This window comes from Cupressus sempervirens, chromosome 6 (assembly GCF_028749045.1).
Source record: "Cupressus sempervirens isolate cs-2001-9-10 chromosome 6, ASM2874904v1, whole genome shotgun sequence".
Lineage (NCBI taxonomy): Eukaryota > Viridiplantae > Streptophyta > Pinopsida > Cupressales > Cupressaceae > Cupressus > Cupressus sempervirens.
The window spans coordinates 617,462,061-617,523,008 of record NC_143123.1 but is presented as its reverse complement, the minus strand read 5'-3'; the positions used below and the strand labels follow the sequence as shown (position 1 = coordinate 617,523,008).

Below are 60,948 nucleotides of genomic sequence, written 5' to 3'. Positions count from 1 at the left end.
ATTAAAGACCATTCTATCTATTTTAACTTGTCTTTCGTATTTCCTCACATTTTTTCTTCTTCAAAATTTCATCTTCATATATATACTATGCTTCCTCTCTAGATATTGGCAGAAACTTTGATGCATTGCGTCCCTTGTTAATAATTACTTATTACTTATTTTGGATTACTTATTTGTAATAGAGATTAGTGAGTCTTTAGATCATAAAAAATATTCTGTCCTAAAACTCAAAGATGGCGGTAGACTCAATTTGCCACTCTATAATCTGTTCACACCAAGTCCTCCCAAATTTGCATAGATGCACTACTCCAAAATTCCCATAGAAATGGTTCAATATGTATTATCGTTTTAAGATAAAATAAATAAAATTTGTTATTAATGCATGATATATCATACTTAATATCTGTTATCTTTTTGTTGAAGAGAATTAATTTTACACCTTACTAAAATTGCTATAGTCTAATATAATTAACGATAAATGAGATTTATTAAATCATACAAAATAGAAAATAATTTAGCTGATAGTTTAGCCAATAGACTATTTGTGGGAACTTTGTTCATGAAAATCGATTTTTTTACAAAAAAAAAGTGGTAAGTTTGACCGAAAAATTGTAAATCATTTCAATTAATTATTTTTATTGACCAATTTTTATTTCACTCCACTTTTAATTCTTGTTCTGATATTTATTAGTTGTTATCTCCATTTTAAACTATTTTTAAATCTATTTATTTAAAAAAAAATTACTTTCCATCTTCACATTAGATCTTGTGATCTCTATTTATTTAACTTTGATATTTAAAATTGATTTACATTTTAGTTTTTAAATTATTTTTATATTAGTTTAATTTTTTTTCTTTAAATATTATTTTTAAGTTTCTACAATTTATTTAGTCAATAGAATATTTGTTAGAGATGTGTTACTTTTTCATTTAAAAAAAAAATTCTCTTATTAATTTTTCATAATAGACTTTTTGATTGAGTTTTTTTAAATGATTAAAAAATAATTAGTTTTTAAATTATTTTTTATATTAGTTTAGATTTTTTTATATTAAATATATATTTTAGTTTCTATAATTTATTTAGTCAATAGTTGTTAAAGACATTATTTTTTCATGTTATTTTTTGTATTTCTTTTATTAATTTTTCATAATAGATTTTTTTTCTATATTTGATAAATTAAATTTAAATAAATACTTATTAATCTATTTAAAAGATTTTAGTAAATATTATATTATATAAATTGAAAATTATTATTTACTTTTTATCATCAATAGACATTTGAAATGGTATTTAATTTGGTCAGTTGATTTTAAAAACTAAAAATTAATAAACACTTTTGTAGGGACACAGAAAAGCGAAAAAAGTCCACTAAACCCTAAACTCTTCTACAAACCCTAATATATATCGGATGGTGCGGACTGTTAGTGTCTCTGATTTTCGGTAGGAGAGTGAGGTAGGAGAAGCCATGGCGCCGCCGCAGGTGAAATCGGGGATTTTTGTAGGCATTAACAGGGGTCATGTCGTTACAAAGCGGCAGCCAGCCTTGCGTCCTTCCGCTAACAAAGGGGTAAGGGAATCCATTTAAAGTAAATTAGGGTCTCAGATTAACCCTATAACATCCTGTGTGCCGCTTTGATTCTAATTTCCATCTCAAATACTTTTCAGAAGAGAAGCAAGAGAACGGATTTTGTCAGAAAATTGATACGGGAAGTGGCTGGATTTGCTCCTTACGAAAAACGAATCACTGAGCTGTTGAAGGTGGGGAAGGATAAGCGGGCATTGAAAGTGGCAAAGAAGAAACTCGGCACCCACAAGAGAGCCAAGAAGAAGCGAGAGGAGATGTCCAATGTTCTCAGGAAGATGAGGTGTGTAATGTCACTGTTTATTGTTTTTAATAATATTGTAATTAGGTTTTTGATATTACCACATCGTAAAAAATCGGGACTTTCAGATGCCCTTGTTCCATGATTAAAGTGCGCTGATACCAGTTTTTATTTTTTAATTCTATAATTATTTAAAAAAATGATTTTGTTTTTTAAAGAATACGAGGCTTTTCTGAATGCTCTTTAATGTTTATACTTGGTGTTTTCATGCATTGATATCTTCTTTGGTCGTATACTTGTAGTTTTGACTTCTCTTTCGGATACCGTCTATTTTCTTAATAGTGGCGCGTTTTTTATTTATTTTTACCAGTGGGCTTTTGAATTCTCTATTTATTTTAGATTTTAAGGGTTTTCAGATGCCATTTTTTCATGTTTAAGGCTTGAATTTGACAATGATAGTGCCTGGTTAAATATGAAACCTTTTAGCAGGGATGTGCGGATCCTGTTTTGTTTGTTTAGGGTTTCCGGATGCTTTTTTGTTTGATCCTAAAGGCTTGATTGTTATAGTCACGTGATCCGATGGTTATGGTTTGTAGATGCTATTCTTTCTGTTTTCACTGCTGACATCCTCTTTTGTTCAATTTTTTTGCGAGGATGACAAATTAATAGTTTGATCTGAAATTTTAATGAATATTACAAATAAATTGATCGGATGAAATTCATCGGAGGTTTGCAGACAATATTTGTCGATCATGTATCTTTTAGGAAGATAATAATTGAATTTATCTTGATTATGGTTTTGAGATGACTGGAGTGATGAATTTTTATTTTGGTAATAGTTTTTCTAGAAGGGTTTTCTTTCGGGGCAATGAATTTTTGTATTTGGCCTTTAGTATTGAAGTCTACATTCATTCGGAATATTAACCTTGTTTTGGGACTGGTTTTAATGATCCATTCAAAGCTATGTTTAATCCAAGTTTCCACTGACTTGTCTGGGAGATGGAGATGCACATGTATCTTGGAACTTACCAATACACAGTTTTCTTCTGGATGCTGTCTTCTGTTGCCTTCTGTTGTCACTGAAGTCTACCGAACAGAAATATTTGTCTCTCAAAAGAAAAATGCATTAAAGCCATAAGAATTATTGCGGATGTTTTGTATGATGCAAAATCCAGTGTATTATATTGTTTATATTGTTATCTTGGTTGATGCAACAATTCACAAATAAAACTAGCCTCCCTAGTATTTTGTGCTGATATTTTGTTTGATACAAAAATCCATTCAAAGTTACAGTGATCTGATTAACTTATAGTGTAGACACTTTCGGGACTGATTTCCCATCATTGTAATGCTCTAAAATGGTCTTCACTATTCACCTCAGTTGCTGGGTGTGTGCAGTCTGCCCATGTATCTGGATGCTGGTGCATTCTTTGCCAGATTCTGGTGTGGGTGTGCTTGGATGCCCACAGTGAGCTATTTTTCTCCCTGTGGGTGCATCTGGATGTGCATCCAGCGTATCCAGGGAGAAAAGTGCTCCGTGTAAGAATCCAAGTGCATCTGGATGCCCTAGGCACACTTAATTAAAGATAAAGCTTGAAATAGTTACAAAAACTCAAAAATCTGATGAAAACTGCTTGCACAAATGTCCCTATAAACAACCTTCAATCGAGAGCAATCCTTCCGCAAACTACAAGTGCAGTCAGACTCGAAACAACTAAAAATCTGTAGGTACTTTGTTTCTGTTCATGGCAGTATTTAATCTACCAGGCTTGAATACTTCATATTTCTATCTAGGTGTGATGAATAAATAATTATGACACTAATGTTTGGTCTTTGTCAATGGTTCTTCAACAATAGTCTCATGCTAATAATATATTAATAAACAATCCTCTCATAAATATATTAATGCATTGATCTCAGCCATCTCATATTTATTTTCCAAAGTCCCATGATATGAAGTAAACTTTGACTATTAACAACACAATTTATGATCTGCATGCCCTTCCAGATTGGAACCAGTAATTTAGCTATTTGATGTTCTTGTATGGCCGATATGCTATTTCTGTCATGCTATTTTTTGAAAAGTAATAAACTATATAAACTTTGTGTCTTTCAAATACATCCATCTCCTTGTTTTGAAATTAGCTGTACTGCTACTGATACCATTCTTCAGTAATTCCAAGTACCTCCATGTCCTGGTGGCGATTGTTCAGTGTTTTTAATCCTTGTTTCTCATGCATAATGCTTGTAAGATCCATTTTTGGATAGTCAGAAAATCCATCCCCTTAATCACAAAACCATAATTAGAAATTATCCAGACAAAGGCTATGTTACCCATACCACCTATCTGCCCCACTGCATTCATTACCAGGTGCAAAATGAGACTCCCTCTGCATCTCTTGTCTCCTTGTAATTCTTGGGTGTTCTTCCACTCACCTGTGCTGGTTGACCTCAAAATCCTACTGATGCAGAGCCCAGCTTTAAATCCCTGGATATCACATCCCATCCGTAGTTCTGATTATAGCCACGACTCTCTCATATAGTCTATGTACTGCAGCCTTGAGCTCAATAGAAATATTTAGTTGTTCGATTCTATCCCACAACTTGTCTTGTGGGACAATGTCAAAAGCCTCTCTAAAGTCAACAAAGGAGCAAAAGGCCTCCTCACACTTTGTGTTGCATATCTTTTCAACCGGGAATCTTAGTGTATCACTGAGATAAATAGTGGAATGTTTTGGTTTGAAATTAAACTGCCCTTGTCTCCACTTTTGTGGAGAGGGTTCACTCCATTAGTTGTCCAATTTTTAGGAAATCCATCCTTATTGAAATTATTGAAGATACAATATATATGAGATGCCAGGACATTGATGGCATGTTTCAAATATTCAGCTTGCAGCCCATCAATATCAAGGCCCTATTTCCCTTGCCAATCTCTCTATTCCTTGAAAATTATCTTACATTATGAAAAGCTCATTTGTGGCCTTGATTATCGGGGAGTCTATGTTTATCTTATATTATGAAAAGCCCATTTATGGCTTTGAGGAATGTAAAAGATCTGAACCCAAAAGAGGCAAAAAGGATACAGTCTCGGCTAACCCGTGGTTTGATGATGATTGACAGAGAGCAAAAAGCAGTATGAGAGGACAAAAGGATAATGAAAAAAATAAGGAGTATATCAATCTGCTAAGATGAAAGAAGAAACGATATGTGATCTTAATAAGACTTGAGTTGATTAATCTCAGGAAAAACAACCCCAAAAAGTTTTGGAATGAATTCAAACATAAAAAGAAGTAGGAAAAGAATAATATAAGCGGAACACAATGGCTAGAGAATACCAAAGTGCTTTATGAATGCGAGCAAGATGAACATGGTACCCCAATAATTATGCACACAAAAGACCTATTCAGCATTGATGATGTCACCCAAGGCATAAGGAGGTTAGCGACAGGTAAAGCGATGGATATTGATGGGCTTCAAGCTAAATATCTAAAATGGGGCATTGATTTGCTTGTACCACATATCAACTGTATTTTTAACAGTGCCAATAAGGAGGGTTTCCCCAAAAATTGGATGATCGGTGTGGTGGCTTTGATCTACAAAAGTGGAGACACAAATAACCCCTCTTAACTATTGGACCATCATAATCAGTCCCCTTCTTGGCAAGCTATTTGGAAGCATGGTAGAATGAAAAATCAATAAGTGGGTTGAAACAGAGGAAAAAAGAGCAAAGGGAGAAGTAGGCTTTAGACCCAAACACTCCACTATTGATCATGGGGCGACTCTTAGATGCTTAGTTGAGAAAAATATGGGACACTCTAAGCTATTTGGAAGCATGGTAGAACGAAAAATCATTAAGTGGGTTGAAACAGAGGCAAAAAGAGCAAAGGGTCAAGCAGACTTTAGACCCAAACACTCCACTATTGATCACGGGGCGACTCTTAGATGCTTAGTTGAGAAAATATGGGACACTCCAAGGGGTGAGGCTTTTTGCTGTTTTGTGGACTTCGAAAAAACCTTTGACATAGTACCTCGTCACAAACTTTGGAAAAGAATGGAAGAGCTGGGAATCCCTATAGTGTCAAGGATAGCAATACATAGACTATATGAACTGATTTAGTACCTTGTCACAAACTTTGGAAAAGAATGGAAGAGTTGGGGATCCCTATGGTGTTAAGGATAGCAATACATAGATTATATGAACTGGTTAAGGCCAAAATCAGAACCACAGATGGGCTGTCAGAATGCTTTGGCAGGGACATAGGGGTCAAACAAGGTGCTTGCTATCTCCAACTTAGTTTGGGCTTCACATTGACAAGTTGGAAGCATGGTTAGATAGTGCTAGAGGTGAGGGGGTTCAGCTGGCTAGTTATGTAATAAAACTATTGTTATATGCAGTTGATCTCATCATTATCTCCAAGACAGCCAATGGTTTGAGAGAGCACTTGGAAGGCATTGGAAAGCTTTTGCGAGGAGGTAGGTATGAAAGATAACACCAGCAAAACCAACAGTATGATCTTCTTGTTGAAAAGAAACAAGAGACCCCTATACACTTTTCTCTTTAAGGGTAATCCTCTAGGGATTGTGAGCTCATACAATTACTTGGGAACAGAATACCAGAGCAAACTTAGTTGGGGAATGTGCAGATCTAAGGGGGTTCAGCTGGCTAGTTATGTAATAAAACTATTGTTATATGCAGTTGATCTCATCATTATCTCCAAGACAGCCAATGGTTTGAGAGAGCACTTGGAAGGCATTGGAAAGCTTTTGCGAGGAGGTAGGTATGAAAGATAACACCAGCAAAACCAACGGTATGATCTTCTTGTTGAAAAGAAACAAGAGACCCCTATACACTTTTCTCTTTAAGGGTAACCCTCTAGAGATTGTGAGCTCATACAATTACTTGGGAACAGAATACCAGAGCAAACTTAGTTGGGGAATGTGCAGATCTAAGAGGATTCAAGGGGGCTGGAAGGCGATGTATTCTTTACAAAGTAAGTGCAGGGATGTAGAACTTTGGGATTGGAAGACAAAGAAAATGTTATTTTGGCTACTTGTCACACCTTTGATTTTATATGGATGTTAAATTTGGGGCAGCAGCTTGTTGGATCAGAAATGGAGACAGGTAGAAAGAATACAAAAACACCTTATCATCAGTAACCCCAAAATCAAAACCTCAGTGCCTTATGAGATCTGATTGGTTGAAGTGGGTGCCTTTCCCTTGGAAGTTGATGCTATGGTCCGGCATGGGAAAGCATCGTTGGCCTAAGCTAGTCACTAAAGGAAAGCTAGAAAGGAGAAAAACACATGGATGAAGCAAAACAACAAATGGATGCAAAAGTGGGATGTCAACATACATAGCTGCCTGGATAGTACCGAAGAAATTAAGAAGTTTGTTCGCCAAAGATTCTGTAACATCACGTGGACAAGGCACATGGGGAGGAAAAAATCTCACAATGTTAAGGAATTTAACCCCAACACACGCCACGAGGAAAAAGTGTATTGAGGTACAGCAATTAAGTGGAAGGCATAAATGCTTATAGCCCAGCTTAGAACTAGTTCTCACCATTTGAGATGCGAGACGGGTAGATGGAGAGTGCCAAAAGAAGAATGAGAAGATAGGACCTGCCTATTCTGTGTATTCATAGATGTTAGAAAACAGCAGTATGGGCCACCTCTTCGAAGAAAAGCAGTTGGATAAGACCACAAACTTGATCATCAAAATATGCCAAAGAAGAGAAGAATGAGTGAAAGGATTACAGCTGGATTAGGCTAGTTGTTAACAGGTGGGTCCCATATGCTGCTTTGGCCTTGTGGACGTTATTAAAATCCTTCATTCATTCTCACTCTCATATAGCATTTTTGCATATTCTAAATCGTTGGGGCTTTGAGTTGTTGCCTTCTATTTGTTTTGTCTTCTGTTGCAACTCTTGTCAAATTCTTTTGTGGTTTTGGCTTCCAGGAGCAATCAGCTCCATCCTTTTTATTCTTATGTATGTTCCTTTTTAACTTCTTAATGGATTTTTGTTTCTCATTCTCATTCACTTTCTCAGATTTGTTTTAGCTAGCTTGCACTCATTGCCAAGCCAAGGGTTCTGCCGGAAAAGGTTTTTTTGCCTTGTTTGGGATTTCTTCTTTTACACTTTCCCAATGCCCTGAGAATTAGAGGAACTAAAGTATCTTTGCTTACATTTTGCTGCTCTGTGTGTTTAAATTTCCCTCTTGGAGCTCCAAATCAACCCTTAAAGAGCATCCTCAAATATTTTCTGATTATCCTCTGTTGTTTTAATTTTGCCAAACGAGGGCTGCTTTCTTTGCTTAGGCTGAATTTGCTCTTTCTGCAGCTTGTTAAAGAGAGAGGCCAATTTTAAATAAATTGGTTGTGATATGATTTTAGCCATATAGGGCATTCGCCTATCTCTATTTCTTTTACCCTTGTGATGTGATCAAAGCAAATGCCATAATCAACCACACTTTGTCTGTTATATAGCCATATAGGGCATTCTCCTATCTCTATTTCTTTTACCCTTGTGATGTGATCAAAACAAATGCCATAATCAACCACACTTTGTCTGTTATATGTTTTACAGGTAATGTTTCCTGAATTTGGCCACAGTTTCATACTGTAGCATATTAGCTTATTACCATGTTGTATAAGCCATATAAGCCCAATAGCTCTGCCCTGTAATGATTATGGAAGATCTTTCCCAAAACTGATCATTCCCTGCTTCTAGCCATAGGGGGGATAATTTCTTTCTTTGTATCTTCTTTTCAGGTTAAGAGGTTGGTAATTTGCTTTTCTAGTATTAATGTCACCTATTGCTAGAACTTCACCCAAAGCATTACAGACAGCGATGCCCTTTTTTGATTGTGTAGGGATCTTCCCAATGGTGTTCTTCTTCTTGTATGTTTTTGATTCCTTTGGACCAAAGTAGCATGCTGCCCTCTATGACAACCTGATTTTCTGTGATCCCCTCCTCGTGCATCCATGGGTCCTGGGTAGCTTTGGTCATGTCAATGCTGATGCCTGGAACTGCTGATTCCAATACTGAATGCCGCCCAAGCATCAAATCTTCATCAAAAAGAGAATGCAAAACCCATTTGATATTTGCCACATCCGTAGCCACTTCAAGCCCCCATGTGGGTACTAAAGACAGGGTATCTGTGTTCAAATGATATTGGTGCCTCTTATCAATGACGTGCACACCACCCACCAATTTCAATGCAGCTTTGATCACAATTCTTCTCGTTTTTCACTTGAGCAACCTCTTCAGCCTCTGTTCCGTCAGACTAGAGTGAATGTGGCCTCCATTGTCGCCACACCACCGTTCTAGAATGAACTGGCAGTAATTTCTAACTATTATAATGGTTGTAGAGCAACGAGGCTTCTGTTATAAATGATAATTCTAATTATTTATAATGGTTGCAGAACAATGAGGTTTATATTATGGATGATAATACAGTGATCACCTGAATAAATTGGGCACGTCACATTGATAGGAAATTATGTTTCAGATTTTATTGTTTTCTCCATCACGAGTCAGCTATATTGTTTAAATTGAAAAAGCTTAAAAATAGATTTTCACTATTCTCAGGTATACTGATTCTTCAAATTGATAACTTGGGTGTAGAGGTGTATCTCTCATTAGACATGGTTTGCACATGGCATATATGTTGAGTTGTGATTGAAGCAAAACAAATAAATACTGTAGCTTGAGATGTAATTTGGTTGTAAACTGGTACGCATCCTCTCAGAATAAAAAACTAGACTAGTGGTGTTTGCCCGGTCATTGTCCCCGTGATCTTGCATTGTTGTGGGCAAGGAACTACCCAGTAAAGGATTTGAGCGTTTTGGTCATTGTCGTATGTTTATATGTGACCTGCTATGCTTGGTGAGAATGAATGAACTGACATTGATGAGTAAAGTTTTTAGAGGAGGTGAATTTGGACATTTATTGCCCCCATTTCCTCTACAAATTTTTACTTTTGTTGCTTCTCAATGTCACATTTTCTGGTACTATTTATAAGCTTCTTCCAATTTCTGTGTTCTGTAGTGGGAAACCGACACTGGGATGGTTTAATTATTGTAATTTGTTGTCAAATTTCCTTCAAATTAAAATTATAATTGTAATGTTCGAGTGTATTCAACAAAATGTTTAAAAATCTAGCTGTATTCAATATTTTATTACAAGACACTAAATTATGTTTCATTTTTTTCAGGTCGGCTGGAACTACTGAAAAGAAGAAGTGATTTAATACGTTTCCTTGAACAATATGGTTCATTTTTTGTTTGGTCAATCCGTATTGTATTTAAGTCCAGTGACATCTACCGATGAAATACTTTTGTAGGCGAGTAAACATTTGAATGGCATATAGTAAACATTAGTTTGGTTTAGTTCAAGAGATAGTTCATTGGTGGAAATCGATCTTTTTATCGTCTCGTTTGCAACATTTTTGAACATTGATAAGGGAAATGTTTATTTATGAATAGGTTCTAAAAAGTTATATAATTGGATTGGTATTCTCTTATCATAATTCGTGTTCTTGAATAAAGTTTAGTCCTGCAATGGTTTGGTATTGACATAAAAAAAAACCAACGGTATTAGTGTTCAATTAGAAATGTTAATGAATATGATGCCTAAAGTTACAGAATTAGAATTCTCCTTTCAGTGCCCCGCTCTAACAAGACATGGTACAAAGCGCCCATTACTGTATTATTGTTTTTAAGTAGAGGCTGGAGCAGAAGGTTTAAGGTTGTGGTTTTGATGATAAATATTAGTTCTCTGTTTTGTAATTTGTACAAGTCTCTTTTGGATGGGGGCTAAATTGTTTGGCATCATTTTTAATTTATTTGTTGACAATTTAGATTTAAAATGTCTGTATGTATATTCTCAATGATTGAATGCAAAATTATAAAACATAGAGACTAGTAGATGCTCTCTGGTTTTTTAAGGAGTGTTTTTATAAATTATCACGATCCATGGTGGTGGAGTAACAGGAGTAACAGTTTTAAGCATATTTGGCTGTGTAGGCTCATTACATTGATTTGTTTCTGGATTCAATTGTGAAAAGGGTTTTAACCATCAACATTTTAAATCACACTACTTGATCCATTATCAGTTTGAAAGAGAGCAAGATATGCAAAACAAAGTGAAAAGTGAGTTGCAAATGCTGACTGATCAAAAGATAAAGGGACGAAGGGAAGAGAGATTGCATGCACACCTAAGATAAAAATAATAGTTTAGATGGCTAGACAAGGTACCACAAGGAACAAACCCCCAATGGCAGAATAGAAAAGAAAGAACATGGGAAGTAAATATGAGAACATAAGAAATAAATGAGATGTTAGAAAATGAGGATAAGTATAGAGAAGATGGCTAGACAAGGAACCATAAGGAACAAACCCCCAATGACGGAATAGAAAAGCAAGAACATGGGCAGTAAAAATGAGAACATAAGAAATAAATGAGATGTTAGAAAATGAGGAATAGTATATATAATATTTTCTCAAAATAGAAAGAAAAAAAGTTACAACTAACAAAAGTTAAAAAATGAAAAACAAATAAAATCTATTTATGGTCATCATTAGTATAGTTTTAAATTAATTTTTATTCCCTAATTCTTATTTTGTAATTGGCTAACACAAATTTTGCAAAGGGTAAAAATAATTTTCTAATCCAAAAATCTATAGAATTACAAATCTAGAAAGCACCTTTCGGAAGGTGCACGACATATTCTGTTGCGATCTTTGCTACGACCTTGTAATGCTCTTTCTTTTTCGCGAACGCGACCTTGACGCCTTCTGTGATCATTCATGGATCATGTCGTCGTTGATTCTAGAGGCTTGTTTCTTTTTGGTGTGTTGTGGGGTTCAGTTGCTTTGTGGGGTGGTCGCGAAATCTCAACCTGTGAAGTTTTTGCTGGTGTTTTTTGACATGGTTGCGATGTGGGTTTGCAGGTTTGTGTTCACTTTCGTTTGGCCTATATTTTGTGGTGTTTTCACCTCCAGCCGTGGTCATGTTGCCTTCTGTTTGTGCTGGGTTGTTGATTGTAGTCGCGAGGACTTTTCTTTTGGTTTGATTTCTCATCGCAATCTTATGTTGTGTGTGTTTGCCCGCAGTGGGTATTTCTCTGCATGTTGTGGGTGCTCTACCTCACATTCTGTGTGGGTATTTTTTTGCAAGCCATGGGTATTTTTTTGCAAGTCGTGGGTGTTATACCTCTCTTCAGGTCGGCCTGAGGGTCTTGCTTACGTATTTTCTAGGGTGGTTTGGTGTGCGTTGCGGGTTTTTGTGAGTACTAGGTTTTCTGTGTTGGGTTTGCGGTTTCATTATGGCGGACAATGTTGATTCAAGATCAGCCCATGGACAACAACTCATCACCTATCACAGGCTGTGATAGGATCTCCAAACTAGAATCAGATTATTTGCAGTTGAAGGAACATGTTGCCTCTATCCGAAACCATTTCTGAATTGAAGAGTGCCACAAGTGGAGTATGGCTCGATTTCCAAAGTTTTTCAAATACTTTTACTATAAAAATAACAAGTCTGCAAACTAGTATCAATTTTATTATTTCGCAATTGGAAGGACTTGATTCCATCAAAGAACAACAATCAATCATAGCAGCTAAGCACTCCTATCTTGTATCTGAAACCAAACTGAAAGTCAAGTCATGGGCATCTCTTTGTAGTAAGTCAAACTCTCAATCTCTAGCTAATATTAATAAAATGGTACTAGGTAAGATCGAAGATGAGAGGATGAGACGGGTCCATGAGCTTAACTTGCAAGTTTGTGGACTTTCCTCTACTCATGATCCTCTCGTAGTTGGATGCTCTTTCTTTTGTGACCAATTTGGTCTTACTGACATCACGGTGAATTGGTGGTGGTTCGGTCATGGTGATTTTCTTTTTATTAGATTCCTTTCACTTGTTGACAGGCTCTGGGCTCTACGTGCTAAGAGTAAGTTATTTTCTCTTCTTTTTAAAATCTTCTTAGATGAAGATCTCATGAAGGCTCAAGTTGTAGAGCTCAAACAAGCTCAAAAAATTGTTGTTGAGGTGAGGCGGGATGGTAAATGGGTAGTTATTAGAAACTTAAAAGTAGTTATTAGAGATTTTGTTCTCAGGGGTTGGGAAGAGAGGTAGGCCCCCAATGCCAAATGACGGTCCCACTAGCAATTGGACGAGAGGGAGACCCCCACTTGCTCCTTTCTTGTTAATTGCTAGAATGGTAATGGATTTTTATGGTTATTACTTGGTCTTCTTTGGGATGCTGTGGGTGCCACTGATATTCTTGTCATAATCGAGACTCATGAGAGTCCTGCACGTCCTCTTTTAGGTGTTACCGATTTTTAGTGGTTATTTATTTGTCATGAGGAGGTTCGTGTTTTTGGTAGTGTACGAGGCTCGAGTGGTGATGCTTGTTTGATTAAAAATGATATTTTTAGTACCACTTCTATTGTACACTCAAACATGTTTGCTAGATTTATGTGGGTTCGCATTGATCGTAAGTGTCACCGTCAGAGAGATCTTTATTTGGCTGCTTGCTACTTTCCATTGACCTCCTCTCACTATGCTATTGATGACAGAGACCCTTTTATCGATCTTTGTGAGACCATTTCTCAGTTTGCTGTTCTAGGGGACATTATTTTACTCGAGGACTTTAATGCGAGACCCAGACTCCAGACTTCACTTTATGATTGTAGTTCGGATTTCATATGCTCCATTGAGATTGATCTTGCCTATTTAGGGCTTCAGAGGTGTTCCAAGGATGTGCATGGGCCGTTATCTGTTTATGACAGACATTTGTTGCGGCTTTGTGCATCTTTCGGCTTGGTGATCTTGAACGACGTCTCTTGCTTTTTTGGTTATGAGATCTTCACTTGTTGGCCTCATTGTGGTGGTGCTAGTGTCATTGATTACGCCCTGGCTTGTCCCTTCTTCATACCTTGCATTTGCAATTTTACCATTTTGCGCCTTCCTCTGGCAGATCATGCTCTCCTCAGTACTCTTATTAGCCTCTCCCCTCTCATGTCACCTCATCATTCATCTATTACTGCTCGCTTGCCCATTTGCTTCTGTTTTCTCGATGGCGATTGTGAGCTCTATTTCGCTCATCTCTCGAGACTCCTCAGTCCTTCGTGCTTCTCAGGCTCGTGTGAGGCCGCCTCCATGTTTGACTTACTCGCATCAACTATCCTTAAGTCTCCACCCTTTCCATTCTTTATCGTCCCCCTTTGCTCGTTCGCAGCAAGCGTTGTATTACTTGTCCCCTGAACTAGTGGTTCGATTCAGATTGCAAATCTTTCCATCGTTTTATGCGATTTGCTTCTGAGGCTCACTCAATTGACTTTGCCAGTATTTGCTCGTTTTATCTCCATTTTCTTCGAAAGAAGAGGCGTAACTTTGTTGCTTCTAAGTGTAAATCTCTTTGCTCTACGCTAATCCACAATCCCTAGCTCTTTTGGCACACTCTTTTCCCCCATACCCCTCCGCCCTCCACCCTCGACTTTTGCTCCCTCATCTTGCACACCATGGCTCTTTATGACATTCTTGGGCAGCCTTCCATTCACCCCTCTTCGCCTCCTTCCATCTGCCTTTTCATCCCTTCCCACATTTATGAGGCTATCAGATCATTGAAGTGTAGTTGAGTTGCTGATGAGGAGGGTTTCTAGGCTGAGCTTTTCAAATTCGGTGCCTCAGTTCTGGGCCCCTATCTCTCTATTCTTTTTAATAGAGTGATTCATACTGGGTTTTCGACCTCTTAGTCTAGAGATTTGATTTTTCCCATTCACAAGACTGGTTATGTTTCAGATTCAAGGAACTACAGAACCATCATGATTGGGCACACTTTTGCCAAACTGTATGTGACAGCTCTTAATGCTATGCTATTTGCGGAGCTTGACAGGATTGGTTGTAGGGCTAAAGGGCAGGCTGGTTTTTGGGTAGATTATCAGACTATGGATCATATCTTCACATTACAGGCTATTATTGATGAGGCCAAACACAGATTGGAGGTCTACTGTTGCTTTGTTGATTTTCGCAAAGCTTTCGATTATGTTCCTAGGGTGGTTTTGTTTGAGACACTTAAGGAGATTGGTATTTTTGAGATGCTGCATATCGCTATTATGAGATTGTATGAGATTGTGGTTGGTAGATTCTGGACTCCTAAGGTTTTCTTGAATCTGATCCATAGCACCATTGGGGTTAAGCAGGGGTGTCCTCTCTCTCCTACTTTATTTGGGTTGTATATTGATGAGCTTGAGGACTTTCTCTTGAAGTCTTCGCTCCCGGGGGATGGATGTTTTCTTCATCAGGTTTTGACCTCTATCCTCGTTTTTGCGAATGATGTGGTTCTCCTTGCTTACTCTCTAGATAGGTTACAAAGACTTCTCGATGGCTTGGCTTTATTTTGTGATCAGAGATAGCTTGTGGTTAACTTGGGTAAGACTCGGGTCATGGTTTTTAATTGTTTAATGACTTCTCATCTTACTTCATTTTTCAGGGCCAAGAGATTGAGATCACTTCATCCTACACATATTTGGGGGTCATGTTTTTTGGTCCGCGGTTTAGTATGAGACCTGTTGTTCAACCCAGAGTTAATAAGGGTATGGGTTTTCTTGCTTTGCTTGAGAAACAATGTTTCATACATCACTTCTAGGATACCTCGTCTAAGCTATCCCTCTTAGACGGTTTGGTGTGGCTGACTGTTCTTTATGGTTCTATGGTTTGGAGTCCTTCTCTTCTTTAGCTTTGACTAGGCCTCGATTGAGCAAGTCCAAACTTTGTTCTTGAGGCGCATCATCAGATGCCACAAGTTCATTCCTCACAGTGTCAATTTTTGTTGAGTTTGGTGTTCATCCTTTCAAACTCGCGGCCATTTTTGATTTGGTTTGGTTCCTTCATTGTCTTCATGGGTTTGCTGATATTGCTAGGGACTAAAACCACTACTCCTGTTTAGCTTATTGCTCTTTTGTTTCCATTGCGGATGCGGAGTCTGGTTCTCACGTGCGAGGTTGGTGTGCGCAGGTTCATTCTTTGCTGAGTTTGATTCGGATTGACATTGATCGTCTCCCTCCTTTTCAGTTCTCTTTGGATGCCCCTACTCATCTTCTCCCTTCTTGACAAGAGCTTAATAAGCATGTTCATTTTGATATCTATAGACGTTACATTACTACTACCTGGATTAACCCTCCTGGTGGGTTACGTCCACGTATGTCTTTTTATGCGGAGCACTTTTTAGAGATTTTTTATGGGATTATTGTCCATCTTAGCTATCTTTCATGGCGGTGGTCTCATGCCTTGTGGATCTCTTTAGGTTCTTTTAGAGTTGGTTCCCACCATCTTCGGGCCTAGACTGATCATCATATTGATAGTGGGGAGCGGATCTGTATGCTTTGTACTTTAGGGGAGGTGGAGAATGAGGCTCATTTCTTGTTTCGATGTCCCATTTATTATGAGATTAGAGGGAGATTCTTTTGTCTGTTCAGGGAGTGGTTTTCTCTCCATGACTTTTTCAACTATTATGATCAAAGATGTCTTGCACTTTATCTTCGTGAGGCCACCATGCTCCATGATAGCACGATCCAAACATTGCTTCCCCACTAGCACTCATCTACTCAGATCATTACTGCCTTCTTTACACCATTATCCCCTTTGTGTGGTGTGAAAAGGTCTTCTAGCTCTATTTGGTCTATCGGGCTTTCCAGATGTGTCAGACCCTGTTTTGATTTCTTGCACCAGAGACACTCCTTTGGGAGAGGCTAGAGACAGTACAATGCCTCTACACATCAGCATTTGTATCATTTAGTGACAGATTCTTCTCGCCCAAAAAAGACTCCTAGCGCTTTCCCTGTCTTTGTTCTTTGTTACTATTACTTTGGTTGTATTCATTTTTGTTCAGACACCTTTGTGTGCTCTTGCTGGTGTTTGCTTCACTATTGTAATCCTTTCAGTCCCATAGAACTCTTTTTGGTCTTTTGTTGGACATTAATATCATTATGTTATCTTATCTTATCTTATGGATTTGATAAACTATGACTAGACATTGTTGAGCAATTTGAGTCTTGATGGAAGATGCAGCGGCTGTTGATGGCTTTTGACGGAAATTCCTGATTTGTTGTCTTCTTGAACTCTCTTCTGTTCAGACCTGGCTGGGTGTTGGAATCGAGCTTTGACTAGGGTTAGCGTTCAAATTTTTTCTGAATCCTTTTGAGGCGGTGCCTAATATCACAGAGCTTTCAAGAGTGCTCTCAAATTTGGCCTCCCATTTGAGAATTACTCCTTCCTTGACGACAACCTCTCCGCAGGGAGCTCGATTCTTAGGTGTTGGATTTATTTTAAGTTTCTCAAGATTTCGCCAAGGGAGCATGAAAAACTTGACTTAATATGGCTTTTTGCAGTCCAATGATGCTATCGATCATGAGTCAGATGATATGGCAAAAGAAAACTCCTGCCTCTAACAATCAGGCCACTTTCCTTGCTAGAAATTACACAGCAGCTCTACTAGCCATTGTTTTTTGTGCACTTTAAAAAGTCCTATAACCTTATTCTCTCTTTATCTGGAAACTTTTGCAGGCTCGAAAAGACATACACAAGTTTTCACCACTTGAAAAAAGAAAATAAAAACTTGCAGAAATTGTATGTCATCTTTATGACTTTTTCACTTCCTTGACCTATGCTATATCCTTGCAAATGGGGGAAATATCTTAGCCATACTCATTTTCTTTGCTTTTTACAGTTTGTGTAAAGCTGCGCCTTAAATTCACCATTAAGAATGAGAAACAATGATAATGTCTCCTGCCACCCTGCTCATTGGCTTGGATTTGTTTGAGAGGATCAGATCATTAACTTCACCTATTTTCAAGTTGGAGAGCTATATAAAGCATGGTTGAGAGCCGAATGCTTCTGCTCATGGTCCGTCGCTTCACCCGCTGTAATCCAGTGAAAAGTGAGGAAATGAGACGGTAAAACTTAGCAAGCAAAATGGCGATCAATGGGGCAGCTGTGGCAGCTTCATTTAATGGAGAATGCCTTTAGTCCCATCCATTATTGAATGATTATTGCCCAATGAAATGATTCTTTGAAACATAACCAAAACTAGATCTAGTCTGATACTCTTGTAATTCCTTGCTACTAGCAGCAAATGAAGACCCCTTGCACGCAGGAGAGAAAACTTGATAATGCTTTGAACCCCACACTTGGACCTTGCTGAAAATTGCAACTTTTCTTCATTTTTTAAAAACAATTGCAGAAAAGTCTTTGCTGAAGGTGAACATGGCTTTAGTCCTGTAACAGAGACTGGGATAGAAGCCAAGAGTTTGGTACAAATCCCAAGATAGGACACTTTTTTCTCCCTTGCAGGCTCGTAATCCTTACCCATTTTTTTCCCTTGCAGACTCGTACTCCTTGCCCTTTTTTTTCAGCACAACTTTTTAAACATTTGATTTTCTTAATGTTACAAAAACTATACAAGCTGTGGTTAATATAATCCAATAACTTTTTAAACATTTGATTTTCTAAATGTTATAAAAACCATACAAGCTATGCTTGATATAATCCATTTGATTTTCTAAATGTTATAAAAACCATACAAGCTATGCTTGATATAATCCAATATAATCCTTCTGCTGCGTTTAAGTACACTTTTGAATTTAAACTCTTTATATTATAAAAATAAAAGTTCTGTAGAATAGCATTCAGAACTTTCGTTATCAATTTTATATATAGTTTTTCCTTTTTGTAATGTTTTACTTTTACATGAGACTCTTCTCCTTTGCCAATAAATAGCTCTATACATAATTGTTACCTGACCTTCTAAAATCAAATTTGAGAGTTAATATTTTAAACAATAATTTCTTTAATAAAATTAATAATTCAATTGTTAAGCAAAAATAACAAATTAAACTTTTATGAGTAAGCTTTTATTTCAATATATGGAATTTTGAAAATTAACTTTTTATTATTGAAAATCTTATTGTTGTAACAAATTTTATAATTTTACATAAATACAAACATCATTCATAGATAAAATATCTGGCAAGGCAATATATATTGAAAAGTAAAAAATGTTGATATTATAGTGCTAAATTTAAAATTATTTGTATTTATTTAAGAATTTACAAAATAAAAGTGACATCTTTATTGTTACTTTCATGATTGTAAGTAACAAAACAAGTTGGTGTCATGTAAATCAAGAGACTAAATATTCTCTCTAATCATAATTAAGAAATCTATTAAAATGTCTTCTTTTTTGGTAATCCATTAATAATATGTGAGTAGAGTGAGACTTATAATTATCCTTACTATTATGGAAAACAAACTTGTTTAGTGCTATGTTTCTACCCTTGCTTCTTCTATGTTTAATCCTATGTTTTAATCCTTTATGTAAACATATATATAATGTGTATTATATGTTTAATGTGTATATTATATTATCACGATCTATGATACTTATATAGGTAAATATATATAATAACCACACAATACATATGTACGTGTTTGTTTTTCAAAAATGTGTGCATATGTGTCTGAGTAAAACATACATGCAAATATTGTGTGTTTATTAAAAATAAATAAAATAAAAAGTGTATATATATATATATATATATATCTCTTGTGTATGTGTGTGTTTTAATGTTGTGCATGTGCGTGGACTTTACACACACACACACACACACACACACACACACACACACGTGTATACATATTTATATGCATATATGTATACATAAATATTTGTATGCGTGTATGTGTGTGTGTGTGTGTATCTTTATCTATTTATATATATCTTTGTCTATATATATTCACACATACATATATATACATACACACACATAGACATATACATACATACATACATACATACATACATACATATATATATGTATATACATACATATATATATGTATATACATACATATATATGTATATACATATATATAATACCTTTATGTATATACATAAATATACTTATATATACATGTATATAGATATATATATATATATATACATAAATAAATAAATAAATAAATACCTATATATATACACATATATATAATTATATATATAAATAAATAAATACATACATAAATGCATACATACATATATGCGCCACTGAAACCAAGATAATAACAATGAAGCAAAGCGTGAGTGAAATTGACACTACAAAAATCAAAATCAACCCAAGAAAAAATGCACAAACACAATCATACCAAACAAGCACGAGCCTGCCAAAAGGTGGCAAGTGAGAGGCTCACAACCTAGGAGCTAAAGGAATGCCAAAACACAAACACGTACCTAGACACCAAGAAAAACAACACCAATCCACTTGAGAGGTACCAAAACACAACAACACGAACAAAAGAAAAAGAAATGCAAAAATCTAGGAGCTAAAGGAATGCCAAACACCAACACATACCTAAACACTGAGAAAAACAACACCAATCCACTCAAGAGGTACGAAAACACAACAAGCGCAAACAAAAGAAAAAGAATTGCAAGGTGAAGCCGCCACCATGCTGGAAGGGAAGTGCAAGCCACCCAAGGCAAAGAAGGAGAAGAACAAAGAGAGAGAAGGAAACCCCCCCAGTAGAGAGGGAGTGACCAAGCAGGATGGAAAGGGGGGAAGAGAAAGATTACCTCTCGTGACATTGGTCTTTGTACCTCGAGGCCAACATTGGCTGCCACGAGGGGTTAAGGATCCAACCATCATAACGATTAAGGTTGTTGGGGGTGGTTATTGATATCAACAACTTCTTTAAGCTTCCTTTTGAAATAGTTCTCCTTGTTGGATATGATTTGTGTGTTTTCCAAACAAATGTGATGTTTGGTAGAGAAATAATGCTCAACTAAGGCTGATTTGCAAACCCTATTGTGCATAATGTTTGCAACGTGCTCTTTGATTTGAGTGTGGAAAGAATGACTTGTTTCACCAATATAAAGTGTCCCACAAGAGCAAATTGCTTTGTAGATCCCTGAGTTAGAATAAACGTCTCTAGAGTCTTTGATAGGTGGGACATGGTTTCTAAGGTTGGAGAAAGGTTTGAAAGCTACTCGTAGACCTTTTTTGGTCAAGATTTTGGATATTTTTTGGGAAATACCTTCCACAACGAGGAGAGAGGCATTCAAACCAAGAAAGGGTGGAGAAGGTTTGGGATTATGGAAGGAATAATGGAAGGACTTGGCTTGGTTGAGAGTTCTAGATATTTCTCTAGGATAATATCCATTAAGCCTAAAGACTTGGCGGAGGTGGTTAAGTTCAAGGCTTAAGATGAAGAAGATGATTTTGATGAACAAGTAGCAAATGGTAGTGATGATGAAATAGGATTTGTAGCTATTAAAGAAGTAAGTCCAGAGAAAATGGCTTTGTATCATAGGGTTAGAATCTCCTAATAGGGTCCATCCTTTAACAAAGAATATATATATATATATATATATATATATATATATATATATATATATCTTTCTGGGCATCATTTCCACCGAGGTTTTCCCTTTGATCAAGGGTTTCCCTAGTTAACAAATCTAGTGTAATTGTCTATGTGCATCTTGTTATGGTTGCTGTTTACTTTGACTGAATGGTTAAGAATAATTAAGGTTGATAGTTGTTTTAATTGCATAACTGATTCACTCCCCCCCCTCTTAGTTATCTTAGTGGACTATTGTTTCTAACAATTGATATTAGAGCACTATTGTTTGTCTGGATTGAATGCTGATGCTTCCTATATGGGGGAGTATCTGTGATAGATAGAGTTATCTAGGATGCTACATCGTTAATATTGGTGTATATAGGGTTTTGAATAGTCAACTTGTGTATCTTAATCCTTAATTCAGTCATGTTATCAATATTATATTATTATTTAGGTAGGTGGTTTGGACTAGGTGTTATGTAGGATTGTGTCTATTCAACCTAATCATAATTAGGTATATATAGGAGGGTGAGTCTTATTTCAAGATTATATTGTGAAGTGTGTTCTCATTGGAGATATTTGGAGGTTGCCCCCTCGAAGTGGCCTATAATTCTCAGTTATTATCAAGTATTTATATAATATTTCATGTTTTTTTTTCTATTGTGCAAGTTATTTCATTACAAGTGGTATTAGAGCATGATCTTGGCACCATAGAGGCAAGATTTTTTTTCAACATAAAGGTGATTTTGGGAAGAGCATAACTTTCAAATTTTAGCAATTTTTTTCAAAGATTTTTAAAGGGTTTTTGAAGACCATATTAAAGAAGCTATAGTCTAAAATTTTAGAGAGATTGGAGCAAATTTGAGGAAATAATTGCAGAATTACTATTTCTACACAATTTCTTGAGATCTTCATATCTCTCACATCCTATCGAATTGGAGTATAACTTGTATTGGGTTTTTGAATACATAGTAGAGGAGTCTAAATTTCAAACCTTGGAGAAATTGAAAAAAAGTAAGATATTGCAAAATAAGGAAAATTCTCTCTCAAGACAACAAATTTTCTATTTTTTTGGGATTTTTTTTCCAAGGGTATCTTGGCACTAGTAAGTTACAATAAAAAAAGAAAAGAAAAGAGAATTTGCATTTCATTTGTGTGATTTATTTCAAAAATATTGGTTTCCATCATGACAGGGCCTTCAACAAGAGGCAAAAAGAATGTTACCACATCGGGGAAATCCTCTAATCAAGATTGGGAAGCAACAGAGGATAGTAATTCCAATGAGGAACTTGGTAAGTTCAAGGAAGAGGTTAAGAGGGATATGTGTGACCTACAAGGAGATATATTAGATATACGAAGCATGTTAAGCACCTATATGAATGAAACAAGGAAGGAGCTCTCAAGAAGTCAACGTGAAACCTTCAAGTCAATTAATAATGACACAAATTTTATCAATCCTACGGGATCTAAGAATTTTTTTCCAAAGGTGGATATGTGCAAATTTGATGGCAAGGATCCTCTAACATTGATAAATCAAATGGAGATTTTTTTTGAAGTACATCAAATCCCATATGGACAAAAGGTCACGATGGCTTCCTTATATCTAGAACTAGATTAATTCATTTGGTATCGTTGGCTTTATACTCATAGGAGGAAAAAGGGTCTCACTATATCATGGTCAATTTTTACAGAACTCCAAGTACAATATAACAAGTGTGACAAAAAACTTCTTTAGCCAACTTGCTAAGCTTCAACGAACATGATCAAGGATTATATTCAAAAATTCCAAAATCTATCCTGAAGAGTGGATGCAATTATAGAGGAGAACTTAAATGATTTATTCTTGGGTGGTCTCAAGGCTCACATTCAACATGAGGTACACATTTTTTTGTCCTAGCTTAGTAAATGAGTCTTTTATATTGGCACATAGGGTAGAGGAGAAGTTCTTGATTCCTAGAAAGCAAGGGGCTAATGTGACAAGAGAAAATGGATATTCAACACCTTCTCTTCCTCAACCTACTAGGTTGACTCCACAACAAATTGATGAGAAAAGAGAAAAAGTTGTGTTTCAATTGTGATAGCAAATATAGTCGAGGACATAAATGTAGTGAAAAGAAATTGTTCTATATTGAAGGTCAAAGTTAGGAAGAAGGGGATGAGCCCAAATCAGAAGATGATAGGGAGTTAGGTGAGGAATCACATGATTCTCAACTAATAATTTCTTGTCATGCACTTTCAGGTTTTAGTGCACCACAAACTCTCAAGGTAGTGAGTTTCTTAAATAAGCAGAAAGTAACAATGTTGATCAACTTAGGTAGTAATCATAATTTCATCAACAAAAAGTTGGAAACTCTTCTAAATTGTTTTATATATCCAGCCCTAGAGTTTCAAATTTTGATTATAGATGGGGGCATAGTTAGTTGTTTAGGAAAGTGTCATAGCATCAAATTATCCATGGGAGATTATCAACTGATACCTCAATGTATGCAATATCCATGGGTGCAATGAATATTGTTTTGGGAGTACAATGACTTACTACATTTTGAACAATTGAGATGAAATTGCAAGAACTTTTCATGTGATTTCAATCAAAAGGAAAGCTAGTGGAGCTAAGGGGATTGAAGACAAAATCCCCACAAATAGTAAGCTCTCATCAAATGCAAAAGATTCTTAAGAAAGGTGCAGATGGATTTGTGGCCTAACTATGTTCATTAGAAGTCTCTCAATCTAATGCTCTTACTCATCCAAATTTACAAGCAATAATTGATCGTCACTCAGTGATTCTTGGAGATATTCCTAAAGGATTTCCTCTTCAGAGGGATCATGACCATGCCATACAACTAGTTCTAGGGATCTAGCCACCAAATGTTAGGCCTTATAGGTACTCACACATACAAAAAAGTGAGATAGAAAAAATTGTTGAGGAAATGCTAGAGATAGGAATTATTAGGCATAGCCAAAGTGCTTACTCCTCACTTGTTGTGATGGTGTGTAAGAAGGATGAAACATGACACATGTATCTAGATTATAGAGTGCTCAAAAAGTTCACCATTAAAGATAAGTTTCCTATTCTAGTCATCGATGATCTTCTAGATGAATTAAATGGAGCTATGTATTTACCAAGTGAGATCTTAGATTGGGTTATCACCAAATTTAGATTAAGGAGGAAGATATTTGTAAGACAACATTTTGAACTCGTTAGGGTCATTATGTATTTTTGGCGATGCCATTCGGTCTTACCAATGCACCATCTACATTCCAAAGTTTGATGAATTCCACTTTTAAAAAGTTCTTGAGAAAGTTTATGTTTGTGTTTTTTGATGATATATTAATTTATAGCAAGACTTGGGAAGAAAATTTGCAACATGTAGATCAAGCATTACAATTACTCGAAGATCATCAACTCTATGCTAAGCCATCCAAGTGTGCTTTTGGTCTTAAGGAGGTGGAGTATTTGGGACACACAGTTTCACATGAAGGAGTAAAGGTGGACCCTAACAAAATTAAGGCTATCATGGAATGGCCTATTCCAAAAACTATTAAGAAGCTTAGGGGTTTCTTGGGATTGGCAAGATACTATAAAATATTTGTGAAGAATTATGGTCGTATAGTAGCACCAATTACCACTTTATTGAAGAAGGATTCTCTTTATTTGAATGAATCTGCTAATGTATCATTTGAGCAATTGAAGAAGGTTATGTGTACGACTCCAGTACTTACCACTCCAAACTTCACCAAGGAATTCATTGTGGAATGTGATGCTTCTGGAAATGGGATAGAATTAGTTCTCATGCAAGAAGGTCGACCAATTTCTTTTGAGAGTCGTCAATTAAAAGGTTAATATCAACTCAAACCTATTTACAAGAAGGAAATGCTAGCAATCCTTCATGCAATTAAATAATGTAGGCCTTATTTAATGGTTTGACACTTCAAGGTTAAGACATATCATGATAGCCCAAAATATTTTTTGGAACAAAGACTATCATTAGAAGAGCAACAAAAATGGGTCACTAAGATGTTGGGATATGACTTTGAAATTGTATACAAGAAAGGGAAGGAAAATATTGTGACTAATGCACTTTCCAGGAAGGATGAAAAAGATGACGCCTTATTGTGTGCCCTTTCATTGTTATGAGGAAATTGGGTGGTAGAAGCCAAAGGAGAGTGGCAAAATGATGTTGCAACAAGTAATCTCATCCAACAAATAAAAAGTGACCCTAGTAGTTTAGATAAGTTTTATTTAAAGGGAGATATTCTTTGGTATAAAGAGTGCTTGCATCTCTATGAGAATCCCACTCTTAAATACAGATTCTCAAAGAACTACATGAGTCCCCAATTGGTGGTCATTCAAGATTTTTGAAGACATATCATCGAGTCAAGCAAGATTTTTTCTAGGAAGGGCTAAAAGGTGATCAAAAATTTGTGGCTGAATGTTTGGTTTGTCAAAGAAATAAGGGGGAAACAATTAAGACACCAGGTCTCTTGCAACCTTTATCTATTCCCAGCCAACGTTGGGAAGAGGTATCCATGGACTTTATCATAGGGCTTCCCAAATCTAAAGGTCATAATGCTATCATGGTAGTAGTTGATCTCTTCACTAAATATGTACATTTTATTGCATTATCACATCCTTTTACAATAAGTATAGTGGCAAAAGTTTTCTTGGAGAATATCCAAAAGCTACATGGTACACCTAAGGTTATTGTTAGTGATCGTGATCCTATCTTAACTAGTCACTTTTGGAAAGATTTATTCTCATATTTGGGTACTCAATTGGCTCATAGTTCTTCATACCATCCTTAATCAGATGGGAAAACTGAGGTTGTTAATAAATGTTTGGAAGGATATCTATGTTGTTTCACTTTAGAGAAATAATCTCAATGGGTAGATTGGCTACCTCTTTCAAAATGGTGGTACAATACTTATTTTCATAGCTCATAAAAAATGTCTCCATTTTTGGCACTTTATGGATATTATCCTCCTTCCATCACATCATCATTAAAGGTGTCACCAAGATTTCAGATAGTAGAGGACCACTTGCTTCATCAACAATAGGTACTTTTAGGACTCAGGGAGAATTTAGCTATGGCACAAAATTGAATGAAACAACAAGTAGACCAACATCGTAGTGAAAGAAATTTTGAAGTTAGGGATTGAGTCTTCTTGAGATTGCAGCCTTATAGACAAATCTCAATAAAGCAACAAAAAAAGAATAATAAGTTGTCTCCAAGATATTATGGACCATACCAAATCATGCAAAAGATTGGTAGTGTTGCCTACAAGCTTGAGTTGCCACCAACAAAAAAGATACATCTAGTCTTTCATATTTCTTATTTAAAAAAGGTAATTGGGTAGAATATTCCTATTAAAAAAATAGTACTAGAACTTAATGAAGAAGGAAGATTAATTTTGGAACCAGAGTACATTATTCAAACATGCACTAAGAAGTTGGGAAACATAACCCTGACTCAGTATCTCATCCAATGGAAGAACTTACTAGTTGAAGAGGCCATGTGGGAGGATGAGGAGTTCATTCAAAAGAATTCACACTTGGTTAGCATTGAGGACAATACTTCTTTCAAGAGAGACGACATGCTACGCGCTTAATACTAGTGTATATAGGGTTATGAATAGTCAACTTGTGGCTATCTTAATCCTTAATTAAGTCATGTTATCATTATTATATTATTATTTAGGTATGTAGGTTGGCCTAGGTGTTATGTAGGGTTGTGTCTATTCAAACTAATCATAATTAGATATATATAGGAGGTTGTGAGTCTTATTTCAAGATCATATTGTGAAGTGTGTTCTCATTGGAGATATTTGGAGGTTGCTCCCTCAAAGTGGCCTACTACTCTCAGTTATTATCAAGAATTTAATTAATATTTCATATTATTTCTTCTATTGTGCAAGTTATTTCATCACATAAGACTCTTGATAGATATTGTTTTGAACAATGTCTTTGGACACTTGAGCAAGTCAGAGACAGTTGTTGCAGAGATAAATGGTTGCTGAAACCTTTGGCATTGATGTCTATGGGGGAGTATTGTAAAAACATGATTGGATCATTATCATTATGATATATTACATTCATGACTGTGTTTGTCATTGATGTCAACATAGTAGTTTTTTATGGTATCTAACAGAAGAACAACGAAAAGATCAAGTTGGTACGAACATATTGTTGAGTACTTTCACTTATTGAGGTTAAAGAGAGATATTAATAAGTGTCTAGTACATGTACTATTAATAAGTCATATATTTAAGTTGTCATTTTAGTTTCTAGCATAGGTTTCCTTTAGCATTGCTTCTATTTGCGTTGTAATGAATTACTACAACATATACTTTGCAATCAACATTTCAAGTTTATGCTCCTAGATTGATAAATCAATTGAAGTTAGTGTACTATTTCAAGTAATATACATGATGTTGTCATTATGAAAGGATGTCCAATCCTTTATTACTAATTTATTAAACTGACCAACCCTTTTTTGCACTATTTGTAGGGATGGTCTCAATCTATTTCGACTCTAAAGTCATTATGTTAGTATAGATTCTGCATTACTTTGCATGCATAGAAGAAGAGACCTGCTTGGGAGATTTCTTCGTCATAATATTCAAGTGGATATTTTTAATCCTATGCCTAAACAACCTCACAGTGAGAATGAAGAAGAAGAACCTTTTGAAAATACATTTGTTGCTCCTCAAGAATAAATACCCTCATCCTTTGAAGAATCCTTACATTTGAATGATATTTTTGCTGAATTTGAATACCAAGACAACCCACTTTCCCTTGTTATCTATCAACCACCACCACCACTAGGTCCTCCTCTAAGAATGGCTCAGTCACAGCTTATATTTCCTTTTCCTATCCCTCTTTAGCAAGGTAATCAAAACTTGAAGGACATACCTTCTGCTACACTTCCCAAGTTCTATGGCCTAATTACTAAAGACCCTAAAACCTTCCTCTTTGAGTTTGACATCCTTTGCAAAAGTTATGAATATGTAAATGATTCCCATAAGATAAATTTGTTTCCATTTACCCTAAAAGAAGCTTCTCTAAGATGGTTCACGGGGCTGGCTGCTAATTTTGTAGTAAATTGGCCTACAATCAGAAATTTGTTTCTTACAAAGTATAAAGAATATCGTAGGGGTCAATATTTTAAAGGTGATGACATTTTCAAAATATCCTAGAAGGAAGATGAAACCATGGAAGACTATGTTTCATAGTTCATGTTCAACCTATAGCGTAACACATAGCACCAACTAAATGAGGAAATAAAGAAACATCTTTTTTTGAGAGGTGTAAATGATGGAAGTATTGAGGCTCTAGATCTTATGGCAAGAAGAGATATCACTTAGAAAAAATAGACTGATATATAGAATATATGTCTAAATTATTCCAGGGCCACTATGAAGAAAGGTAGGGGACTATTAGACCTACCACATAATTCTGATGGCGGTTCAAGAGTATCAAAGATGGAGCTATCAAATTTTCTATTAGATTTCAAACAAGACATCATTAACAATGTAGCCACTCAGTTGGATACCATGCAGGAAAGAAGGAAGAAAGATGAAGTCGATGCCATGTTAGCTAAATATTGTCCATATTGTAGGGAGAAGAAAAGAAATTGCAAATGCAAGTTTGTTGCAATCCTGGAGAAACAACCAATGCCTACTAATTTTAAATCCATTGATGAAAATGGAGAGGTGCTCTACGTTGCTCAATGAAGGACATGGGCTCAAAGACAAGGTATGCCACAAGATCCTCTTCAAAATTATAATAGTAACAATCAATGGAAAAATTCTTGTAATACTAGTTTTAGTGAGCATAATAACCAGCAACAACCACAACAAGGTTGGACGAAACCTTAGCAGGGTTGGTAGCAACCTCAAAATTTGAATAACTAACCTATTTAGGAAGCCTTAATGCCACCACCTTAGTAGTAGGCTCTAATGCCTCCTTCTATAACCACTAATACTCCTAGAGAAACTCAACTACTAGTTCAACCTAATCCTAATCCCAACTATACCAAACAAGCAACACATCAATAGGGTTATGTTATCTGTTTGAATGATATCCACTTAAGGTCAGACACTACTCTTTCTTCAACCCAAAAGTCTATAATAACCAAACTTAAAGATTCCATACCTAAACTAGTGGATGTGTCAATTCAACAAACCTCTCCTGTAGCCAAAGAAACCTTGTTTTCTCATAGGTTGATGAAACAAGGTCAACCTGTAGAAAACCAAGTAGTAATAAATAATAGTAAAAGTACCATTACTAGATCTTATCAAGGAAGTTCCTACATATACTAAATCCATCAAGGAAGCATGTATCAAACAAATAGGAAGAAAGAAGGACCCAAAAACTATTCATGTCTTATGACAATTGTTTGATTTGATGTTGGAGAAACTAACTATACTCAAATATTATGACCCTAAGAGTCCTGTGGTTACTGTCATCATTCATGGGATGCAAGTTCAAAATTCTTTAGTTGACCTAGGAGCATCCATCAATGTCATGAAAAAACAGGTATTATCTCAATTGCATAGCTAATGGTATCCATACTAAGAACCTGACTTTATACTCCCTTGCTCAGCTATTATTGCTAGATAACCAAGTCATGTGGCCAGACTTGGGTGATTATGATCTAGAGGTCAATTCCAACCATCGAATAATGATGATAGGTCAAGAGTCATTTTTAGCCTCTCGAGAAGAAGATGATATAATTTCATCCATTATCATGAATGAGTATGGAGTAGAGTCTCGAGTGTGTCCTCAAGCATAATGTATCCTAGAAACCATATTACCACCTTTGAACATACCTCAACATCCCAAATCATCCCAATTCCTTTATTCATTATTACCTCATGATGTGCATTCTTCTCCAATTTCCTAGTTATTCATGGTAGATAAGGTTATTAAGATGGAGGTTGGTCCATGAAGAGAACTGAATGTTAGCAATGCTTTATCACCTTCCCATTAGAAAGTTATGTTGCTGTTATTATAGGAGAATCAATTTTTTTTTCTTCTTGGGACTATATGGACATGAGAGGATTAGATCCTATGCTCTTCACTCACAAGATCTACATCAATCTCGACTTCAAACCTATCTGATAGCCTTAGAGCAGAGTCAACCCTATTTTGAGGGATATAGTTAAAAATGAGCTCCAAAAGCTATTAAGTGTTGGTTTTATCTACCCCATCTCTGATAGCCAATGGGTCTCACCCTTGGTTATAGTACCAAAGAAGGGAGGAAAATGGAGAGTTTGTGTAGATTATAGGGAGCTCAATTCAACCACTATGAAAAACCACTTTCCCTTGCCATTTATAGATCAAGTTCTTGACAACCTAGCTAGCAAGAAATATTTTTCTTTCTTGGATTGTTTTAGTGGTTACAATCATATACAAATAGCTCCAAAGGATCAAGAAAAAGTAACCTTCACTTGCTCATGTGGAATGTTTGCTTACTCAATTTTACCATTTGGCTTATGCAATGCCCCAACCACATTCCAACAAGTCATCATAATTATCTTTTCTAATATATCTATTGACTATATGGAGATCTCAATGAATGATTTTACTATTTGCAAGACTACTTTTTAGGAAGCAAAAGAAAATTTAGAGAAGGTACTCAAGAGATGCCAAGACTATAACCTTTCCCTAAATAGTGAAAACTATTTTATGATGATGGAAGTAAGAGTAGTACTAGGTCATTTCATTTCATCACAAGGAATCCAAGTAGATCCAACAAAGATTGAGGTTATAAGTACTTTTCCTACGCTAGAGAAGTAGAAGGATGTGCAAAGTTTCCTAGGACATGTCAAATATTATAGAAGATTCATCAAGGATTTCAATAAACTTGCAACACCCCTTTATAACTTGTTAAAAAAGTATTATGAATTTTCTTGGGACTCTGAGTGTACTACATCTTTCCTGTAGCTTAAAGAAGTCCTCACCATAGCACCCATTTTGAGAGGGCCCAATTGGGAAATACCTTTTCACATTCATATAGATGCCTAAAACTATGCTATAGGCATTTGCTAGGCTAGAAGGTAGACTCAATTTAACATGTTATTTATTTAATTAGTAAGAATTTGCAAGGTGAAGAGTTTAACAACACAATCACTGAAAAGGAGTTACTTGTAGTTATCTATGCACTAAATAAATTTAGGGACTATATTAGTGGATATGAAATATTTTTACAAACTGACCACTCTGCTTAAAGTATCTGATGAATAACAATGAAGGGTTCTCCCCTTAATACCATAAACACTTAACATAAATGAAGAAACAACAACAATTGTGAGAACAAAATATGGAATTCTTATTTGTGTCGCAAATGCATAATTATAGAATTCACAAGTACAATATGATAACCTACATGGAACCTTCATTATAGTAATCTACAAGACTAAGCTATGAACTACAACCTAGAGCTGTCCTATACAATGTTCGGGCCTTTATTAAATAGGCAATTTTATGCCTCCCGAGAATGTTTTAGACATTGAGAATTAATACCTAGCACCAACAGACCCTAACAATACATATAGAGTTAGCCAAATACATCTTTGAAAATTATTTTAGATGTTTCAGCTAGCCCAAATTTGAAAGGCCATAACTCACAAACTATTGCTTCAATTGGCTATTATTGTTGGAAATATTCAAGACTATGCTAAGTTACTCGTAGGGGAGGGGTGAATCAGTAACTTCTAAAAATTCTATTAATTTTAATTCTTAATCCAATAAACCATTTAGCATCATATTTGATCTAATTGCATGCATAAGAAACTAAAAATATAAAAGCATCCACAACACTTGAATATGAAGATTTGGTGACCCAAAAACCTTCCAAATAGAAAGTAAAACTGGGGTGGGGATGATACCCACAAACTTTATTACTACAACATAAAGTTGGTTGGTTAAGGCTTACATTGATCACTTCTGTTGATCTGCCCTGTTAGGAGCAAATAGTACTACTAGGTCCACCTTGTGAGAGGATTTACAAACATACAATGAAGTATGCACTCGATAAAGAGATTTAGAAAAGACTATTAGGTCTACCTTGTTAAAGGATTTTGACTAGTTCACTTGTTAGGATAAATTAGTAGATCTCTAGTAGACAACTGAGTTTGCTGATAGAGAATCCTTAGTTTATTGATCACCTTTTTATGATAGATTTGTCACTACTGCTCCTTGTACTAATATGGCCTTTACAATCTTTATCTATTGCATTTATTTCACATTTACATTCTTGCACTTGCATTACACATTCATTACATTCCATACCATGGATATGATACAATACATCACACATATATACCAATCCAATTTAGAAAATTACAAAGTCAGCCTTGATACAAGTTAACACAAATATTACAAAGTCAGTCCATATGAAGATACTCGAGTTCTGAAGACTGATTTGGTGAGGTTCTGATACTCAACATCCATTGTCACTACTTTGCATTGTCATGCTCTTGGTAGAAATAGAAGCTCAATCCATACTAATCACTTTCAAGTAGTCTCAAACTCGATCTACACTAGTGACTCAGTAGATATTGTGCAACTTGACAAACACTGAATCACTTGGTTACTATGAAGTGGCTTGGTTAACACTATCTTCACATCACATGAACTGAGAACTTAGTAGCCACTACAATGCTTGGTAACCACTAGCTTTGTATCACATGAACTGTGAACTCAGTAACCACTGATAAACTTTGTATACACAGAACTATTCAGTTTGCATTGCTCAACTTCACACTAATTGAATATGCTCGATAACCACTGGAGCTTGTCCAAAGGACTCGATAGAAAATGTAGAAGCTTGGTGGCTACTGAATTGCATGGAAAACATTGTAAACTATTCAATGAGCTCAGTAGTTATACAAAATTTGAATAATTATGTGTTGGAAATGATTGAAAAGATTATGAATGAAGAATAATGGAACTGGTAATTAATGTTTTCAATCATTGTTTTGTCATTGATGTCAAACTTGCTACTTGCAGGGATGACAATTGGATGAAAATTGCTTAAGTGATCCAAATACTATCAAATGGTTGATTGACAAGGAGGAGGCAATCAATAAGATGTAACTAGAGCACCTAGAGAAAGGTTGAAGTTATGATGTTGTAATGAAGTATAAGGATCAACTAAACCATTGATGAAATAGTGTATTGATGACATACTCTAAGAGGATGGACACACTGAGACACATCAAAGATGTAAGGGTTAACTAAGTCATTTGTAAAGCCTAACTAAGTTCATTTGAGAAAGTCAAGCAAGCTAGTTAGAGCCAAGCAAATTCTTAGTTGAAGCCGAGCAAGTTCAATTGTAGTGTGTGCCAAGCAATCCTTCAGGTGCCGACTGATTGTTCAGGTGTCAAGTAACACAGGATTGTTTAGGTGCTGAGTAATTGTTCAAGTTCCAAGTAACTCAAGAAAAGAATTCAGGTACCGAGCATCAGTAAATACAGTAGAAGCTGAGTAACACAGAAGGTGTCGAGCATAAGTAAATCAATGATGCTGAGTTGTTGCATTATTTGTTAAGTCAAAAGATTCGCCAGATTAGTAATGATAAGATTGTTACATTGGATCTTGTGAATTAGTTGGATGATAAGGATGATGAGTAGATGTCACAAAATTTTATGTAAACCATGAAAACCAATTCAAGGTGAATGCTGGTGGACTTATCATGAAGTTTTTAGAAGAAGCAATTTGGAGGGAAAACAATATTGTTTTCTCAGATCAAATCAAGATTTGAGCAAGAAATGAAGAACAAAAATTATTTATAAGGAGTTATAGGTTAGAGATCAAGTGTGCGTGTAAGAGGGAGTTGATCATAAGAGTGGTTGTGCGAAGAAGCCAAGAGAAGGCTAGTGTAAAGTGTCAAGAAGAGGACACAGTGACGAGTAAGCACAAAGCATCAAGAATCTAAGTTGATCAAGTGACCATAGAGTGCATTGATATAACGAGTGGAAGAACTCAAGGAGATAGATCTTGAAGGGTGAACAAGCTGTCTGCACTGCGAGGGAGAAAAGCCAAGCAAAGAAAAGAACTGAAGGGTGATCTAAAATCTGCAAGGTTAAAGTTGCAATCTTTATCAGGTCAAAACCTTTCTAATACTCTCTTACCATTGTATTAGACATTGAAATCCTACATTGCTAGGTTAGCTTAATAGCTAGGTGGATAAGCCTTAGGAAAAGGATAGAAGATCCCTAGGAGAAGGATAAGAGATCCTCAGGAGAAGGATAAGAGATCCTTAGGAGAAGGATAGGAGATCCTTAGAGTTGGATAGAAGATTCTTTTGAGAAGGTGACTGTAAATCCCATGTACTTGGGTGGTCCTAACACCTCTATGTAAATTCTTTAATAGGGTGGAATTCTAAGTTGAATGTTCTTAAGTCCTCTAATAGGGCACACTCCTAATAGGGTGTAGAAATCCTTTAACAGGGTCACATTTAACAATGTGTAAAGCCTTTAACAAGGCAGGCCTTTAATAGGGAAAACCATCAGAAGTGGTTGAAATCAATTGCACAGTTATTTTGTGAGTGTCACCCCCACCCCAATTTTACCTTCTTATTTTTGGAGGGTTTCTGGGTCATCAAAATCCTTTGTGTTATGGTGTCATGCATGTTTACTTTTCATGATTGTTTAATGTTTAATTTCATGCATGATAAGAAAGTAAAAGGGATAGTACTTTTGATTCATCTCTATTTTATTAGAAAGTTTGGATTGGACATTATTGGACCTTGAATAATTGATTCACCCCCCTCTCAGTTATTCTAAAAGAATTCTAAAAATTGGTATCAGAGCACACTGCTGATTTGTTTCAAGGTACTAGCAGCAGGAAGATCAAGATGTCCAAGAGAGAAGTTCCCAAGCTAAACAAAGACAACTTTGTTTCATGGAAAAGTCTGATGAAGCTACACCTTGGATCAATAGGTGACTATGCACAAACCTCAATCACAGTTGATCATGTAGACCCTACAGGACCCCTCACTGCAGATGACATGAGCAAGAAGAAGGAGCACAATCAAGCGATGTTAGATATTGCTTCAACACTAAGCTATACTGAGTATGATGATATCAAAGAATGTAGTACTGCACATCATATGTGGGAAACATTATCAAGAATCTATGGAGGAGATGATAATGTCAAGAGAGCCAAAAGAGAGAGCCTAAGAGGAAAGTTTGATGACATGAAAATGGAAGGAGAGAATGCTGCTCAGTATGGTGCAAGGATGAAGGAAGTGGTACGTGCCATAAGAAGCCTAGGAGGAAAATTAGCAGAAGAAATAGTATGTAGCAAATACCTGAGAAGTTTTCTTCCTATCTATGCTATAAGAGTATCAGCCATCCAAGAGCTAAGGTGTGTACCAGGCAACACATTGTCATTTGAAGGAATAATTGGAAGACTCATTGCCTTGGAGCTATCCAACTTTGACAACTACAAACCAGAAAACTTTGAATCTGCATTCAAAGCCAAGATGACAATAAAAGACAATGAGGAGGTGCAAACAAAGAAAAAGAGTGGAAAAGGAAAGTATGTATCGAGTGACAGTAGCACTGATGAAGATGATGTAGACCAATTGGAGGCATTACTAGCAAGAAGATTTCCTAGAGGAAGAGGCAAATTCAAAGGTAAGCTGCCAATCATTTGTTTCAATTGTAATGAAGTTGGTCACATTGTAGCTAGATGCACACAAAATAAAAATTACAAGGATGGAGGCAACTTCAAGAACAAAAAGGAGGACAACAAGGACTACAAAGGTAAAGGCAAAAGATGCTACATTGTTGAAGAAGACTCTGAAGAGAATGATGATGAAGTAGTCTATTTGGCTATGAAAGATGAATCGGATGAAGATGAAGCAACTGCCTTGGTAACCTGCATGAACAAGAATAAAAAAATGGATCATAGATAGTGGATGCTTTCATCACATGATTGGAGATAAAAGTAAGTTCATTTCCTTTACTCAATATGAAGGAAATAGTGTTAAATTTGGTAACAATGCACCATGTCAGATCAAAGGGAAAGGTAGTATCAAGCTTACTAAAAAGATATCATGTGATAATGCATACTATGTTGAAGGCTTGAATTAGAACTTGTTAAGTGTTTCATAGTTAGGCAACATAGGATGCAAGGTTGAATTTGAAAAAGCAGTTGCTAAGATTTAGGATTCTCAAGGAAGTCTAATAGGAAAAGGTGATCAGACTAGGAGTAATTTATTTTACCTAGACATGGAAGATGCTTCTTGTCTCATTGTTCAAATTGATGATGAATGGTTATGGCACAAGAGGCTATGTCATGTAAATTTTGACAATCTGATAAGCATCAGTAAAATGAAGAAAGTCAGAGGTCTACCAAAGTTGAAGAAGCTTGATAACACCATGTGCAAACAATGCCAACTAGGGAAGATGACCAAGTCAACCTTCAAAAGCAAGGCTTATACTTCTAATGAAGTATTAGAGCTAGTTCATGCTGACTTGTGTGGTCCTATTGAAGTACAAAGCTACAAAGGTGACAGATACATAATGCTATTTGTAGATGACTATTCAAGGATGATGATAGTCATGTTCCTGAAACAAAAATTAGATGCATTCCAAATGTTCAAATGGTACTTGGACCAAGTTGAGAAAGAGACTGGAAAGAGTCTAAAATGTCTGAGATCTGATAGAGGAGGTGAATTCACATCAAGAGAATTTGAAGAATTCTGCAATGAAAGAGGAATCAAAAGGCAGACATCAACACCTAGGACTCCACCTTAGAATGGTATAGAAAAAAGAAGGAATAGATCAATTATTGACTGTGCCAGGACCTTAATGATGGAGAAAAATGTTGCACTCAAGTACTAGAGAGAAGCTGTAAGTACTACACTCTACACACTCAACATAGCTCAAGTCAAGAAAGGTACAAATGCAACACCTTTTGAATTATGGTATGGGCATTCTCCTAATGTAAAACATTTCAAAATATTTGGATGCAAATTCTATATATATATATAAAGAGTCTAGAAATGGAAAGTTTGATGCAAAGAGTGAGGAAGGCATGTTTCTTGGTTATTCTACTAGAAGCAAAGCTTATAAGTGCTTGAATGTTAACACTAACAAAGTAGTAGAAAGCACAAATGTGAAATTTGATGAGCTTGCAAAATGTCAAAGTGTTGAGAACACCAAGAAAGTAGAAGAATACAAGACCTTTGTATACTTTTATGAAGGTATACCTAATAATGGTGAAGTTACAAATTAGAATGACAATCAACAACAAAATCCAATTTTTGCCGAGTCACAGACAATGAATGCTGAGCAGTAGATACATTCAGAAGCCAAGCTGCATAATATAGAGAATGTTCATTCAAATTCTGAGAATTGTCAATAGGAAGAAAATGAAGAAACATCTGATGAAAATAAACATGTAGGTTTAGATTTTGAAAGAGACAACATGCAAGCAAGGAATGAACCAATATTGACAAAGTATGTAAGAAGACATCATCCTGCAGATCAAATTATTGGAAACAAAGAGGCAGGAACAATGACAAGGAATAGACTTAGAAGTGAAACATGCCTTCTCAACAAAATGGAACCAAAAATAGTAAGTGAAGCCATAAAAGATGATGACTAGTACAATGCTATGAAAGAAGAAATAGAACAAATTGAGAAGAACAAGACATGGACCTTAGTCTCAAGACTAGCTAAAAAGAATGTAATTGGAACCAAGTGGGTGTTTAGAAACAAGTTAGATGAGAATGGTGAAATCACAAGGAACAAGGCACGACTAGTCTATAAAGGGTATGCACAAGAAGAAGGACTAGACTATGGAGAAAATTTTGCTCCAGTTGCTAGAATGGAAGGAGTAAGGACCTTACTGGCATATGCAGCCTTCAAAGGATTTAAAGTCTATCAAATGGATGTTAAGTCCGCATTTCTGAATGGTATACTTGAAGAGGAAGTCTACATAGAGCAACCAGAAGGATTTGTTGATGAAAATAACAAAAAAAAGGTATGCAAATAAAACAAGGCTTGTATTCATCACCATGTGATACTAGCTTGGTTTGTTTTGAGATTTTTCAAAATTGATCTTTGTAAGATATATACAAAGTATATCTACATCATAGCATATATCTCCCCCATACTATGTGATCTATTATGTACATGTAACTTTCTCTTATATACATATCTCCCTTTGTAACTCTTCTCTTCTCATATCTCATCTCCCCCTTTAACTCTGCTCTTCTCCCCCTTTTTGACAATAATACCAAAGATTTATTCTAACATATTTACATGGAGACACCAAAACAAGATAAGAGTTTAGAGTGTACTTTGAGGGTAATTGCCAATGTTTTATCCCACTTCTCTTGAAGAACCTTACATGTTTGAATGGCAATTTTCACTTTAGCTGATAGTTCAATCATGTGGTCAGCAATAGAGAAGTTGTTATCATGAATCAGGGTTTTTGAATAAATAATATGTTTTTGCATGGAGTCCATGATAGGAAGGATCATATTTTGGATATCAACCAGTGTTGAGTGGATCCTTGCTTCTTCTCTTAACAACTCTACTTGCATATCTACCAAAAATTTGATCTTCTCAAAATGTGCAAAGCTTGAACTAGGGTCAAGTTGCAACTATTGAGCACTTACCTTAAGATTAAAATCAATTTTGGACAATTTTTCCTTTACTTCTTTGGTATACTCGGTGAAATCACATAGCTTTGCAAAAAGTGATGACACATTGGAACGAGATGCCTCAAGATTGGCCAAAATTATCGATAATTCAACTTGATTAATAGCAATTTGCTGAGCAATGTGCTCTAGCACTTTATTATTGAATTTATTTTGTACCTTTTCAGCCAACTTCTCTTATCCCTTAGTGTCCTATTTAAACTTTTGGACTACTTCACCAAGCTAAAACAAAATAGGTTGAGAAGAATCAACCTCAACTCCAATAGCCTCAAATAAAATGTTCTTAGCATCATCTAATATCTTTTATTCTTTGTCTGTTTCTTCTCTTAATCTTTATTGCTTGGCCTTTTTCTAGAGGAGTTCACCAGCTATGTGTATTTGGTCTACAGAAAGATTGTAGAAATCCCATTTGGGAATTTCTATTTCCTCATCCAAATCTATATCTTCTTCTATCTCTTTTCCTTTCAAAAATTTTGTACTCAGTTGAGCCTTAGGCTCTACAGTCCTTGCACTTATTGCCTTTGTACTCAGAATGGAAACAATAATAGACATACTCAGGCTTGTAGTAAAAATTGTTATAGCACTGACTGGTGGAATATTTACAGATGATGCTAGAAGAATCCAAAATTGATGAAGCCAAAATTGTAGAATCCAAAATTCAAGTAGACAAAAATTGAAGTTCTTACCATGGATGAGCTCAAAATTGGAGCGATGATGACTGAAGGACTTAACTCAATAGATGAAGAGAGAGTCTACAGCTCAGTTGATGAAGTGGAAGTCACTTCTGTCAATAAAATTATGAGCTATGTAGGGGCAAAGAGTGATTGGACATTTGATGCATCTGTAGTAGTCACAACCAAACATGCTGAAGCTACCTCCAACCATAGTTGACCATTATGCACCCAGATAAGAATATACCTAATCCACTTTATTTGAAACTCTCGAGGCATATGGGGAATATGAGTTAATTCTTTTGTTTTCGAATGTTGATGCTAAATTTTTAGGGCTCCATCAACACACAACTGAGCTAGGGCATCATCCATCTCGAGTACTAATTTCTTGAATTGCACATTTAAAATGAGTTCTAATATCATTGAAAAGAAGTACCTTGGGAGGGATTTGTGATTGAGCTCCACTGAGATCTAGGGTTTCTACAAATATAGGCATGAGCTTGAAGTCTGGTGCCTTCCATTCAACACCATGAACCAACATATTAGAACCTTTCTTTTCTTTGTTGTTACTACTAGATGCTATTTTTCTTGATAGTTTGAGAGAACTTTAAAAATGATTGCAGGAAATTTTCTCAAGTCAGTTGATTGCATAGAAAATAACACTTTGCAATAGCTCTCTAAAATTCATGGTGAAAAATAAATTCACTTCCATGCCTTGTGTCAAAAATTTTCCATTAATGCTCAATACAGAGGTAGATGAGTTACCATTATGCTGGATAGGTTGTCATCCAATTGTTGAAAATATTCAAGACTATGCTAAGTTACTGAGAGGGGAGGGGTGAATTAGTAACTTCTAAAAATTCTACCAATTTCAATTCTTAATCCAATAAACCATTTAGCATTTAATTCATCATGTCTAATCTAATTGCATGCATGAGAAACTAAAAATATAAAAGCATCCACAACTCTGTGTTGATCACTTGGCAAAGTCTTCCTGACTCGGTAATCATAATTGCCTTCGTTACTCCTGACCTTGCTCAGTAGAGTCTGTGACCTGACCTCACTTGATAGAAAAGGTAGGTCGATGATGACTGATACAAATCTTCCTCAATGATCCCTTTGTATCTTGCATAAAATTTGGATCTTGTTTCCTTTCAATTGGAATTGATTTTGATGTCTTCTTTGATAGCTTGGTTCAAGTTCTTCCTTAAGAACTTAATTAGAAGTGTTAGAGTCACTCAATTCTTGAGTGACTTGACCATAATTTCTTGGACCAATATCCTTGGTAGACTTACGAATCCATTATTGTCTCATCTACTTTCAAATGTTATAAGCTTTTTCCTTCTTCTCATCTTCAATCTTACCAATATTCATACAATTTTTGGCAATATGACCAAGTTTTGTACAAATAAAACATCTTATAGTGGTATCTCTTTTCATCATATGATATTTAACACAATTCATACTAATGAGTCTAAATTCTCCATAGTAATGACATCTACACCAGGTGTTGTAATCCCAACGAAATATTGCTTTCACAATTTGCTCTGCAGGATTCAATGTCTTTGTTTTGCATTATGGTGCCTTTTGTCCATGTTTCTTACATTTATGATAGTTGCCTTCAAATTTAGGTTTCTCTTTGCATTCATTAGCCTTTTGACCATGCTAATTGCAATTGTAGCATTTTCCATTGAACTTTTCTTTTCCATTACTCCACCATTTGTTTGATGTATGACCTATCTTACCATAGTGATTGAAGGTAGGTGTTTGATTCCTTTGAGCACCTTGTTTGGAGGATTCACCTTCTTCTTTGTATTTAATTCCAATTTTTTCTTTTTTCCTATAGAGGTTTTGCACATTTAGTTGAACCATGTCTGCTTGAGATTTCATCATTCTTTCATTGATTCACTTCTCAGTGTTTAGATTATTTTTCGTTCTTTCACTGATTTTTTTTTCAAATCTTAGCTCATTTCTTATTATTTCAAAATTTAGATCATTTCTTAATCTTTCATTGATCTGTATTTGGCTCATGATTTCCTCATTTGCATTGGAGAGTTGATCAACAACGTCTACATGCTGAAGGGATTGGTTTTGGATCTTATTGTTTCTTCCATCCATTTCTTCTTTTATCTTGTTTCTCTATTCTAGGACCACACATAACCTTATTGACTAAATTTCTTGTTCTCTTTTCAACTTTCTTACTTCTTCTTGCACATAGCCATTCTTCTCTAGGAGTTCTTTGATTACATCATTTTCTTCATCTAAACTACTCGAGGGGAAAAAATATTCAATTCTTTCTTCAACGTAGAGATGATCATTTATTTTATTTTCAAGTTCCTTTCTTCTTTTTAGGGATTGGGAAAGTTTCTCCTTAGATTTCTTGAGTTAGGCAATGGCCATTTCTAGATCCAACTTTTTATTGTTAATAGCTTTGTCAACTCTGAATATCTCCATATCCTTGATCTTTGCTTAAGCTGTTAAACTTTCTCCTGAGAACCAAAATGCTTTGATACCAATTGTTGGAAATATTCAAGAATATGCTAAGTTACTGAAAGGGGAGGGGTGAATTAGTAACTTCTACTAATTTCAATTATTAATCTAATAAACTATTTAGCATCATATCTAATCTAATTGCATGCATGAGAAAATAAAAATATGAAAACATCCACAACACTTGAACACAAAGATTTGGTGACCCAAAAACCTTCCAAATAGAAAGTAAAACTAGAATGGGGATGATACCCACAAAATTTAGTACTATAGCATAAAGTTGGCTAATTAAGGCTTACATTGATCACTTTTGATGATCTACCTTGTTAGGAGAAAATAGGACTACTAGGTCCACCTTGTGAGAGGATTTAAAAACATACAATGAAGTATGCACTCAGTAAAGAGACTTATAAAAGACTATTAGGTCTACCCTATTAAAGGATTTTGACTGGTTCACCTATTAGGATGAAGTAGTAGATCTCTGGTATGCAATTGAGTTTTTTGACAGAGAATCCTTAGTGTACTGATCACCTTTCTATGATAGATTTGTCAATATTGCTCCTTGTACTGATATGACCTTTACAATTCTTTATCTACTGCATTTATTTCACATTTGCATTCTTGCACTTGCATTACACATTCATTACATTCCATACCATGGATATGATAATATACATCACATATATATACCAATCTAATTTACAAAATTACAAAGTCAGCCATGACACAAGTTAACACAAATATTACAAATTAGGCCCACATGAAGATTCTCAGGTTCTGAAGACTGACTTGGTAAGGTTTTGATACTCGACATCCAGTGTCACTACTTGGCATCATCATGCTCTTCATAGATGTATAAGCTTGATACATACTAATCACTTTCAAGTAGCCTTAAACTCGGTCTACACTGATGACTCAGTAGATATTGTGCAACTTGGCAAACATTGAATCACTTGGTTACCATGAAGTGGCTTGGTGAACACTGTCTTCACATCACATGAACTGAGAACTTAGTAGACACTGTAATTCTTAGTAACTACTAGCTTCACATCCCATGAATTGCAAACGTGGTAACCACTAATAAATTTGGTATACATAGAATTGCTCAGTTTGCACTGTTGAACTTCACACTAACTAAGTCTGCTCAATAACTATTGGAGCTGGTCCAAAGGACTCAGTAGCAACTATAAAAGCTTTGTGGCTACTAAATTAAATGAAAAAAACTATAGACTATTCAATGAGCTCAGTATCTATACAAAATCTGAATAAGTGTGTGTGTGTGTGTGTGTGTGTGTGTGTGTGTGTGTCACTAATAACAAACTTGACTGATATGTCAACAATTATAACTACATTTTTGAAATGCTAGCTCCTAATCTACAAGCTTGAAACTATGCTAGCACCCTTCCATTGAGTTTTCAAATCTCATCCAAGTGCTCTAAGGTCTCTAATGGTGAACCTGAAGTTTTTTTCCAAATTTTTTCACCAAAAATCTGCAATAACTTCTCTGATACTTATGCTTGAGCAATGGGATTTTTATGGTTGGCTTACAACTCTAAAATGAGCCTTCCTATAGAAAATGAGAACATTCCAACCTCATATGAAAAACTTACTAAAAATAGAAAGTTCCCACAAATAGTAACCACCTTGTCTACTAGTCCTTATTAAAATAGAAAAGATTGAAAATAAAATATTTTTGGGTGATGCAAGATTGCTCTATACCCAGGATGCTCCTACATCAGACACCTAGGGTAATTTGAGAAGTGACCCCATCACATCTCAGGTGTTTAGAAGAAAACCAAAATAGTTAACCTCATCCTTTGCTAGCCATGATGAATCCTCAGTTGGCCTCCCTTTCCATTTGACTAGATATTCCTCACAAGTTTTGTTCTTGGTACATTTTCCAATACGACTATCCAGTATCTCCTCAATCTCTTTTGTAGCCAAACTAGCTGCTGGAATACTTCACTTCACTTCTGCAACTTCATCTCCATCACATCCTTCATAATACTCTGTCAAATCTAAAATGTTAAATACTAGTGAAATATTCAATTTAGCAAAAAATTCCACTTCATAAGCATTTCTAGAATTATGCCTTTCACTATCTTACATCGTCCAAACTTCTTCATCTTCAACTTATTATATGTACCCACTAGGAAATGCTCCTTTCTCAAATGAACCATGACTCCATCTCCAATCTAAAATTTTTCATACCTCCTTTTCATATTTTCCTTAGCCTTATACTGTGTATTCATCTTTATGATGTCTTTCCTCACCTCCTTATGAATTGTTTTCAAATTCTTAGCACAATCTTCTACTTCAGCAATACTTATCTCTCCTTTATCCAACTACCTCAATTTAGAAGCATTTCTAGGACTACTCCCATATACAATCTATAATAGTGATTTACCAATACTCTTGTTGAAAAAATTATTATATGAAAATTTTGCCTATGGTAAAATCAAATCCCATCCTTTTGGTTTATCTCCAAAGAAGCATCTCAACAAGTTTCCCAAACTGCATTTCACAACTTCTATCTATCCATTAGTTTGTGGATGATGTGATGAACTGAACTTCAAATCTATCTTCAACTTCTTCCACAGTGTACACTAGAAATACTCAAAAAATTTGGTATCTTGATCTAAAACTATACTCTTTGGAAAACCATGTAGTCTTACCACTTCTCTAAAAAACAACTCTGCCACATGAACAACATCACTAGTCTTCTTGCAAAGAATAAAATGTGCCATCTTTGAAAACCTGTCAACCACCACAAAAAGAGAATTATGCCCATGCTATGTCCTTAGTAATCCATGAATAAAATCTATGCTAACATCCTCCCACAACTTCTTTGGTACAGGTAATGGTTGATAAAATCTTGTATTCTGCTTCACTCCTTTTGCCATTTGACATACTCTGCAAATTTGTACAAACTTCATCACATCTTGCTATGAAAGTGCTCAATGCATTGGTTAGCCCAAAAGGCATGACTAACCACTCATAAAATCCTTCTTTGGTCTTAAAAGCAGTTTTCCACTCATCACCTTATCTGATATGAATCTGATGGTATCCGCTCTTTAGATCTATCTTTATAAAATACTCAACTTCACTCAAATAGTTCATAATATCATCCATCTTTGGCAATAGAAATCTATATCCTATTGTGATTTTGTTACTAGCATGAGAATCTATGCACATCCTCCATTTTTCATTCTTCTTTGGTGGTAATACTACTAGTATAGCACATGGACTTAGACTCTCATGAATCAACCCCTTTTGCAACAACTCATGAACTTGTCTATTCAGCTCTTAACTTTCTATTGGTGTCATTCTATTTTCTTCCTTATTCAGTAAACTAGCTCCTAGAACCAAATCAATCTAGTGACTGATCTTCCTCATTGGGGGCAATCCATTAGGTACATAATCTAATACAATATCAGAAAACTCTCCCAACATATCTACAACTTTTGTAGGTACCTCCTCCATTTCTTCTTTACTATCTTTTTGAATTATAGAAAAATACACATGCTCATGCTTAATACCTTTGAGAAACTCTTTCGCATCAACAAAACATATTCTAGAAGCATTACATACCTTTTCTTCTTTCTCCTTCAATGGCTTCAACTTATGTTTCAGTCTATTCTTGGTTAGAGTGTAGGTATTGGCTCACCCATCATGTACAATATGTCTGTCAAACTTCCATGGCCTACCTGGAAACATATCACATATGTCCATAGGTATGATATCACAAAGTACCTCATCCTAGTAGCTTCCAAACTTGAACTTCACTAAGCACTACTTATTAACCATGACTTTGTGGTCATCTTGCACCCAAGCAATATAGTATAGATGTGGGTGTTTCTTCCTCTTCAGCTTCAACTTGGTGGCCATCATTTCTTACACTAGATTGTCAATACTTCCACCATCAATGATTACATCACAACACTTATCTTTACATCTGTACCTTGTGAAAAACAAGCTCCTTCTTTGATTAGGTTCATTCTCACCACTCAATAGGACTCTTTTGTTAACTAGGACTTCTCTTTCAACATCTTTAGAATTTGATGATCTGACATCTTTGTCAACATGTGAAACTCTAGCATGGCCTTCTGTTCTTTGATCTATCCTTCCTTGGCACTCGGTACATTCAAATGCTCTATGCCCTTCTTCTCTACAATGAAAACATTTCCCATGGAAGCCTCCTCTTCTAGATCCTTTTCTTCTACCTCTTCCTCTCTGATCTCTATTATTCTAATCAAGGAAATTATTGGAATTTTTTTCCCTTTGGTTCTAACTACTACTTCTAGCTTCATCCTTGTTCTTTTGATCATCATTATGGCCTCTATAAGATCGTCCACTAGATCTTCCACCATGACTCTTCTACTATTCTTTTTGTCAAACTTGTTGCTTAGTTTCTCCTCAACTTTTAGGGCAAACTAGTATGCCTCCTCGATACTATTCATTCAAACTAGACTCAACTCATCTTGAATACTTGGCCTTAATCCATGAAGATAACAAGCTACTTTCTCCTTATCAACCTCTACATGGTTAGTTCTAATGAGAACTCTATAGAACTCTTTGGTATATTCTTGAATAGATTTTTCACTTGCTTAAACCCCTACATTTTCATCAATAGATCAAGCTCATAATCCATAGGAATAAATTATCTCTTTAGTTTAGCTATTATCCAATCCCATCTGGTGATTTAGTCCTTTCCCTTTCTATTTAACTCCAATAGAACCTCTTAGCACCAGATCTTCACATGTCCCTTCATTTTTCCTTAGCAAACTTGACCCTATTAGGATCCTCAATATCTTCATACTCAAAGTACTCCTCTACTTCATTGATCCAATCAATCAACTCCTCTAGGTTATGATTTCCCAAAAATGCGAGAACTTCAAACTTAGGTTTTTTTCCAATCTTGGAGATGACCCTAAAAATCCTTTCTTCCTCTAAGTTTAGAACTACTTCTACTTTGACATTTTCTTCTACTTCATCCTCATCCTTACTTTCATCTCTTATGAGAAGATTTATTCCTCTATGCATTTGTTCTTCCAATGCTTGCATTTATCTTTGGAGGGCTTGGAAACCCTCAAGTATAACACCTACAATGCTTCTACCATGCTCTCTTCATGGAGGCATTTTTGAACTTCTATTGAAAGCTTAATGTAAATTGCCTCACAATCAGTGACCTGGCTACACACTCAACCCAAACCACTGTCTTCGTGAGAATTGCCTCATAGTCAACGATCTGTCCACAAACTCAAGAACTCTATCTCTGATACCACTTTATGAAGTTTGCTCCCCTTAATATCATAAACACTTAATAGAAACAAAGTAACAACAACAGTTGTGAGAAAAAATATGGACTTCTTATTTGCATTGCAAATGTGGAATTATAGAATTCACAAGTACAATATGCTAACCTACACGAGCACCTTGATTACAATAATCTAAAAGACTAAGCTACGAACTACAACCTAGAGTTGTCCTAGACAATGTTTAGTCCTTTCTTAAATAGGTAATTTTATGCCACCCAATAAGGTACTAGACATTGAAACTTAATACCTAGGGGCGACAAACCCTAACAATACATATAGAGTTCAAAAAGTACATCTTTGATAATTATTTTAGATATTTTAGGTAGCCCAACTTTGAAAGGCCATAACTCATGAATAGTTATTTTGATTGGCTATTATAACTACTTTTTAGAAATGTTAGCTCCTAATCTACAGGCTCATAATAGTGTCCATTTGCCAAGTTTTCAGACCTCATTCAGGCACTCTAAGGCCTCCAATGGTGAGTGTGAAGATTTTTCTTCAAATATTTTCACCAAAAATCTGTAATAACTTCTCTAATACTTATGATTGAGCAATGAGATTTTTATGGTAGGATTATGACTCTAAAATGAAGCTTCCTATAGAAAATGAGAACATTCCAAAGCTCATATGAAAAATTTACTAAAAATAGCAAGTTTCCATAAATAGTAACCACCCTGTCTACTAGTCCTTATTAAAATAGAAAAGACTGAAAAAATATATTTTTGGGTGATGCAAGATTGCTCTATACCCAAGATGCTCCTGCATCAAATAAGCCATCAATATCAAGAAGATTGGCTCGCTAGTTGCTATTTATGTAGAAATTTGATATCACAATAGTAGACAAGCTTGATAAAGACAATGTGGTAGTTGAGTTTCTTTCTCGGTTACATGTCCCTGATGATCCTGTAGCCATTGATGATAGTTTTCTAGATGAATATATTTTCCTATTGTCAGGCCAAAATCCATGGTATGTAGATATTGTCAATCACCTAACCATAGGAAAGATTTGAATTCACTTCTCTACTAAAGAAAGAAAGTTACTAGTTGAAAATAGCGTTAACTATTCTTGGATTTTTTGATTTATGTTTTATACTAGTCCTAATCAAGTAATGTGTGGGTGTATAAGGTAAGATGAAACATATGATATCTTAAGGGCATGCCATGATGAGCCCTATGGGGGTCATTTTGTACCCAAGAGGACAACCTTTAAAATACTAACTACCAGATATTATTGGCCAAGTTTACACAAGGATGTGGTAAATGTGGTAAATGTCAATGCATGGGTAGACCCACTAAATCAGATGAAATGCCCCCATAACCTTAGATAGCCATCACACCTTTTGATAAATGGGGGATTTACTTTGCAGGACCTATTAAACCCTCTTTACAAGGTAAATCCTATATTTTAGTTTACACTGATTATATAACTAGGTGGGTAGAGGCCAAACCTATGGAACATCCAAATGATAACAACATTTCCAAGTTCTTGTATGAATCCATCTTTACATGGTTAGGTGTCAATAGGGATTTTTCATCTGGCCAAGGATCTTAGTATACATTTAATCTAATAACTACTCTCATGAAGGAATATACCATTCGGCATGGAAAGTCATCACCTTACCATCCACAAGAAAATGGCCAAGTAGAAATTACCAATAGGGAGCTAGAAGCCATTATCACCAAAATAGTAGCACTCCAAAGGAAGGATTGGTCCATGCACCTTCCTTAAGCTCTTTGGGTTTATAGAACCACCTGGAAATTAACAATGGGTTTCACCCCTTTTCATCTTGTCTATGGTAGGTCAATTGTCATGCCTGTGGAGTTTGAATATAATACGTTAAGGACTGCTCTAGAGCTTGGTATGGAACTTACTATTACACAATAAGACCAAATTATGTGTTTAAATGACCTTGATGAATGATGCAAATATGTATTGAATAACACATAACCTATCCAGGAACAATGGAAACAATGGCATGACAATTTTATTTAGGATAAAATGTTTGTTGTAGGGGATTGGACACTTCTTTATGATTTTAGGTATCAATGCATTTTAGGAAAGTTTCAAACTTGTTGGTTAGAACCATATGAAATTTTTGTTGTATTTCCAAATGGAGTGCTCTAGTTTTCTACTATTGATCCTATTCAATTCAAATTGCTTTTCAATAGGCATCACCTGAAACTCTACAATAAACTAGTTACTATGAGGATTTCCTACAGTAGTTCTAGTATAGAGAAGACATACTAGTCCCTATCCCCAAAGAGTCTAGCTATTCTACCCCAACTTCTACTAATCCTTGAGTCCATTCAAGATTCTCATAATAAACAATATCTTTTTTAAAGTAATTTATCCACCATACACTCAACCTCACACTCTCACTTCACCATCTTTCCATCCCATCCCATCACTCCATCAATTCATGTATTCTTTTTCAGAACACTTTTCTTGTAGCACTCGCTAGCTTCATGCTACATAACCTTGTATATATTTTATTTTATTCATTCTTTATTAGAAATTTGTGTTGTTTAAATTTTTTACTGTTGCATATCCTTTCTTGGTGGGACCCATACCCTTACTTAGTTTGGGGGGAATGTTCATTTCTCAAATTTTCAAATCGCATGTAAACTTTAATTTTTTTTTCTTATGATATGATTGTTGTCATATGTTTCATGACTTGTCCTTCTATGATTGCATCATTAAGGAAATTAAGGATATTAAAAGTTGAAGCTTAACTTTTAATGATGTATTAGCAATGTGTTTGGGGTGGTAGGCTTGTACACAAGTGAAATATTATGAGACTTGATGCAAGAAAAGATATCATGATATTTTTGGCATTATTCCAAGAGGCACATAGTAATTGAATGCCATTTTTCTGTCTATAACATCTGGTACCATACCACTATGAATTTTTTTAATTCACCATTGTTTAGTTTTGAGAACACCATGATTCTACCAAAATTTTCTATTCATAAAAATGGGTGGAGGAATTCAATGATATGATTCAATCAATCATAGAGTTTTTCTGGATGATGTAGCCAGTTGTGAGATACTCAAAAGAAAAGGATGGTTAGACTACTACCTCAATCTTAAGGGGTTCAATGAAGAGGTTGCTCTTCATTTTATAAGCACCTTGAAGGATGGATTTTCAATGGTCAAGGGGCTAAAAATTAAATTTATATAATATGTTATGGTTGAAGTCATTGGATTACCCTAGGAAGGATAAAATTGGGTAAAGGATTTTGATTTATGTATGTCTAAGGCATAGTTCAGTTTGCATCCTGAGCCTCCATTGGACATAGACAAGAAGGAAGGAACTTCTAGGTTATCCTTGCCCTTGGATTTTATTCAGCTTGCTACATTTATCATTCAATACTTCACTTGTCAAGGTCATTACAAGTACATGCATGCTCTACATTTCAAAAATTTGGTTCATCTTTGGCATGAATATAGATAGGAAAATCATCCCAATTTCCTATTTAATATTGTGAAGAAGAAAGCTTATTTAGTATAGTTAGGAAAGGATCAGCCTGTCTCCCATCATTGTTTGATAAAATTAATTATGGAAAGGGAATTAAACAAATAATATGGGAAGAGTTTTTGCAATTGAATGAGGTAGAACCTAGATTGGTCAACCCTAGAGTACAAGGCATTGGGCAAAGGGAAAGAATATCCACTAGTTTTTGAAAAGTTATTCATAGGGAAAAAAATGTTCCTAAAGCCTCTCCATCTAGTTCTAGGCCAACTAGGAAAAGGATTTACAAAGGTAATGCCTTCATTTCTAGCAAGAAAAGTAAAAATAGGGAAACTACTAGTGCCCCCAAGACACCATTGTTTGTAAAGACTAGGTCTACCATTAGGGGAGGCAAGGGTAAAGTTGTGGAACCAAAAGAGGAAAAATTAGAAAAACAACATGATAGTGAAGGCAATATTAATGAAATCCTACACACGCAAGGGGAGGAAGCTTTAGAAAAACCTGATGAAGCAGCTACGATATAAATGAGTACAAGTAAGAGGAAATCAAAGAATCCTCTATGCCCATCTACACCCCCTATGAGGCAAAGTGTGAGGCTTTATGAAGGTAATAGGGTTATTGAAGCTTCTATTCCAATAGTTAACCTAGAGTCTTTTGAGTTTGTGTAGGATTCCTCTTCAAGGGGAAAATTTCAACAAAATATGGCTAGTAATATTGAGTGCAATAACTAGAGTCCACAACTAGAAGTTGACCTTAGTGTTAACTATGTACTTGTTGATAGTGATAGGAATTCTAAAGAGTCTAAATCTCTGAGGAGTTTGAAGAAAATCCTGTTATGCAGGACACTTGTGAGAATTCAGAAGATCTTCCTTCTAAGGACTACCCATAATTTAGACAAGAAATTATTGAAGAAGTGATAGAAAAGCTCAATTAGGATGGACTAGAAACACTGGCTAAAGTAGAAGTTGAGTCTAGTAAGGAGGATAATATGGTGAAAATGATTGTTATATGGAAGGGAGAATGCGCCAAAAAAAAAAGTGCCACAAAAGTTCCTCACTTGACATATAAATGGATAGACATTCCCAACCAAGAACCATTGCCAACACCTAATTTGTTTACACCCTTGTCTGTAGGGATCAATTTATTTCAACAATTATTGTGGGAAATAAAACAATGGAAGCTAGAAAGAGACAAATGGAAACATGTCATTAATGAACAAATCCATCAATTAAAGAAAAGCTCAAATCGAAATGAAATTTTAAAGATGAGGATTGAACAAATCACAGGGTTAATTCCTAAACTTATGGAATGCAGATCACCATCACCAATGTATGCATTATTCCTCAAGGAACAACTTGTGAATTTCAAATTGACAAGAATTTTGGAAAGACTTAATCCCTCCATTTCAACTCCTTGTGAATTTTATGATGCATTCTAGTCCATTCCAATGCCTTTGAAGAATTTATTGTGTTAATTATATCTGCATAACTTGGTAGTACCAAATGATACAAAGTGGAACCCACTTCTTTATGTAGGAGATATGAAACTGAGAGTAGTAATGTCTTGGACACAAAATAAGATAAGTAGGGAACACTAAGATGCACCATATAGGGACAATGAAATGACAACTCCTCTTCTTATGAGACCAGAAGTTCAAAATTCTTGACAAACATTTCTAGATTGGATTTCTATTCTAGAAAACCTTGGTGGAGCTAATAAAGTATACCTAGTAAAAGAGCAAGCCTTTGTAGATTGGGAGCACTATTCATCTCGTGATGTTTAGACAATAATTATTACTTCAAGATAAAGATGGAAATATATGCCATATGATCTGAAGATAAGGGAACTATTGATAATTGGCTAATTGTGACATGTATTTTTGTCATTTATGGCAACACATGATGTACATGCTAACAGGAAACCTCAAAAATAAGGATACTTAGTGTTTGGTAATCAAAAAATTATCTAAGTATAGAATTTGGTTTACAGTAGTGTATTATTTTGTTTATAACATGATGTAGACATCAGATTATGACAAGAAAAGTTACATGGAGATATACATGTTGGTGATGATGTGTATAACCTTGGAAGTTTGTACAGACTATATGGAATAGAGATAATCATAATTTAATGAAGCAGGATAGCAGAATTGAAGGAAAGAATTGCTTTGTCTACAAAATAATTATTTATCCAATTAGGGCAGACATCCTAGATGTTTACTCTAACTTAGAAAAGTGAAATGTGGTCTTAGCTGATGTAGCAGTAATTTGTGTAAAGGCATGGTATTTATGCAAAGTACTTCTTGCAATGAGAAGGTCTATGATTATGCTTGTAAGTGTTATCTTGTAAGGTTGCAAAGTGAGCAAACTTTTGTGAAAATGATATATGCAAAGTTTTATATGAGCTATCTGGTGATCCAAGATTGAACTAAAGATTAGAGATAAGAGAAGGAATGAAAATAACAATAAATTACTTGTTTGAAAAGTGAGCTCTTCTTGTAATTGAAATTGCATGTTTGGGCAGTAGGCTCTTCTTGTATACATTATACCACAACTCTTAATAGGGTTGGAATCTCCTAACAAAGATTCAAAGTCTCCTAACAGTGACTACTTATATTGAATTTTCTCATTGACTCCTAATAGAGTCCATCCTCTAACAAGGAACTTATATATCAATATATTATCTAGTGGGTATCATCCCCACTAGGGTTTTCCCTTGGCCAAGGTTTCCCTAGTTAACAAAATATGGTGTTATGAGTTATCTTTGTGCATTATCATTGTTACTATTCAACATTAAATTATTACTTTGTTGTGCATGGTTTAAAGTAAGAAATAATATCTAGTTGGTGACTAACGTTTGTAGATTACTGATTGACCCCCCCCAGTAATCCCTATTTCTAACAATTAGTATCAGAGCACAATTACTTTGAAGAGGCTTAACAACTTAAGTAAGATCACTATGGATATGGAATAGTTGATGAAGAACCTTGAAAAATCTCTTGAATAGATTGATCTCCTTAGTGAAGAAAGAGATAAGCTAATGGACATATATGAAGACTCCAAATTATACATTGGTCAATTGAAAGAAAAGATTGATCATCTGAAATCCAAGCCTGATTCTACTAAATCTAGAACTAGTGATGATGACTATCTAAGTTGAAAATAGATTACAAGATCTTGAAGCATGAGTTGAAGATTACAAATCTGAAGTTGACTTTGAGAAATGATCCTAGCATATTTTAATCTAATTTGAAGACTAAAAATGTAGATCTAAGAGCAAGTCTAGAAAAGAGAACATCTAAATTTGAAACACTGAAAGAAGATCATGAAGAACTCCATAAGTTCAATAGTATTGTGAAAGGTGAATTGACATAGTGCAAACAATAGCTTTAGAAACTTTATTCTAGCATAGAAAAGTTTGATGATTCTATGTTAATACAGAGACCTACTTATGATAAGACTAGTCTTGGTTATCTAATTAACATGTCTATGAAGAAACCTCAGATTAGATGAGATCTGCAAGAAAAAGACAAATCTAATGATAGGATTGAATCTAGTCAATCTTCTACGAAACCTAATGAAGTTGAGAAAAACAAGGAAGTTGAAATCTTGGACAAACCAAAGCAAGTGGAGACTCCTAAGACAACTAGGTATGAATTTAGAGGTAAGTTTTTTTTTATGTAATGAAATAGGTCATATGAAAAGATATTGTACAAATAAGTCATTTAACCATGTTAAGGATTTTTATTGTCATAATTGTCATGGTATGGATCATAATGCAATTGATTATAGGAAACCTAAGTATGATAATGATAGAAGGAATAGTATAATGTCTAGAAATACTAACCCTACAAATAGAATAAGATCTTATGAAGATAGAAGTAGATCATGTGTTATAAGTGTAACAACTTAGGACTCATTGTTCAAAATTTTCATGCATCTAATGATCAACAAAATCCTAGAAGTAGAGCACCTGTATGTTAGTTATGCAATAACTTTAGAAACATAGTGAGGTACAACAAAATGGATAGAAACTTTAGAGATATAAGAAAAAATGGAAACAAATTCATAAATAGAAGGAATGATGAAAGAAAAATCAGAAATGATAGAAGGATCCACGAAAGGAACTCTAGAACTAGCAAAGACAATGAAGAACAAAGAGACATTTTGAGTGAAATTTGAAAAGAACTTAATGAAGCATTTGTGAAAGGAGTATATATCTCAAAAAAAGGTTAGATGATGATGAGATAGGAAGATTGAAGTCATTTTTTGAGTTCGATTCAATTAAGTTGAATTAATCTTGTTCACAACATCAAAATTTTAGAACTTTAGTTAGGGACCAAATTAGAGGTAGCAAAGTTGGGAAAAGGTGTATCTAGTTATGTTTAGATGGTACCTAAGATCAATTTTAATTTGGAGCTCATTTAAAAATGTCATGAAGGAATTTAGAGTCACTAGTATTACAATAAAGATTGATTTACAACCAAAGATGAAAAGTATATTTTTGTAGAGAATTTTGTGATGTGAAGTCTTGAGGATGTTTGTCATGATGGAAGGAGGCTATAGTAAACCTTGGGTGACATCTAAAGATTGGATAGATGACCTTGAGCAGTTATTTGATTACAAAATGTAATGGATAGCTTTTTTATATTTGCAAAGTATGTAATTAATGCAAGTTCAAGTTGATGAATAAATGGATTACATAATTGATTTTTCACTTCATTATGAACACATCCAAAGTGAAGAGCATTTAGAAGTGACTTGATAGAGAAATTTCAAAGCAAACCATATTTTTGGAAAGAGGCATTTCATTATTTTTTCACAAATTTGTTTGATAAAATATATTGTTTGATAAAGATCATGGATATGTCAGTAGTACATAGTATTAAGAATGAAGATAGATCTAAGTTTAAGATAGTTTCTATAAAACCTAATGAAGGAAACCCTAACTCAACATTGTCTATCACTCTGAACAATGTAGTTTACCTTGAAGATGTAGAAAATTATTTGAATTGCACATTTGAGTTGATTGGTAGTGAATTCATGAATAAAGTTATGAAACTAGTTTTCAACCGCGACATGATAGTGAAGCTAGAATTTGAACATCTAAGGGAATTAGACTTGTTTAAGTACCACTTATACCATGAGTTAGACACAAATGAATGAACTCAAATTATACTGAGTAGGATATATGATGGAAAACTGTGGATGCAAGATAATGTAGTTGACATCTTTGTTGACCTTATTCATGAGGTAACTAGTCTTAGAAAATAAGGAAGTGTACCTATAGGGGAGAAATTGGTAAAGAAGAAAGTGGAAAGTTATGCTAGGGTAGTGTACAATGGAAAGGCATGGTAATCAACCCCATAAAGAAAGATGGTGCAACATTGCTTACTAGAATTATTGCTTATTCAATTTATGAAACTTCAAAGATTGATGAACTCTCAGAAAGATTTATATACGCAGCATATAAAATATGTTTTGAGAAAGAGCAAGTGAATCTAAGTGAACTTCTAAGAATGTAACTCCTAGAAAACCTTGAAAAGATTAAGAGAATAAAGAATAGTGTGTTTAGATTCCAATCATTGATAAATCACATATTCTTCCATGTACTAAAGAGATTTCCTTACTTATTAGTCATAGACATAATGAGAGTTACAAATGCATAATGAAAAATATTTTAGAGGTATGTAGAAGGCACCCTGTAGAAAAGATATTGGATAGTGGTAATATGATAATAAAAATATCCCAATTGGAGATTAAAAATAGATTTAGAACTACTCCTGCAATTATGGACAGATTCAAAGAAGAAGTTTGTATATTGGTTGATATAGATCACACTTATATTCAAGCAATGGAACCTCGAGAAAAATTTCTTAATCCTTTGAGCTATGAATTGAATGATGATGTTGTAGTTGGTTACATTGATTTATTTTTTAATTCAAAGAAAGAAAAAGAAGAGTACAGATCTGGTATGTATGATGAGATCACTCAACATGGTCATCAAGCAAACTTGGAGACGACATCTCACAAGAATTTTGAATCTATTATGAATAAGGCACTATCAGAGGCCAGAATAACAGAGAGTGAATCTAAGGCTGTGAGATAGAAAATGAAGCAAGGTGTAGTAAACATAAAACCCTTGTCAGTATTAGTTGCTGAGACATCTTCAGACAAGAGCATTCCATATGTGATAGTGTTTGATGTTTAGCTCAGTTAACAGAAAAAAAAAAACCAGAGAGATTGGTTGAAGCAGTGTCTATAAAGAGAGAGAGAGAGAGAGAGAGAGAGAGAGAGAGAGAGAGAGAGAGTCAAACAGCTAGCTGAAACACCTAGTAAGAGGCAAAAAACATTGTTGACAATTGACTCTAATGATGAAGAAGATTAGGAATAGAAAACTAAGTAGCAAAAAGGGTGACCACCTAAGCAAGTAGTAGACAAAGCTCGAAAATCCTAGAGGCCAAAGATTGAGAAGATGAACATAGTGATTGCCAATGACGGAAACTTTTTTCAAATGAAAAAGTTTTATGATTTATATAATAATTTTGAGAAGGATTAGATTGATATATCTACTATCAGATATATCATAGCAAAAGATCTATGTTTAAAGGATATTGAAGGAGTAGTGAACTGGAAAGTCTATGAGAGACTTATAAATAAGAAAACTCCTACAAGGCAAGAAGACCTTAAACTTCAAAAGTCTATGTGAAATAAAAGGATTGTTGAATAACCTCACTTTATACTTAAGAAATAAGTGTTAGTGTAAATAATTAATTATTTTTTACACTTTACTTAAGTTTACCTAGGATAAATGTATTATTTTATTATTTGTTTGGACTATGTGTACTCATATGAGTTGTCTTGTTCACAACACATGAGTTAGCAACTCTATTTTAGCACATGGTGTCTACAACACTAAAGTTTGCATAATCAACTAATTTTTCATGTAGACAACACAGTTGTTTTCTCTCTAATTAAGCACATGGTGTCTACAACATAATTTTACATGACACACCTAGTAGGCTTATCCTCTCATCATCGCACTAAATCTCATGCTTAATGGAGGATAATCTACTCTTGGAGGACATGTTTAGGTGTGAGGTGTATATGAGCAATGTTAGTATGCTAATAGAAACCAAATTTAAATAAAGCTTCTACAAACTAAACAAAATTCATAAACTTCAAGATAGACTAAGATGAGCTCTCAATTAAGAATCTGAGCCATTAATGGACTCTCTCAATAAGAAGCTCTCTTGTTGAGTGGCTTTGTCTAAATAGATAGGATGTATGCTCAAGCTTATGCTTCAAAAAGGGCTTCAAATGGAGTTGGAATTTGGGTGTGAGTGTATGATTTTGATGTAAAATGGCTTCTTAAAATGACATTATGACTTTACTTCATGGATTGTGTTAAAATGGCTTGGGAGAGGATTCCTTAAATAGGCAAAGGGCTTGAGGGATCAAGGGCTAGGATGCAAGGATGGGAAAAAGCTTATGGAAGGCTTAGATTGTATGAGAGGAGAGCACATGGATTGTGCTTCCTTACAACCAATCAGGGAGTGACACATGTCATAGGGTGAGAGGATGGAAGAAATGGGAAGGATGAGTCAACAAAGGAGGCTCAAGGGATAAAATCTTCATAAAGACCCTCATAATGGCTTGTAAAAGCAATAAAAGGGCTTGGAAGAGTCATTTATGGCCTAGTGGGCTTCATAAAATTTTATGGTTGAGATATTTTGAGGGAGATGAGAGCAATTTCGACTTGGGCTTGATTAGGAGGGTTTTAAGCTTGCTTAGGATCGTGCAAATGATTAGAAGATGGATTAGGATGGTTTAGGATTAGCTTAGGGATAGGCAAGTGGATGGCATTTAATGAGGGTGGGTGAAGGAGGAGATATTTGTTAACTTTGGCTTGGGTTAGTAAGTCTTAACCCATGTTTAGAGAATGTGACAAGGTTAGGAGGCGATTAGGATTAGGTTTAAAGACATCTTCTAGAAGAGTCTAGACTTTGGATGAGGATAAAGACTTTCTAGAATAGTCTAAAATTTCCTAGGATGAGGATGAAGACATTCTAGAAGAGTCTAGAACTTCTTAGGATGAGGATAAATTAGATTTTTAGGAAATAAATAAAGTTTTATTTATTTCAAGGGTTTGGGTTGAGGAGATATTTATTAAAACTTTTTTAATAAACATGAGAATTAATATTTAATCTTAATTAAATATTTTGAGTTGGGATTAGGGGTAGGAATTGATGGGATTAGCCTTTAATCAAAATTAAAGAAGGATTAGAAGATTTTGGAAGAGGTTAGTGGTCTTAAGAAAATTGGCCAAGTTTTGGGCAAAAAATAAATTTTTATTTATTTTGGGTTTTTTGGTCAATTTATTAATTAAATAATTAATAAATAAGGAAATAATGTTTAAATAAGATTTAAACATTTTTGGGAGGGATTCCTTAATTAAATATTTTTAATTAAGATAGAGGGATTTAATGGCATAAAAATAAATAAATAAATTAAATAATTAATTAATTAATAAATGATGATGTCATCAGGAGTTTTTCAAAAAATAAAAATACTTTATTTTCTAAAAGTTTTTAGGTGTCTACATTTTGCCCCTCTTCGATGTGATGCCGCAAGTGGCATGGCATCAAAGATAAGAAAATAAGATACCCAAGGCTAGAGCAAAAGATGAGAGAATGGACTGCAAGATGCCCCCTCAAAAAGGTGGCAGGGAGAGAAAGCGAGGCTCGAAAACTTAATGAAAAGTATAAGAATCTGAGATGAGCAAGAAGACTCAGATTGGCTAAGAGAAGGGGCTGAATTATCTCAAACTCTCACTATGGGAGAATGATAAAGGAGAATCAGATGCACAAGAGGAAGCAAGCTTAAGACTTTAGGGAAGGTGGAGGATGAAGGAGTGGAGCGCTATAAAAAGAATCCAGGATAGGGAGATGGATGAGGGAATTAAGAAGCTGATGTAACAAGATTTCAAAGAGTCAAATTGGCGGAAGATGGGTTTCAGAGATCCCTAGGACTAGGATTGTGGATCTTGAAAGATGAGGCTTGGTGGATTGATTTGGATTGGTGGATCCCTAAGACTAGGATTGTGGATCCCTAAAGCTAAGAGTGATGATTGATTCTGAGAGATACGGTTGCACAAGCTAGGGTAGGAGAGAAAGATGTTGGATATGGATGGGGGATAATGGAGATGAAGGAAAACCATTGAAGCTTTTTGAGCAGGGGGATACTTCAAAGAGAAGTACCACCATGTAGTTGAGCATTAGATTTTGCTATAGGACTGTTGGTTAATTGCCAAGGTTACCAAGAACATCAAGGCCTTTTCACCAACTTTCCAGAGGACTGACGAACTGACTCAAAACAAACACACAAGTATTGCCCCAGCATCACACATGATTCCCAAAGGAAGCAGTGTGGAACCGACACTGGGTAACCCACAAGCAGAAAAGAAAAACAAATGAAAGACCTGATCAAGACCTTACACTCAGATTGCCCCATTCATAGTATACCATGATATGGAAGATCGTGGCAACCTTAAGGAGGGAACAAAAGGATTGCTTGGAAAAGATACTTCAAGACCCAAAAGGGAAGATTCCAAATCGAAAGAAAGTGAAAATCCAAAAGAGAACTGTTTGCCAATGAGATGGGTAGGACAAGGTACTAATGGACCAAGATAAGACATGAGGAAAGCTATATCCTACAAGGATCTATTGAAGAGAACCTAAGCTGATGGATCTAGATGAGTGATGCGTCTGGAAAGCTGAACTAAGAAAGATAACACTTTGGTGATAGGAAATGTAGCTAAAGGATGCATTGGAATAGCTAACCAAGATGTGCGATGGGTGCAAGATGCTGATCAAGGATGAACTAACACGAACGCTGGATAGATACAATGGTACTAAGATAAAGAGGATGTACAAGCTGATGGACCAAGATATTTACAAGTTGAAGCTAACCAAGATAGTTACAAGCAGGCAAAAGCTTAGGATGATAGGATAGCAGGATGGTTCGATGTTGTGCAAGATGTGAAAGCTAAGGGTGAGGTGATAGCGAAAGATATGGATTTGG

General features: G+C 35.2%; 1 protein-coding gene across 1 annotated transcript; it reads left to right on the top strand.

The window, feature by feature from the left end:
• The first annotated feature begins 1,427 nt into the window (after positions 1 to 1,427).
• LOC149553758 (large ribosomal subunit protein eL36y-like) lies at positions 1,428 to 10,331 on the top strand. The gene is made up of 3 exons (XM_089789117.1): positions 1,428 to 1,568; positions 1,667 to 1,866; positions 10,042 to 10,331. The coding sequence occupies exons 1-3, from the start codon at positions 1,467 to 1,469 to the stop codon at positions 10,070 to 10,072; spliced, it is 333 nt and encodes a 110-aa protein (XP_089645243.1). The 5' UTR covers positions 1,428 to 1,466; the 3' UTR covers positions 10,073 to 10,331.
• Positions 10,332 to 60,948: the final 50,617 nt, after the last annotated feature.

Coding starts and splice junctions, on each gene's coding strand:
- LOC149553758 (XM_089789117.1), top strand. CDS start 1,467: ATGGCGCCGCCGCAGGTGAAATCGGGGATTTTTGTAGGCATTAACAGG. Junction 1,569..1,666: donor GTCCTTCCGCTAACAAAGGG/GTAAGGGAATCC, acceptor AATACTTTTCAG/AAGAGAAGCAAGAGAACGGA. Junction 1,867..10,041: donor AATGTTCTCAGGAAGATGAG/GTGTGTAATGTC, acceptor CATTTTTTTCAG/GTCGGCTGGAACTACTGAAA.